At 38.7% G+C, this 65,144-nt stretch overlaps 2 protein-coding genes across 2 annotated transcripts; one reads left to right on the top strand and one right to left on the bottom strand.

The window, feature by feature from the left end:
- Positions 1 to 6,740: 6,740 nt before the first annotated feature.
- Positions 6,741 to 31,907, top strand: LOC139736938 (uncharacterized). The gene is made up of 5 exons (XM_071647611.1): positions 6,741 to 6,987; positions 18,634 to 18,741; positions 22,719 to 22,851; positions 26,566 to 27,976; positions 31,821 to 31,907. Exons 1-5 carry the CDS (start codon positions 6,741 to 6,743, stop codon positions 31,905 to 31,907), a joined length of 1,986 nt encoding a protein of 661 aa, XP_071503712.1.
- An 11,632-nt stretch (positions 31,908 to 43,539) lies between these two features.
- Positions 43,540 to 44,739, bottom strand: LOC139736909 (histamine H3 receptor-like). The gene has a single exon (XM_071647584.1). The coding sequence runs from the start codon at positions 44,737 to 44,739 to the stop codon at positions 43,540 to 43,542; it is 1,200 nt and encodes a 399-aa protein (XP_071503685.1).
- Between the last annotated feature and the right edge of the window lie 20,405 nt (positions 44,740 to 65,144).

Genomic DNA, 65,144 nt, shown 5'->3' with positions numbered 1-65,144 from the left:
TCAACACGGGCAAGTAAGACCAAGGAATGATGTGTGACTGTGTATTTATGTGTGTACGTGTGTTTTCATGCCTATTTTCTTGGAATCAGTCGGTGTGAGTCACGCTTTTCACTGTGACACCTTATAAAGCGATTGCAATGTTTTGGCAAAGTTTCCCCAAAGTTCCCACATTACGTATTCTAGAACGTGAACGCCTGTGCACTCTTTTGAAAACTTTCAAGATGTGACCTTTCTCAAGTCTCCTAGATGCGATCGAGCGAGTTGATACATGGTTAAGGGATAGAAACATTTGAAGAAACAGAACGAAGAAGAAATGATAGCCAGAACGAAAACAGCTACCTTATAGAGAACCTCACTACAGATTGTATTTAGCAAGCAACAGGATCATGTTTTCACCATCATTTTGCGTTTCAATTCTTCTGCAGCGCACAGTAAACGAATTTTAAGCCATCAAATCTGTAAGTAAACGCCAGTGAAAACCTCTTAGCACAACACGTGGATTTTGCTGATTAATGATTAAACCACTAACCTCAACGAATTTCCACCATTTCGTTTCAAACCTTTTGCCCTTGCTGAAATAGCTCATTGACACTTTTCTCTGCTCAGTGTGACAAACATAGCTAGGCCCTACTATAAAACAATCATCTAACTCAGTGCAATAAAAAAAAAAAAAAAACCCGGGGATAAACGTTTTAGATTATGCACTTAACGAATAATTATAATGTAACTAAATTGTGTATTACGCCATGCAATTTTAGGATATAACTTATTATAATTAGTCTCTGTTTTGAGATGCTCGATCCAGTTTATAGTGTGCTTCGTGCATCCGTTTGTTTGCTTTCATGATTATATCAAACATTCAAAGTAACATATTAAAATTGCTGTCCACATACTTTAAATCTATTTAGTAAAATAGGTCCCTAGCCTTCACGCCATTTTACGTAGATTATTTTCTCTCTGAAACATTACTTCAACTTTATCAAGTATTTTCGTATGAGTGTAAAATGAAGGAAATTCAAATCAATTGCAAATGAATCAAAGTCAGACGAAAAGCTTAACCTATAATGATGTGTAAAAGTAAATGGATAGAAACAGTATTTTGATCATTCAACAAAAGATCCCAACGTCTAGATAGTAAGTGACCCCCATACGTAGGGGTACATTGATATAATTTCCGGTTTGTGCACATATTTTTTCATGGGGAAAATCGCGCAAAGTTTGCGCATTAATATAGAATAGATGTTATACAAGGTACAAAATTTGCGCATGAGTATAGACACATATCTCGGACAAGACATTGTTAATTCAGTTCCTATTCAATCTAATATATGGGTTTAAGGTATCCTTTTCTAATTAAAACCATGCCCATGGAAACGTGCAACCTTTCTCGTTAACGTCTTCATGAATGTATTCCTCATAGATAAACTAGGCTCATTCAACTAAAGTTTGACCGTTTTAGATTTGATACCCCGAGTATGAAACCCCTCCAAACTGCGCAATGAAGAAAGACCCATAATGCCAGTTCTAAGATTTGCGTTCAATTTCTTCAGCGAATCTATATGCATAATTTCTTGAATTCATGAACTAATATGCATTATTTCTGTTACTGAAGAAAGTGAGATTTACGTTTATATACTATTTTACTATGGAAAAAACGAAATGATTTTGAACTTGAACTTGAATCAAGTAACGATTTCTTTACCCAGGTGTTTCGTGCAAACCTTTAACGCGATACAAAAGTGACATCATGTCGCGTGAGTCATATCAAAACGTGAAACTTAAGACTTACGAATCAAAGTCAAGGGAACTGCGTACCTGACACCAATCAGGAGGCTGAGAAACGGAGAATGTGGTTGAGCAGCACAGGTGTGAACGTTGCCTCTTGTCACAAGACAGGTTAAGCGAAAAGAAACGTTCAAATAAAAGATATCCAATTTGGGAATGAAAAATCAGTTTGTCCTCTTGAAAAGTCTAACACCTTGTGGTATTCTTCGTTACATCTCTTACATTCTTGTTTTAGTCAGAAAATTTACGACGATCAGTGTGCCGTATTCTTCTGTATCTATCTAATCTAGTGTAATCATATTGCTTTAGCTCCAGATAAACAAGAATCAACTCAATTGTTGATTCATATGTGGAAATTAAAATCATTCAGTAAGATGAAATGATCTGAACGTGAATTGATAAATGTGAACATGTACATCTAGTCCTTTGGATGTATTCATCCTTTTTTGCTACACTTGCTTTTCCTGTTTATGCGCTGAGGTCGAAAGCAGATAGACAGAGACAGGGGGAGAGAAAAAAAAACAGTGATAGAGGGAGAGAGAGAGAAAAAAGGGGGTGGAGGTCAAAATTGAGTGAGGGAACAACGATCTAAAAAAACTTAGCACGCTTTTATTTAGTTCTGAAACAGACTCAAGGTTACTAAGCACTGCTTTCTTTACGTCATGCCATCGTCCACATTGACTCGATACTCTTACTTACATAGTGTATCAAATTACTGAATGTAAAACAGAGAAACACGCAAACTTGGATTAAAAGGGTTAGCTTGCGACAATATACTGCATTAGGCCCCGTAACATTAAGCACAGATCCAGGGGGTAGCATGCAGTTTCTGACATGATTAAATTCAAAATCGATACTGCGGAATTTGCAGAAATCAATTAGCTGCTAAGTGGACGTTCTTGAATATCTTTCGTTCAAGTACTTTTAAGATTTGATTTACCACAGTATACAGTGTACAAGAAGATAAGGATAACTAATGTGCCGTCATGTTTTCCGAACACATGACGCACGTGACCAACCGTGGAATTGTAACCTCTTGAATTACGGGCTTTAAAGAGCTCATGCCTCCAAAACATATTTTCACCTTCTGCGAAGTAAGACTACTGTTATATTCTGCTTTAACACACATTACCATGTATGTTATCAATATGTTTGTCACGCTATAATGCATTAAAAAAATTAAATCAATTAGCGTTTGAAGCGAGAGCATGTTAAGGTTTAGCATAATCATGCGCTGGTACTTTGGCATTTCTGCTTTGTTCTTCAGGCATCTATCGCTTTGATATCTTTTGTTTGGTTGCCGATGGTATTGGCGGCTTTGCAATCAGGCGTGACACATCCAGAGCAAGGAGGAATTAGTCGAAGGCGGAGCCACTTGTTGCCGCACCTGTCTCACAGTCATCACATGATTACAGGTGCCAGACACATCACATCACTTGGCGACCGTGCGCCAGAGGTGTGCTCTGTATGTGCGTGCTTACGTATGCTATGATCGTGTTTGCCGAGATACGTATAAATGTGTGTTCAAAAGTGTATTCCAATGTGTATGTTGTGTGTAAAAGCAACAACAACCAAAACCATACAAAAATAGATGTGTTGGCCATATCGATATTGTTGTTGACTAATCGACGGCTTCAATAAGTTTACTTTTCTTAGGGATAAAAACAAACAATCACTGCCTTTCCATGATGTGTCTTCTTGCTTGATTTATCTGATTTCCTTCTTCAGATATCTAATAAAGTCATGATTTTTTTTTTTCTTATCAGTTCCCAGTGTAATCCATAAGTCTATGACCAAGGTTACATTGCAATTACCACACCGTGCACAACAGGATAGACTTTAATCATACATGGGAGATACAACTTTGTCAAAATACTTTTCGTCAAAGTTTTATTACTTATACAAGAAAAGAAAATTTGATAAATTTGCTGATAAAGTACTAACCTTTCTGCCGATGTCAAAGAACGAGGGCTACAAGAATCCTTTCAACATGATTATGCACTGCATGAGACACTGATTCACGTTGGATCATGACGCTAATCCCATGATTAAATCCAAAGTCATTAATCTGACGAGCGCAACACATGTATTTCGCAAATCCACGGACGTTATAAGCTCTCTCTTCTTCTGTTCTCATCTCTCATTTGCAACAAATCACTACCTTATTCAAATGCGGTATAGTTTTCAGCTCAGCGCGTGTTGATCTCTGATAAACTGTCCTTGAAGAATCATCTTTAATCACCTGAGACTGAAACATTTAATGTTCGTGATTTTGGTAGTCAGAGCTTCGACTTGTAAGATTTATTTAAAAAAACCCATCTCTATTCGCTCATTATATAAGTTTGTATAGAGGATGGATGAAGTAGAATCGGCATGCAGTATTACATTCGGTGTATCATCAGGGGAATCCCATCGCGTCATAAGTTGAATAATTGACAAAATATGCGGCACATTATTTTTTTTTCTTGGTAACCTTTGTAACATGAGTAAGGAGTGATCGCCAGATATCACGACTGGATAGCCAAGCCTACGCAGGAGTATAAGTCACGCGTGTACTGGTGGTTTAGCGGTTTGTAACACTCGGCTCTTCCGAATAGTACGTCTGAGTTCATATGGGTTCATATAATTATTCTTATTCATGTACTCTGTTCACTCACTATTCATTACTCAGTACATTTACAATTTCTTTTTGCTTTCTTTTGTACCCTTCAACGTATGTTTTTTCCCAATTCATAATTTGTCATTCTCTACAACTGTAATTGTTTAATGTAAGAAGAGACATTAAAGGGATGGTATAGTGTTGGTTGAAATGGGAATTCAGATTTCTATACTTTTTGCGAGGTAATCATATAAACCACTTTCATGAAATATCAAAGAGCATGCAATTCTCATATGAGTTAAAGGTTTATTTGATAAAAATTGGTTTTGAAATGGCTGAGCTATCAAAAAATAAAGTAGACATAATTAAAGGTGGGGCTTTGATGTATATCGGTTTTGAAATGGCTGAGATATATCCAAAAACAAAGTCTCGTTTATTTTACTTTGTTTTTGAATATCTCAACCATTTCAAAACCGATTTTCATCAAATAAACTCTTAATTTCTCTTAGAATTTTATAATTCACATACAAGTGGTTTCTAATTATCTTGCCAAAAAAAAAAATGAAATCGTAATCCCCATCTCCACAAAAACTACACTATCCCTTAAACATCTCTCTTACTTCTCATAATCAGTCATTCACATACAAACAAATTGAATGTAGGCCTACTTAGATGTACAAGTGTATTATTGGATTAGTTTCGTGTTAAGATTCTGCATGAATGGTGCCATCGTGAAATGGTTTGAGATAACCGCGAAGGACTCATCACGGAACATAGCACGAAAACGTACTTTCCATTCAACCTGCATAATTATTCAACAACTAACAAAGCTTTGGCTTCCCTTTGATATGTATAATTACAGCGATGCTAACATTTCTATAAAGCACTTCATATCTTTCCTCGTGATCTACTAAAATCTTTTGAGATATTTATGAAAAATATCAATTTCAATTGCAAATACTCAAACTAGTTGGAGCATTTATTGTTCAGTTCGTACTAAATTTGTGCATTTGCAATGCAAGTGATGAAGAAGCCTAATATTTCGCTGTTTACACGCGCAATCCATGTTCTGGTATGGAGAAATGTATGTATAGGTAAACCAACCTTGGGACCACATTCGGTAAAATACCTGAAATGACAAAAATATTAAGTTTGTCGTCATCTTTTGCAATTTCTATTTCAGTTTTCGTTGCAGAAGCTCTACATGATTATATCCAATTAATTATTTCTGCAATAACATTATCCGATTAACCGGAAAATGACCTTCATCGTGTTTGTTTTACAGAGAAACCGTTCGCAAAACATGAACGGAGAGAATCAATTAGCTAATTAGTGCGTCAGGACTAAAGCTATCAAACGACGATTTCCTCACCATTCATTACAATTATTTAGCGTCAGTCAAAGAAGCATGGGATATAGTATGTCGACGGCGATATAAATTTACTTTCCAGCTATACAAAACTTTGATCTGCGATGCAAACGCCAAATTCAGTTGTAATAGGAATCCATTGCAGTTGTGAAGATGTACACGGCCAGAGAAGGGGAAAAAAAAAGAGAAATCGTGTCCAATCGGTCAACAAGTAGCGCGACACAAACTTAAACAATGATTCAGTGTAGATGAGCCCCTCTCGATAAATTGGGTCGAAAGGTTTGACAGGTACGATCTCTGTTAGATAAATTTGGAGCTTGTCTTCTCGGTCGGATGTTCTCCTCACTTTTATTGATATCAACGCAGGTGCTGTGGTCACGTGGTAAGCATGAGTCTGTTAATCACGGCTTGAGGTTTTCGGCTAATCAAGACTCCCCACGTTTTTTCGGTAATAGTCCGAATTGTTACCCTTTCGCGAATGAATAAGACGTGATAAGTCTTCTAGAGTCAGCCCAGTGGTGTAACGAAACTCTTGCTGTGAGCTCACAATGTACCCTTTCGGAGAGAGGAATTGGCAATTCACAATGTATGGGGTGGATATGGATTCGTTGGACACTGAGGTATTTCAGATTTCTCTGATTGTTGTCTACAAGCAATTAGTCACACTGTTTCGTTTGCTCATTATCCTCAAATCTCTTGATATGTCTGGTAAGATATCCTTCATTGCAATTTATGTTGAAAACGTAATGATGGCGATCATTCTTAAAGGAATCCAGGATGAGGATGCTGCCGGTGATGACGAGTACGGTGATGATTACGTCGATGACAATGTTGCTGACGATGATGGTGATCCTATGTATATTGTATGTCGTTGGTGATCATTTTGATTCTATTATACATGTCTTCACCACATACATCTGACCAGTACCGTGATCTCCCCTCCCATCCCCTCTCCACTTCATCCAGCCCCACCCCTTCCAGGAAACGATGCCGCACCACATCGACAACCCGCCCTTCAGCCGCAAAGATGCCATCTGGTCCGGCTGGCTCATCAGTCGCATCCCCAGCCTCATCCCGTTCCGTCCGTGGAAACAGTACTGGTTCGTGCTCGCCGACGGCCGCATTCACTACTTCAAGCACGCCGGATCCGTGCCCCTCCACGGCTGTCGCATGATATCGCGAACGAGCAACGACCCCGAGGAGCCGCTTGGATTCGTACTGGAGATCAACCCTCGTAAGTGTTGTCATATCCTCAAAAATATCTGATTTTCATTCGGAAGCAGTAAGCCTTCCCCTTAGTGTCCAAAATTACGCCTTAACTGATAACTGGATATAATCGACGCCATATTTGAGAGATGAATGTAATGATCATACTAGATGAATTTTCCTTTCATTATTTTTATCCAAATGAAATACATTCACTGGATTCCTTTGAACTCAAAGGACTATGATGTATGTGATATAGTGCGCTTTTCTATTGGCCTGAATAAACAAGTCTTCCAATCTCATTCATGTCTGTTGTGATATTAAATGGATGTGTGATGTCACAAGTTGAAAAGTAGAAAGACGTTCATGCCATGTCAGTCTACCAACTGTTTACAGTGTTCCAGCATTTTACTTCTCAACCATTAAATATGTCAGCGTGCTGTTAATAAAATTGCCATAACACTTCAGCAAATGATATTTTGAAATGGCAATGTGTGATTACATCGTATAAATAATAATGAAAAACCACGTTTTCACACTGTAGTACAGGGGTCGCGGAACGTTTTGTTGAGGGGGGTGGGGGTAAGGGTCAATGTACTATGTATTTTTTCTTTTTTATCATATTTTTGGGAAGAGCTTAAAATGTGTGTGTGTGTGTGTGTGTGTGTGTGTGTGTGTGTGTGGAGGGGGTGGATGCAGTCCCCCCCCCCCCCCCCCCGCCTCGCTGCCCCTGTTGGAGTAAACCTGCCAGGCGTTAACCATTTTGGTTGTTGTACATGACAGTGGTCAGTCCTGTGTTAAATCTTATTGTTCTTTGGCTACCTATATACATCTTTACTACTTGTATTTCTTGCTGGATGTTCCTTAGGTTAATTTTTAAATCATACTCTTCCATGTCCTGTAAACATGAAAACGAAAAGGCGCTAAAGGTTCGCGTCTTCCAATGTTTCCAAACAGTTGCGGTTTTCCTTCTTAGCTCATGCTTACAGTACTTTAGTTCCTCGAGCTCCGTATTTTCATTACAAGGAGGATACTGTCGACATTGTGCTATATTTAGACACGACTGGGAAGCGTGACAGGATATGGGTTGATTGGGGGACACGACGAGGAGGGAATCCTTCCGACATCTTAATTTCGCAGCGGGCGAAACAGTGAAGGGCGAGTCAGTCGCTGACAATCTCGCGTCGTATCGCAGTCGGAACGAAAGCGTCGACCTAATAATTGTCGGGTCGCAGGCAATGAAAACAAAAATCCTCGAGACTAACATTTTAAAGTTCAATTCCACTCAGAGTCTAAGTTGACTTTAAGAAATAGTAAAATCAGACACATGACTCGTAAAAGTTTCATCGGAAATCGGACGTGAGATGTGAGGGTTACGGAATCATTAAAGAAGTAGGAACCTTTTGAAATTCACATACTTTCAACCCCCCCCCCCCCCAAAAAAAAAGGAAAAAAAAGATAGATACAGTTGGAACCATTATACGTGAAGTCATGATTTCAGCTCACAAATCTCCTATTCGCTTGTACACAAATCTTCATTGAATTTCCTGTTTTGACCTAAATTCAGTAGGACGAAATTCTATTCCTCGGATCGAATTGCTTTACAATTATGACGATTGAGCACTGACTCCATAAGCTGGGAGAGGTTATAGTTACTGATTTATTGGGAAAACACAAAAGTTTTATGACAATTTCTATTAAGGACGTATCAACTGGGCATTGATTATTAGACAATAAGGCAACAATAGACTGTTTTTTTTTGTTTGATTTTACCTGTATATTTTTAAGTCAACTTGGACAAACTGTCAATGGCTTTTCACTTTGAGAGGCAATCTAAAGATTTCTTAAACTTTCCTATTATACAGAAGTATCTAAACGGCACTAAGCAACCATACAGTTAAAGAGATGGTGTAGTATTGGTTGAGATGAGGATTGAGCTTTTAACTTTTTGCGAGGTATTATTAGATACCACATATGACATGTTACGCAGCATACAATTCTGTGAGGAATTCAAAGTTTATTTGATGACGATCTGTTTTGAAATGGCTGAGATATTCCAAAACAAAGCAAAACAAAGCGATCCTTAAAAGGTGGGTCCTACCTTTTACTATAGGATCCCCAAGTATTTGATATCTTGGCCATTTTAAAACCAATTTTCATCCCTCTTTGAATTACATGCTTTTTCATGTTTCATAAGAGGTTTCTCATTATCTTACAAAAATTGGAAACCCCAAGCCCCATCTCAGCCAAGACTACACAATTTCTTTAACGGTTCGTGATGACTTGAGGCATGCTTGAGATAAGTACCCACCAAATCTGAAGAAATAAAAGGGAGACCGTCAGGATGAGCGTTTGTCCTACCTGCGGAGTCACTGATCTGCAACAAATGTCATATTCTTACAAACAAGAACAGCGATCTCTATTTGTATTTACTACATATTTTGAAACGCTCTCAAACCCCTTTGCTGAAGGTGTTTTGAAAAATATTTTGTCCCCTTTACGCCAATACTTATTGACTATAAAATTCATTAAAAAACTGCGCCCGTCTATCTAAAACGCAGTGCGAGCACACGCCTCTGCGTGTATCAAACATCTCCGACATCGGTCAGTGTAGACCAAGAAATACCAACATGCCGTGGAAGATTATTTCCGATCTACACCTGATATAGAACGAGTAATCCTCAGCCGCAGCCTACACGAACCTTGACATCTATGATCGACAGACGTGTGGAAATCAAGAGCTATAACTGAGTGTTGTGCGGTAGTGTTTACGCGCATTTTGCAGGTCTTTCCGATATCCAAATTAATTTCGTGGTATATGTGGTATATTTGTATCAAAGTGTCATGTGTCCTCGAATTTATCAATCGTTTGTATTTACTTTTAACTGAAAAACCGAATGAAGTTACTGATTTAAGTCTATCATAGAGACCATCAACTGCCTCTAAATGTCTTCCCCCACGAGTCTCCACTGAAGCTATTATAGGGTGCCTTTTCTTCTATCAACAGCATTTCTCCTAATAAGACCTACCACTTAAAACGAGTCACTGATATAGAATGAATTGATACCCCCACACTTCATTACAAGATGTTGACTCTTGGACATAATATGATATAGAGCACCGAGACCAATACACGATATCAGCGAGGATGTCCTTTGAGATCCATATCTGGCATTTTACGTGTTTTAGGGAAGGTATAGTTGTTTTAAACTAATGTGAGAAAAGACGACAATACTTGCAGATCTGCGGGAAGGCCTACGTTTCCCTAATTATTAATGACGTTGTAAGAAAGTGGGCTAGTTCTGTCGAAATTGATATTTCGTTTTACCTTTTCTTTTTTCTAAAATTGAATGTGTCTGCTCAAAGCTCATTATATTATAACGATGAAAAACAGTTTATCAATAATGTTATCAACATACTAATATGATGATTTTATATTTGATCAATATTCAATAAATAATCAACATTACATGGTATAATCAGTCATTTTGTAGACCAACTTCATTCACATATGCTGCTTTGACGCAGTCGTCCAGTCTGCAGATACACCTTTTGGCACTGGACTAATTTCAGCGGAAGACATGTGACGTGTCAAAAACTTGACCACAGACTTCACTGCCTTGAACTGGACTTGTTAACTCGTTCACACAAACATCATGACTTTGCAAACTGTGATACTATCACTGGGTACGTTCGTGTATTAAAGGGGGCGCAGGTCCGCTATACGAAGCTCTCTCTCTACTGGAACGAAATAGTGGCTATTGAACTGCCTTGTAATGCCGACTGTAGATGACTGTTCAAGTATTTTTTGTGCATCCAATACGCTGCCTCTTTTTATCTTGATGGGCTGCGACTTTTCCTACAGAAAAGGGAAGGGTGTGTATTGACTGCAGTAACGTATGGTTGATGTGTCATTCCGGAGGGGGCCTAGATTCTACGATACTTTTTTTTTTTGTTTCCTTCCTCATTATATACGTACTGTGAATCCTTGAAGGGACGGGGAAAGTGAAGCTATAAGAGGAGGGGGAAAGAAAATTATCAGTCGCAACAGGAACAGTCTGTCGCAGATGTTGGAGCAGGGATAAGGATGGTGGCACTGAGAGAGGGAAAGAGAGGGTGTTAATAATCTCGAGTTTTTAAAGATTAAAGCAGGATGGAGGACGTACAGATGAACAAACAAACATACAAATACATGGACACACAGAAAGGATGCGAAGAGAAGTAGGACGAGAATAAGAAGAAGGAGAAAAGGATGAAGAGACGTGTATAAGTATGGGTAGATGAAATATCAAAAGATAACAAAATACATTTTTCTTTGTTATTCTTTGACAAGGCCATGTACGCTTGCATTCCCTTGGGCTTATTCCCCTGATAAATATTCCTCATAGATTTGCTTGTTGAAAACTGTCTCTTCCACCTGTTTAAAGATTTGTCATGAAAATAATTTATGTATTATTTCACACGATTATATATTTGTAATGAACTCTTGTTTATATTTTCATGACTTGTGAATATGTTTGATATTCTCATTCTCATTTTTCTGTTACACAAGTGGAGAAATATGGACAATATACTGAAATATTCAGAAAGCGGAAGCGAAGAGCATTCAAAAGAAAACAAAAAGAAGCAGACAAATAATAGATAACAATATAGGAATGATAATATGCTGATAATAATAATAAGAGGTAACACAAAGAGAAGAAGAAAAAAGAAGAAGAGACAGGAGTAGAGATCAGGGGAGATGGAGTGAACAGCCAATTCAAAGGTTACAAATTTCTAGTGTATTCTTGTATGATATTATGTTCGCTTCGACTCAGTCCCTGAATTGTCAATGTTTCAGCAGGGAGTAACATGGTCATCTCAGCAGTGTTCAAGTCCATTTTTCATCGCGGTGTAACCGTCTCCTCCCCAAAGCATGGCCCCGCCTTCCCCGTATCTTATCTGAATATCCGTTCCGCGAGATCGGCTTACTCCACAAGGGACTTCCGAGCCATCATGAAGCAGGTCTCAGGTTCGGGACGGCGAACTTCACAAGACATCCTGTCCACACAGAAAAGCCCGAGCAGCCTCGTTCGCGATGATTGAGAGGTGGTGTGGAGACAAAATGAATAAGTTCCCCTCGCTTTTGTCATCGGCCATATACATTATGATTTCCTAAATCTGCCAAATTGCGCGAATAAGCCTCTGTCGTCTGCGAGCCTTCTTGAAAACGAAACACCGACTGCGATAAATTTCAGTGTCTGCGGAGGATAATGGCATATTGTCAACAACCCCTTTCACACATTTTGGGAATTTCTTTACGTGAGTCAAGAATATCATAATGACTTCTATTCTTCTAACGGCATGTCATCAACACCAATTCATAACTTGTCTGGGTTTTTTTTTATTTGATTTTCTTCTCATGCTATTACATCGAATTTGCTAAACAGAAGACTTTATTCATTTGTTTGATGGTAATAAGCATCTTCGTTGATAAACCTTCGCGTCATTCTTGTAATATAAAGATAAGGCAAATGAAAATACTTTCGCTAAAGGATAGGTCAAATAAACATCCTAAATCGAGATAAAAACCAAATATTGCGGCAGAAATTAAAGAGGATAAAAAAGCTATAATCCGGATGAGAAGTATTGAGGTTTTTGACAATTCTTATGATCTTGGGGTGAAGTGTAATCCACATACACTGATCTGGAGGTATAGTTAGCGCCAAAACAGCAATCCGCAAGGTACCTGCTTGAAGGGATATGACATAATGTTGTTGTTGTTCCAAGTACACTTTGTGACGCTATCTGAAACTTCTTGTGAGTTCGACTGTGCAAGTGTGTTTATGAGCATGTATTATGTGTGTGTATAGTTGTGCGCGTTTCTCTTTTCTTTATGTGTAACCTATAATGGCCTCTCAGAGATATGATCTGGCCATTTTTCTCTTTGGTTCGGGTCTCATCGTTGCGACATTTGACCTCTTATTTTCCACCCCAAACTGAAGTCCAGAGATCTGTAACCTCTGTCTTAGCGGTTGTAGACCTTTAAGACTTCCCCTTGGCAAATCGACTGCAAAGCTGCCTTCAGACTAACTTAGTCCTGCTCGGCGCCAGTGTGGCGCCCGCTTCTGTCCGCGTCGCTTACTCGACGGATCAGCACTAGTTCGGAATCGCAAGCCCCATGACTAAAATGTGATTTCTCATATTACCCCAGAAATTTAATGTTAGGCAAACAAGAATTACAGAGAATGATCGAGGTCTTACGCGGCTTTTAAGCTTGGCGAGGCTCCAGGGTACTCCAGGTTCATCTGTAGCCGGAGAAATAGACATTACCACAAACTCATTCTGTTATGAACACGACTTGGAGAGTATGTATATAGTACCAGGGTATACATGAACAGAGAAATTCTCGTAGACATTTCAATACTATTAAAATCAGCTGCAAAAGTAGTAGCTTATGATAGCACACTCATACTCACAGAGAGTAAAATGGCGCGAATAGATTGGAAAGAGTTTTATTGATTTAAATCAATTGATTTTTTTTTTTGGATATGTGATATATATTTTTGTTTCTCGAGTAGTGACATCGGTCAGAAACACAATTAGGGAAATCAACCAAGGACATGTTGTCATCAATAAATACTCATAAATTTATCATCGGTTTGTGAATGAAAACATTATAAGAATAGCGCTTTTGGTCGGTAATTTAGCAGCTACAACTCTTTCAAACTACACGTGTATAAGCGTTATAATTATTGATGATATTATGATGATCCCTGAAAAGTCAAATGTCTTATCAGTACAATCTGCTGTAACAAGCATCTTGCAGTCGTTTAGGAGTGTGAGCACGTGCGTGTGTGGGTGTGTGTGTGTGTGTGTGTGCGTGTCTGTGGGAGATGAAGAAAAATAAAAAGAGAGTTTTTAGGTCACTTTTTTTTTTCTCAACTCACTTTATCGCTAAGAATCATGCGATGTCATCCATGCTATTTGAGTCGAAATTTGGAGGACAAGAGTTCATCCGGGCATTTATTGTCCTACACCCAATCGTTCGTCCTCACAAGGATGATAGGTCAGAATGTTCAAACCTTACCATCATCACAATCATCATCATCATCATCATCATCATCATCATCATCATCGTTATCGTCATCATCATCACCGCCATCATCATCATATTATTTTCATCATCATTCCCGTCATAGTTACATTCCTTATAGGCGCAGCCAAAAATTAATTCTTAATGCACCATTCAAACAAACAAAAGAATATGAAATACTCACCCCGACCATTTCAAAAAGAAAAAAAAATAACGCTCAAGATGTGAAGAATTAAAAGCCGTTAGTCAACGCTGAGCAACTTGATGAGAGAACATCATATTAGATAAGAAGACAAAGCCGCAAAACAAAAGGAATAAAAAGTGAAAGTAAACCAACAGAGAAGCACGAAACCAAACAGAGGTCACCAGTATAGATAGTGTCTACTAGTATACCCACATGTGACATTCCCCGTCACTGCCATTATAAAGCTTACTCAGATGAAGGAGTTCAAGACCACTCTTAATTCGTGATAAGTCGATCTTAAGATCTCGTGAATGACAGGACGTGACTTCTGAAAGTCCAAAGCTGTGTTATTTATGTTCTGTTTATTAGTTCCTTTGTCGTATTCTTCTTCTTCCTTTTTTTTTTTCTCTCAGGACGGGGTTTGGGGATTGATAGAGGAAATTGTTCATGTCGGCTACGAACATCCGATGTTTATTCATAATAATTCAGAGGCGTCACATGCAATGAACTGTGTATAACTACACTCGTTGTATCCTTTAACACCCAAAACGAAATCTTTCCATAAATTGTTTATCGCAACATCCATCCCCGTTCTAAATAGATTGCATTGATTTGGGTTGAGAAGATGATTATACGCTTTAATGCAAAGCAGGTGTATGGGAGGCCTCGTTTTTCCGATGTGGACCAGATCGACTTGATCTAATCGTGACTTTGCATCGTCACCGTTGCTGGTTCTATTGTAAGCTAAAAGTGACGGCCTAAACTTCCTCGGGTAACAACAGCTCTTCCTTCTGTTCTCTCTCCCAAAACATGGAGGCAGACAACGCCACCAAGAAGGTTTTCCCCTCCATTTTATGCCTCGTCACGATGTGTGTCCGTCCAATGAGGCCACATTTCTTGCTCGGCGATTCACTCTCGACTCCAAGTTAGAAATGCAGCGACACTTAAAACTGAGCACGGCAGCGGGTGCGATAATAATTGATCGGAAGTTTTCCGTAATCAACGTTCCCAAGGGTTTCGTTTATCAATTATAAGTTCGTTGGCCGGGGCTGGGCTGCTCATATTTTCTGTTGACGTCACTAGTTCTCATGTCGCTGAATCGAGAGATAAGATGTCAGTAATAGTAACTGTGCTGCCGACCACTTAACAAAAACTGTGCAACTAAAGACGCGAGCTGTGAAGTATCTTCTAGTCACTGAAATTTCCTAGAAACTTGCGAAATGTGTTCATTGCGAAAGCAGCACTTCCACTTTGCCGCCAGGGTGATCTTAAGTCTTAATGTGTTGGTCTGAACATGTACATGCTGGTGTTACCTTCTTTGACACGTAGCAATATTCCTGTTGATGAATCATTAAATGACGAAATTCGAGCATAAATTTGTGTTACTGCAACATCATCAATGACAAAGCAGATGACACGAAGAGTGACAAAGTAATACCAGTCTACCGAGTGCCAAAGTGACATGGCTGAATAATACCCGTATGTCTACTCACAGCACAACTCATACGTCTCAGATGACTAGATGTCTTACACCAACTGTATTTCAGACAGCAAAGTGTTCCTGTTACTGTACACACTTACCCTAACTTTGTCCAATGATCACAGCCCAATTCATAGTCAGCGCATTCATTCCTATTCATCTCGAGGATTGCTTGACACCTTCGATGGGTTACAGATATAGCATTTCTTTCTAAGCATTTGCTAAGATAGGGAGTGCTCTTGAACTTTTTTTTTTAAAGATGACCTATTGTGGAAGCTGAATTCCAGTCTTTGTCTGTGGTACATGTAATATCAATATTGTGATTACACATCTTATCTAGATCGCGGCTCATTTAAGCTCTTCCGATTTTGTAAGTGGCTTCGCGCTTCCGATCTCTGTATTTTCATGTGTATCTGACTCTTAACCAAGGTTGCCAACGTGATTGGAGAAAGAATGTGCCGCAAATGGGAAAAAATTTGTATGATACGAGTCAAAAGTATAGCAAAATGTAACATTACTTCCTCGACAAGCATCAACAAGAGATTTTGCGATTCTTGAAGACGTAATGTTAAATTTTCAAGAGAACCCAAAGAAAGCCTGATAATGACCTGACCTGATAGATTTCATTTTTTATGGACGATTTGTCATTTTTCCTTAGAAAATATCCTGATTAATATAAAAGAGAAATCCATCCACGTCGAATAATCCCTCTTTGTGTCCACAAGTGATAGGAAATCCCTTTCAGACATAGAATATCATGTGTCTTGTCGAGCATATGAATACGCGACAGAGACAATTACGCAGGATGAGTAACAGGCAATTAATTTCACAATCGGCTGGTTGTACGAGCACTTACTGAATCTCTAACCCACTCTCTTAAGGAGCGAATTAATGTCATATGTTACCCTCCTCCCCTCCCCAGACATCTAACTGGCAATTTAGTTCACGTCCTACATGTGATATCTTATCACAATATCCTAACAGTGTAATCGAACAGCCATTATACTCGAAAATCGAGGGTCTGTCTTTTTCAGATGTCTTGTGCACAAGTTTTCTCCTTTTCGTGTACGAGTTTAAGTTTTTGTTCCTCTTCCTCCATCACTTTCCACCCCTCCCCCTCCTCCCTCTCCCGTTTCTCTTTTGAAAAGGGGACATGTTACTCATCGAGAGCTGTAGGGAGACAATAGGAAGTAGGCAATGAAGGACAAAACTTATCAAGGTCATTTCAGCGGGAAGCTATAATATAATGCAATTCTTCCGTGGTAAAAGCGTACAACTATATACGTTTACGTTTTGTCGGATCTTTCTACTAAACTTTTCCTTGTCTTTAAGTCATCGTTTCCAATTAGCGAGACCTGTCAGATACGGACCAGATTATGATATCAAATCGGTTTTTACACCATGCCTTTAATCAATTGGCAAGTGTCTAACAAGTCGGTTTTGGCAGTTGCCACAGTTTTGTTTGTATCTGATGTTTTAGCCAACTCTAAAGGTACTAGTAATGTGTCATAACTGCGGATCTGGAAGTAGACGTGTATTGCGCTTTACGGTATCGCGAGGACTGTCATACACTTTCCGTTTTACCGCATACTCGTTTCAAATGATGTCAAGGTGTCGCTGAATTGCTGGTACAATTGCATATATTGTAACATAAAAGTTAAGTCGTCCGAAAACACATCCTGAAGGCTGACGTGGCCAGCTTATTTGAAAATAAGAGTTAGTAACATTTGCTCAATCTTTGTGTAATGTCCCTTTTTATCTTATTTTCATTTGTCAGGATAAATATTATTCACCTGTTCCCATGAGTGGTGGTGACTGTTGATGGGGTTACAGCTGATGATTTGTCATCAAATATTCATCATATTTTCTCTTTTTAGTCTCCTCTCTCCCTTGCCTCTCTGACACTTCTAACCGTTCTCCTCGAGGGTCTGAATTGAGTCGATTCCAAACCAAAATACCCACAATGCCGTCAAATATTCCTTACATTAGCCTAAATGTGCCTCAGATCTCGACTGAGATGGTAGAATCATTCCCGAGTTGGACGGCTGACAAGAATGAGCTGCAGGTAGAGAGCAGCTCTGGAATAACATGCCAGCATGACAGAATTAAAGAGATCGAGAGGGAAAAAGCCGATGGCTTTTGATTAAACCCAATAATCCTGGTGCTAATTAGCATGCTATGGGCGTTGTCATATTAGACGTTGCGTATACATGACTTTGTCAACTAATGAATTTCAGATGACGAAAAATCGCGGCGATGATCAAGTATACAGTATATGACATTATAGAGTGTCTTTCTCATATTTGCAAGCACTATTTCATTTCAAACAAAGTCTCTTTATGCAAGCTTACAGATTACATCATACAATAAAGTCATTTACGATGTGTTGTGAGTTCTGCTGTTGTATGTTTGAGAATGGAACACACTGTCGAGACTTAGTAGGTATTCCGGTCTCACTCATGAAAGTGACTGTCTTCAGGGTGGTGGATCTCTTTTTAAAAATCTTTCACATATTTCCATTTTTTTTTTGTCTGTGAGTGTTTGTCTGTTTGTTTGTTTTTAATTTCTGCAAAATTCCTAACCATGGTAATATTAGAATATCTCACTCTGATTTGGGAATTACTTGAAAGGTTTTAGGGAGAAACACACTATTAAACTGAATAAAACCACTTAACAAATATTAAAGCCACGATGTGAATCTTGTATTAGATGTCAGCCACGTAATCACTGACAATTAACCGCATTTCCCCTACTAATCCTGTTACTTAATTGGTTCATCAGCGAACAGTTCCCGAGCTACAGCAATGTAAAAGCAATGACGATGATGATAATAACAGCTTTTTTACACAATAAATAAACATCACATAGCACATATACTAAAATTAAGGTGAAGTTGACATAATATGTACTCTTCCCCTTTCTTCTTATCATCCAGGTAAAAACCCCGACCAGCCAGATGTCCTCGGCAAGTCCTTCTTGTTATGTTCTCCAAAACAAGCAGAACTGGATGTATGGGAACGAGAAATCAGGAAACTCAGAGGCGGTAAGAAGAACAAGTCTATTCTAGTATGTAATCATTCTCTTCGAGTTGTTGCTGATTACTATGATGACCGATTGAAAATCGTGACATTTAGCGACGAAAACGTCGGTAGCATAATGGCAACAGGTGTTGACTTAGAATCTTCAGCTGCAGATTGTAACTGAGTATAAGAGCAACAGTGAGGTGATCACAAGATATGTGTCGACAATGGCACCAATCAATGGCACTGCCACGGACAAAATAGACAATGATCTTTTTTTCAGGCGTTTTCAGTCTAGTTTCAGACAGTGTTGTCAGTATCAAAGGGCTCTTGGGGTTCATTCCAGGTTTGGCAAGGTGTCTGTTTGGTTCTTTTTTTATGTTTAATTGTCATTTAGGACGTGAAAATTATGATATGCATGCATCCCTTTCATGTCAAGCATGTACTACAGAAACTCTTTTGCTCGTTGCAGCATGAAGCTCACTGGTAGCAGTCATGGCGTTCGTAGCTGTCAGTATGTAAGTTAAAGCGTGTCTGTCGGCGTGCGGTCATGAGTTACAGGCAAAGAGTTTCAAAAGTGCCCAATTTGAGGGGTGACATGATGGTAGGTAGTGGTGAGATAGAATCGTGATGCTGATATTAGGGCCAAGGCTAAATGAGAGGGTCCTATACTCGTTCTATTTCCCTTGAAATACTGTTTGTGAACGTGATGCAAAGCGGATGTTTAAGATTATGGTCTATGCACCCTTCTGGAAAATTATTACAACGGTAATCGCCACGTTTGATATCTTTGTCATGGGGACGTAGACATAATAATTAGGCAACAAGGTCACTCATTTCAAGTGAGCAGCAGAGCATGGAACGGAAGCAAACAACCACACTTTTCACAATACAATCGAAACGTTGTGACGATATGTGCAACAATATCTTGTTCAGATGTTTTCCGTTCATATATCCTTTCCACTTTATTGTTTTATTTCTGTCTTTTTGAAGTAAAGTACCGGTTATCATCAGTCAAGTTTCAGGGTATCACATGGTCCGTGGAGTCAGAAAGGGGGGGGGGGGCAATTGCCAATCAATCACCCCCCCCCCCCCCATGAAGAAAAAGACGCGTTGCGCCTTTGATAGAGAGAGATCTTAATTACTTCGTATTTACTTCAGCACTGCGACAATTTCATTTCAGTTACTATTTCTCATGGATAAAGGGGAAAAGTCTTAAGAGAGAATTGCCTTGATTAGAGTGATTGAAAAGTTAGGGCTGCTTACCAGATCAAACATACCTTCACTTCATTTGTTGAAAGAAGTAATGCCATGTTCTACTTAAATTTGTCGGACCAAGTCATCCTGGCATAAAGCTCACAGATGCTTGAAAGTGCTGCACACCGTGCTGTTTGGTCCATTGTTTTGTGTGGCTCAAGTTCAAAATACAATAATCAACGACAATCTTTAGTCGACGTGTTTCGGAATCGAGGAAGTGACAAATGAGCACAATGTGGTTTTAGGATCATGAAAATATGAATGTGTCTTCGGAGAAAAATATCTATTTCTGGGATTCATGCAATCGAAACATGTTTCACGTAGTCACACTTTCTTCCGAGAGAAACAAAACGATCCCACACTGTAATTCATACCACGTAAATATCTACACAAATATTTTTTCTTTAAAGTAGGAATAGAAAATACGATATGTGAAACGTCATATTAAAATTGCTACTGAGAGAAACTAAAGGATCCCATTCTGTAAGGTACAGGGCCGGCGCAGTGTTTTCAAAAGTGTGGGGGCCCACTTCCGGGTTTCATGAGCATGAAAAAAAAAAAAAAAGGTCCTCAGCTCATTTCTCCCCGTCCCCGTCCGCTTCCGGGTTTCTTCAGCTGACAAGCAAAAAAAAAGAAAGGTCCTCAGCTCATCTCTCCCCGTCCACTTCCGGGTTTCTTCAGCTAACAAGCAAAAAAAAAAAAAAAAAAAAAAAAAAAAAAAAAAAAGGTCCTCAGCTCATTCTCTCCCCTCCCATTTTAGTGCCACTTACGTACTTCCGGGTTTAAAAAAGTGTGGGGGCCCAAAGTGATGACACCTTATGTATTCCTTTGTATGGTGCACAAAAAGTGTGGGGGCCCGAGCCCCCACGGCCCCCACGGCCCCCACGGCTGCGCCGCCCCTGAGGTATACCACATCAATACACAAATATCTTCTTTTTTTTTTTTAAAGCGAGAATAGAAATACGATAACTGGAAATTCATAGAAAAACTGCATTGAAAAGATATGACCTAGAATTTTCGATTATCAAAGTGGGACAATTAGGGAACCACCCACTAATGAGAATTAGGGATTCTGTTTTTTTTTTCTGAAGTCTGTTGTTTTATCAAGTGTAACGCAAATGTCTAAATGGGGAGATAATTGCAGGTGCAAACTCTGTGTTGAGTTGTACATTGAGGGCAGTTTCGTACAGGAAGTGTAGTTGTCCTCAGTTCGTGGTTAACCGCACGGCGATCACACACCATCCTCATTACGGAGCCGTGGGACCAGATAACTCTGTACAGCTGTTAATTGCGACGCTTGGAGCATCCTCGTTGCTAAATTGGGTCTGACCTGGTCTATATTTAGGGCACTGGCAATCAAAACAATGCCTAAATATAGCCCTGGTTAATGTATTGTATACTCGAGTGAGTCGCTGAAACAAAATCAATTGAGAAGGAAGTGTGAACCTTGAATGGGTTCGTGTCCCGATGAGTTTGCTTGAAGTGCCCGGAAGATGACATCGACGAAGGAAGAGCATCCACAAAGCATCACGAGTGTTCTCAAAAGACACCTACTTTTGTCTGGTAAACGTGCCACATCTGCCAATTTACGACCGAAGCGTTAGAAGTTCAACAAGTTCCGTCGTTCCGCGCGTACCCGCCAATTCGGTCCTCTAATATACAGCGTTAGGGAAGTCCGTCGTATAGTTCGGTTCTCGTGTAAAGGAGAGGATAATCGAGAGCCTGATATTACGTCAACTTACTTCGTGGACATCCTGTTGCCGACAGTTAATACACCTGCACGTCACGCACGATCACATCAAATCCTGAAACACTTGCGTGCTCTGTAACGCCACCAAGCTTAGAAAACCGAATTATGCAAACTTTAGGTAGTGACGATAGCCCAGTTGGACTCTACTGAGGACGTATGGTACTGGATTCTGCTTAACGAATTCCTCATGCAACACATGTCCATCTATGTCTACTGAATGAATCCTCAATGCAGCGAAATGAATACAAAAAAAAAATATATCCCCCAGGTTGAGACACCTGAGCACCCTTTTCACTACAAGAATTCAATTATCATGGTTTACAATGACTGCAAGTGCCAATGACTAAACTGCCCACTTTCTGTTTCGTTCATTTCATTTATCATATCCTTCAATGACAGCTTCAAAAAAAAGTTGCAACAGCTGTGCATGAGTTTCTTTTTCTCGAAACGGAGCGAAACATACGCGTGAACATGAAAATAATTAATTCGACAAAAAAATGTTAAATTGTTAAAGTCAAGTAAATTTGATCTTGTGAATGGTCAGAACCACAACCTTACATTGCCATTTTTTGACGTCCAATTTCAATCTTAACTGTTGAGGAAATCCCACGAAGCTTTTTTGATTAAGCATGACTTTCAATTTGAAACTTAATGATAAGTCGGGTCAGAATTGTAATAACGGGTAAACTCATCCCTGCTTTGTAATATGGCTAACGTTGTGATAGTGTGTGTGTGTGTGTGTGTGTGTGTGTGTGTGTGTGTGTGTGTGTGTGTGTGTGTGTGTGTGTGTTTGTGTAGATTATGAACTGTCGTCTGCCATATTTTGGAAATATCAGTTTAATGATATAAGTAGTAACGACTTTGTTTTAATTTGTGTAAACCTTACAGCCGTTTCTTGTTACTGTATTGAAAAATCCCACATTTTATATTCATGTTCAAAGGATCTTGTTGTCTAAAAGATCGTTCTGGTTGATCTTGTTTTCGTCACTCCAGGAGTATTCGGCCAGAGTCTCGAAGACACGATCGTCAACGAGAGCGAGGAATGCACTCGGGAGATTCCAGTGGTGGTGGAACGGTGCGTGGCGTACCTCCGAGAAAACGGCCTACACGAGGAAGGAATCTTTAGGTGAGTTGACATTGACGCCAATTCCAGACGGTGCTCTTGATGGGAAACGCTTGACGCTTATAGAAACTCGCATTCATAAAGCTGTCATAGGTGTCTGTTTATATGTGCTTGTGTTTGTCATACATGTATGAGTGATGGAGTGTTCTGTGCGAACATCACCTGCATAGACCTACTTCTTCTGAATTCGAAACGTAGGCAGTGCAATCAGTGGCGTATCTAGGGAAAACGGCGCCCGGGGCAAGCGCGAAAATTGCGCCCCTAACTGATGATTTCTGAAAAAGTGTTCAACCCCGACCCGATCCCGGTAGGGACTTTAAAAAAAGGTCCGCATGATATGCTTTTTCAAGCACCTGAGAGGGGTCTTTTGAGGGTGATTTAAATGAAATAAATTTTAATAAATTTTGGCGAGCGAGCGCAGCGAGCGAGCCGAAAATTATTGTATTTCAGCTTACAAAACATGGAATTCATGTCATTTTTTCTTATTAAATCTTATAATTCTAATCTAGATATAGTGACGGCCTTATAGATAACGATTGATACCAACAAACTAAGGACTTGAAAAAATACTCTAAATTAGTATATATGCGCGAGTCAGCCGAAATTTGTATACTTCTGTGTCATCATTACGTTTTGTTCTTATCTTCTTCTTTTTTTTGGATAAATTTAGGCGAGCGAGCACAGCGAGCGAGCCGAAAATTTTTGTATTTCAGCTTACAAAACATGGAATACATGTCATTTTTTCTTATTAAATCTTACAATTCTAATCTAGATATGGTGACGGACTTATAGATAACGATTTATACCAACAAACTAAGGACTTGAAAAAATACTCTAAATTAGTATATATGCGCGAGTCAGCCGAAATTTGTATATTTCTGCGTCATCATTACGTTTTGTTCTTATCTTTTTTTTTGATAAATCTTGGCGAGCGAGCGCAGCGAGCGAGCTGAAAACTTGTGTATTTCAGCTTACAAAACATGGAATTCTTGTTGTTTTTTGCTTATTAAATCTTACAATTCTAATCAAGATATAGTGACGGCTTTAGAGATAACGATTTACTGTATACAACAAACTAAGGACTTGAAAAAATACTCTAAATTAGTATGCGCGAGTAAGTCGAAATTTGTTTATTTCCGCGTCATCATCACGTTTTGTTTTTATCTTCTTCTTTTTTTGATAAATTTTGGCGAGTGAGCGCAGCGAGCGAGCCGAAAAGTTTTGTATTTCAGCTTACAAAACATGGAATTCTTGTCTTTTTTGCTTATCAAATCTTACAATTCTAATCAAGAAATAGTGACGGCCTTATAGATAACGATTCATACCAACAAACTGAGGACTTGAAAAATACTCTAAATTTGTATGCGCGAGTAATGAGTCGACATTTGTATATTTCTGCGTCATCATCACGTTTTGTTCTTTTTTTTATTAATTTTTGGCGAGCGAGCGCAGCGAGCGAGCCGAAAAGTTTTGTATTTCAGCTTACAAAACATGGAATTCGGAATTCTTGTGTGAACACAATAAACATTGTTATTTGTCCGCGTCATCATTATGTTTTGTTTTTATCTTGTTTGATTTGGTTTTCTGCCCCCTTCTCCGTCCCCCCCCCCCCCCCTCCTCCCCCGTCCGGGCGAGTTTTGTTTTGTTTGTTTTTTCCCTCCTCCTTCTTCTTCTTCTTCTCCCTTTTTTGTTTCTTTTTTTTTCGTTTTTTCGTTTTTTTGCGCCCCCAAGGAGTGGCGCCCGGGGCACGTGCCCCCCTTGCCCCCCCCCCCCCTAGATACGCCACTGAGTGCAATACGGCAGTACACTCGTGCTTAATGTGATGGATTCGATAAGATTTTTAAAAACACATTGCCATGTGATATGACGTCACAGAATGCGAAATTGACAAAGACACATTGTCAAGCTTTGGACGTATCTTAGTTGGGTATAAACTTCATTGTACCCCAATAGTCCGTAAGCCTGATATTAGCACGACGTTTAAGTGAATATAATGCACGGAAAAGAAACAGGGTCATAGGCTTGAGATTTGATGATGCGCAGAAGCTAACCACAAACTTGATAAAAAACCTCAAGTTTCTCTTCATCTTCTAAACACTTATTTGCGTTGTTATTCCTCTTTCCCGTTGGGTGGATACTTTAATGGTTATAAAGCACCACAAAACATCAAGCACAAAGATCCCCGGCGAGTTAACGTCTTGATGTTCCACTTAAAGCAGACGGTATGATGGCTATCACTACATGGGCGTGAGTCACCAAGACTAGACCCGCTGTTTCGGGAGACAGGGCATCCTATGGGTCTATTTTTACCCTCCGAGCGGTGCGCGAACAAGAAAGGGCGTGCAACGAGTCCCTTTGCACTTCCATTTCACTTTGCATCAGCTATCTTGTTATAACAAACAGGCCGTTGGGAGGAATTGGTACTGACCTTTACGCTCAGCTGTTCAGAATTCTTGAAACTGTCACAATTTGTGGAGCTGAAACTCGCTTACAGATTCCCTTTCAAGATAGATTATCGATCGAAGTCGGAAGAGTAGTTCGTTCGCATTGCATGAGCCACTTGCTATTTGGAGATTGTCATGCCACTTTTTGTATATATCTTTATGCCTTTGAAAATCTTCAGAGTACTGACTAAGAGAAGAGAAAGAAAACAAAAAGAAAAACGAGATTGACTTCGTCTTGTCTTGTCATTTCGTGTAAAGATTTATAGATTACTGTTGTCATGATGTCGACTGAAAGACATGCCAATTTACCTTTCGTCAAACTTCCTATAGATTTCGCCCCTACAACTACTTGCTATGACTCATTCACCGAAACAAAAATTGCACTTTACATACATAAACTGGTCGTGCCTGAAAATCGCCCCCACACTTCAGAAGAATATTCATCGTAATCTATAAGCTTAAGTTCTGTGAAGCTTTTGCTCTTTGAAGTTGCGTCCCTGGGAATTCTCCAGGAACATGATTTCGTACTTAAAGAGAAAATAGCCCATCCCTACGGAAAAGTCGACAAACGTTCATCCGCTCGTTTTTAAATGCCTTTCTGTCGTGTTCTACGTCTGCATCCCTTATCCAAGGCATCTCCGGGTCGCCAGGAGGTTGAGTCACCAGTTACCTTGGCAACACATGCTTGTAATAATTCCATTTGTTGCGTATCTGAAACCATATCTGGGGGAGACGCAAGGGATAGCTGCTGGCACAAACTTTATGACAATAATCTGTTGTTGTTGTGTTTTTTTTATGTTGGACTTTCCCATACAGGCATTGGTTGAAACAAATCGTTGTCAGTTACTTCAGGTAGATAGGATGGATGCGTAATTCAAGGAATGAGTAAACAGATTGATAAACAGCTGATAAAATGGATCGACGGGAAACGATTTAATGACTAAATAAACCCCAGAAAAGTTTGATGCATAGATAGACAATCTCAACTGACAAATCTTTTCATGATTATTCGGGATGATGTCAAATGAGTTGACAGTCTCCTCGTCTCAAAATGACCGATTATCAATAAAAGTTAAACGAATTCACATGAATCTTATAAAGCTGTCCATATCAGAACGCACATCTAAATAGGTAATCAATTTCCATTCTTCTGAAAAAGACCCCATATCTAAATATTCTCATGAAACACCCTGAAATCCGTTCATAACAGCTTCTTCCTCTGCAACAGAAACTTACAGGCATTTTCTCTTTCTCTTTCTATGCTTTCTGATAGGCTGAATGGTCGTAGCAGTATGGTGCAGCAACTCCAAGACATCTTTGACAACGGAGAATTCCCTGATTTCGACAGCTATGGCGCAAGTTCACACACGGTCGCGTCGCTGCTTAAACGTTACTTCCAGTACCTCCCGGAGCCCATCATCCCCTGGAGACACTGCCGATACTTCATCCCTGCCATGCAACGGCTCCAGCAGTGCGAAGAGGAAGGACGACGACAGCTGGTCGTCCAACTCGCTCTCCTACCCAAGGTCAACTACAACCTCCTCAAGTTCCTCTGCCGCTTTCTGCACGAGGTGCACAAGTTTGAGGCCCACAATAAGATGGGATTGGGTAACCTCGCCAACATCTTCGCGCCTCACATCCTGCGTCCGCAGCACGCAGAGGGGTCGTTTCTGCTGGGCAGCACGGCCCTCAGCCTCCAGCTTGTACACTACCTGATCCGGAACCAGGACAAGGTGTTTCCGCCCATTAGCACGATCCAGATGCATTGTGCCCTCACAACTAAAGACTTCATCGCTCACGAGAAGCTAGCGAAGGAGTGTGCAAAGAGGGCGTCCCTCCAGGAGAGCAAGTACCTCAACCACACACCAATGGGCACCCCAGAGGAGGAGCCTAGAATGGCAAAGAGGGCGCTCCGACCTCGAGAAATTACCCAGGAGGAAGAGGAATGTGGGGAGATGTTCAACTATGTAAATGGTGAAGTAACAGATGGAGACATTGAAAATGGCATCAATGACTGTTCCGTGCACAGCATTTATGAAAATCTAGAAATCCCGACGAATTCCACGCAACATTCAGTCTCCTTGATAGAGTCGCTCAAATCCAGGATATCGGAAGTACCTAGCAAACCAAGGACACAAACTGAACAAAAGGCGAAGCGTTATGGTGTGTCTTACCGTGATCCATCATCTATAATGTCACCCGCCTTCAACGGACCAAAATCGTCGTCGTACTCAAACGGGACTTCGCACGCAAGCCATCCAAAAGAGGAGGCTGTTGGTCGCGGTAAGAAACCCAAAGTACTCAAGGGTGATGTGCACAGTCAGTTGCCGCATGGGACCACCTACCAAAACATCGAACTCGGTGTCTCCTCGATGCCTAACGGGAAGGAATCACGGCACACAAACGGCGAAGTGCTTTCCAAACCTCTGCCAGAGATGCCTCCAAAGTATGGCGAACATATTCACAACAGCACGCCGAAAATGGTGGGAGACTACTCGAACGAGACTTTTACCACGCCGTATGGGGTAAAAATGCCACCGTTGATCAACGGAGAGGTTCCAGGGCACATGCAAAGTATGCGGAACAGATTAAGACAGAAGGATGACGAGTTGAGCAAGCTGCAGAAGTCCATGGAGCGGTTGAAAAAGGAGTACGAGTCTATGAAATTGAAGTTGAACGTTGAGGTGGGTACCGTTGATTTTACTGTTCAATCCTGATGAGTATGTAGAGAAATCTAAGGTAGATGTAAAGTAAGGGATTTTCGTTTGTTACAGGTACCGGTGTGCATGATACGCATATTTCACGAACTCCCTCGGAGTCATACACATGTACACGCGTGTGCCGTGTGTATTTGTGTTGTGAGTGATCATGTATTATATTCGTGAGGACAAAAAACAAAGAAACATTGCGCTGGTTGAATAATCTACTTGCTCATTCCATCCAACATTAGGCCAGACACTGTATAAGGTCACGTAAGTACCTGAGGACAATGTTTTGATGCGTATTTTGTTGAATCAAACAAAGTCTTTTGACTTCCTGTAATTATTATTGATTGAGGAGCACTGCCGCGTGTTTGAACTACATCCCTTTAAAATTTCATTATGTTGACATTGGCCAGAAAAAAAAGTCAGACTCTTTTGTCAACTGGAGAAGAACTAAAATCATTGAAATTTCCTAGTGAAAAATCCTTTGTTTAACAGGTGGGCTTGACTTGCAATGTCACAGAAATTAATTGATTTGCATGTAGTCAAGTTGATAAGACGTCATTGCGTTACGTATCAAAATATACAGTCTTCTCACTTTGTTTGCATTGATCAAATTCAAACATTGAAGGAGTAAACAGCGATGCTTGAAGCACACTCCCAATCCTTTATCCATCGTCCTTGAGCTGTCTGGTGTTCGATAATCCCTTCGAGGAAGTGATATCTCCTTGACAAGTTTGGAGTTGAGAGGGTCTCCCGTCATAACGAAACGTCGCAGACTGCTGCCGGCGCTCAGGCCGCTGCCTCTACACTAAAATTATCGAATACACCAGTAAAAATAGGCCGTATGAATTGATGACATGATTAACACCCCCGTAGGCGAGAGTGGCGGAACAGCTGAGGGGAAGTAATGCGGTCTCTTCTCGGAATATTAAGTTTATTTTAAAATTGTGTGTCAAACTGCCACGAAAACTGGTTCCACATATATCACTGCCCAATATTACCCTCATTGATGAGCGCGTCTCTTGAACAGGATGAAAACATCACTGAATAATTAGAAAACATACAGGAAGAACCATCGATAGAAATCCATGCTTTAAAGAGCACCTGGAAGAAAACATGTAGCCAAAGTTAAAGGACTTTTCATAATTGAATTTGATAGTCCACCACTCTTTTGATACTGCATACTTTCACATTTATCATCCTCCTGTTTTACAAAATATATAATTACGAAGAAATGCAATTTATAGAGATAGCGTGTTAAGCTCTATGTACCTGAGTTTGAGAAAATACATTCATTTCCCTCCACCGTGCATCTACGAAAAAAAGTTTCTCAATCATGGAAAATGAATGGTACATCATATCTTTTATCAATATGTATATCAGTATACTCGGACAGCAATGACCAGGATACTGCAGAAATATCAGTTCCAATACATAAACGATAATCGAGGATTAAAGGGTGATTATTGTCAGAACAGTTTTAGATTGTATATCGACGGGATGCTCTTGAACATGTAAGGTGCGCCCTTTGTGTGAAGCTGCCTGTCAGTGTTCAAGGTTGAAGAACTCTAACACTGACGGAAAAATGAAATCAAACAAGAAAACACAACCTCAACATTCATATTTAGTAGAAAACATTGGAGTAGACAGGTTACACCTTGACGCTTTCAACCTCCCCAACAAAGTCGGCGTGACTGGGAATCACCGTCCCGCTCAATATCCGGCGCTTGGCTCTGAAGCTAATCCCCAGTGTTTACATCAAGTCGTGACATGTGCTCTCTATTAAGAGATAATGATCCATCATGTTCCCCAGCCCATGCAGGACAAGAAAGAGTCTCGATAAATTATACCGCTTTTGTTCAACGTACTATTAATACTCGGTGTTCAGCGAACATCACCTCTAAACTACCTTCAACTCACCGGTACCTTCGTCACTGCAAGCGCAATTACAGCTGCAGACACGGAGGCACTTACAGGTCATGTTCAAGGGACATTGTCAGGACAAGGGAACTATTTTGAAATGACGCAATGAAGAAAAAATAACAATAGAGCAAAAGTTTCAGCAAAATCACGACTTCTTAAGAATCCTTCAGGGACATTCCTAATCTTTTTGTGTCATCAAGTATGCCGTCATCAATGCCTATCTATATTTTGAATACCAGTTTCTGACATGAGAATGTCATCACATAACTGACATAATAATTTGACACTAAAACAAAACGCTAGCATGATTATTAAAAAGAAAGAAATATGAGAATAACTTGTTGTGATTATGTAGTTCATCTTTGTCATAAAAATCTCAGAGATTTCAGTGCATTTATTCTTCTATAAACCTTCAAGTAGGGAATATGTACCAATAAAGGACAGAGAACATAAATGAGAATTTGAGTCAATGGAAATCAAGTTCGCACGTATGTGTTGGGTTTTTTTTTCTGATATGAACCGTAAATGAGATCCCCGTGAAATCATGCAGAGCCAAGATTGTCACAGACGAAACAAAATTGAGGTTGTCAAAAAAAGTTGCTACACTCGATTTTTTTTGTTTACTACTCACCGTTGTTCACGTGTCATCTGGGAGCTTTCAAGGCTACCATAGATAAGTCACACCAAGAGGAACTTGGGTTAAACAATGCCACATAAATGGTTTGTCGATGTAATTCCGATATGAACAGACTCGTGCTATTATGTCGTCTGCCAGTACGGCGTGAGTCAGAGGGGGTGCCTCGACATCTAGGGCGAGGGGGGTTTGAAGGGCGTATTTCCTAGCCGCGTCTGAGTGAAACCACTAAGTTTTAATCATGGCTCTGGAAGCAGTAGTATAATTTGTTTTTAAAGTCCACCGAATGTAATGTAATGTATCGTTCAAAGGATTTCGTGTATGATTAGATAAATACTGTAAGTCTTTTTGGCAAAACATCAGGATCTTCATCAGAAAAAAAAATCATTTGGATAAAAGAATACGCTTAACACAGTACATCGTCGCATCGCCATTGAGACGAGACCTTAAAACGCCGTTTATTTTAAGATGACAAAACAGAAACAATATAATGAATTTCTTTTATAAGTCTATCAATTTTCATTATAATCTTGTCTACAGTATGCTCAACATGTAAAATGCGATGCGTGCGGTACCTACTTATCCCCCACGAAATAAAAAAAAAACCCTCTTGCAGTATATACCTGAAACAACTAGATTCATCCTTAATCATACAATCGTTACATTAAGTCAGAATGGTTGCAGATGTAACAATTCATGAATGTATATATTCATTTCCAGCAGACTATACATTGGAGGAAAATGATGTGATATTTTCATAACGGTGGCGATGTTTGCCATTTTATGTCATTCTATTGGTCCAGAAGGCCGATTCCCCCATGGAGAGAAGACATGTTAGCAAGGGCAAAGGAATGACGAATGTAATAGATAAGAATTGATTGCATACATTCTGATTCCATTTCGTAATTTAAAACGGACAAACAAACAGCCCAGTCCAAAGTAGGGACTTCGCTTTCACGCTTTGACCATAAGCATGACAGAAAAAATGCTTGATTTGCTTTTATAGCAATAAAGGATGTTAGAACTGAGTAAGACACCACCAGGAAGATGGAAATCACGCTCAGATTGTATGATTATTGAAAAATTTCAAAGAAAAGGCTTGCTAGAGCCCGGTAAATATTCTTATATATTTATCTTTATGTTTTGTTGTTATTGTTGTTGTTGTTGTTGCATTGTTTTCATTATAGCTCAAATAAACAATGCCCATTATATTAACGTTTATAAATATTTTGGGTTTCTTCCTCTTTCATTGTTACATCTCTGCAGGAATCGGCACGCCTAAACGCAGAGGAGGAGAATCAACAACTTCATATAGAGCTGGAATATCTGAGGAGATGCCTTGCTAGCAGATAGTTGGAAATAAATGTGTCTGTTTGAGTGTTCTCATCGTTTGAGTATCTACACAAAGTGGCTGCCTTTCTTTGTCGTCACTAAATGCTTGATAAAAATTGACAATATGAGTGTTATATTCTCTCAGTTTCAAACGTTTTATAGGGCCAGTGTTCTAAACAAGGCCTTATGTACGATGTGCCTTATCAAAATGTTGCTTACTTACATCGGGCCAGTTATTTGTATAGTTTAGTAAGTATTTATGATCAATGAATATTTACCTGTTTTAGTTATTCGTGTCCATGGAAAACAATTATTTTCCATATTGGTTTTCACTAACGCGTTACTTTTAGGCCAATGATGTTAAAAGGCATGTCTTCCCTTCAGTGTGATTCTCATATTCAAGATTGCATTGTGGTACAAAAGAGAGGAAAAAAAACCTGACATATATTGTCAGTTTGCTTGCTCTTCCAGTGGACATGATGGGTGCCAAACGTTATAAGATAAGATAGGAACAATGCTTAAAGGAGGAGAAAAAGGGAAATTTAAGAACATTGTTTACATTGTAAGTCAAAATCTTATCACTCTCTGAGGCAGAAACAGAATGTCAGTATAGTAGCAGTAATAGTAGTTGTAGTGGCATAGTACTCTTTTAAGTGACAGATATGGTAGTTGGCCTAATGATGTTTTAGTGATAGCCGCGGTTAGTTAAACAAAAGAGTCAAACTGTTTTAAGGGTGCGGTTAATATTTGTGTTTCATTGGTTCCAGTACCATTATAGGTGATTTACCTATCTACCTACCACCCCCCTCCCCCCCCCAAAAAAAAAAGAAAGAAAGAAAGAAAGAGAGGTTTGGTGAATTGTCAAAATCGTAGCAGAGCTTTCATTTTTATATAAAGTCTTGTTATGTCTACTTATTGCTGCAAACCATCGTGTAATATTGTTATAATCATACTGGCTTGCGAATCTCTATTCTTTTCGAATGAACGGCCAAATCTTAGGCAACATTTTTTTTTTTACTCTTTCTTGTTCGTCTTCGCCAGCTTATCTACAATTGTAGAAGATTCTTCTTTTTGAAAGGAGAAAAGAGCTCATTCGTTACTTGCCTCTTGCGCCACCCTTTTTCTTTCTGCTGAGTAAAAGAAAAAAAAATAGTATGAGTTTGCACAAAATCTTAACAAGACATCTGTCACTTCTCTCAAATGTCTCTCTGTCAAGATACGATCAGATCCTGCGAATTAAGATACGAAAATAGGGAAATTAGCCGAGAAACCACGCGCGTCGGAGAGGATTTACGAGGTGTTGCAGACAGAGAAGGGTTAAATGGATGGAGGATGAGGGAGAGGGATGGGGGTAGTGAGTGTGAACACAAGTTTGTCTGCTTGTTCTGTTGTTGAAGAAATCACGCGTGTGACTCCCTTAAAAGGTAGTCGGCGTTGGCATTCCTGTACAAGACCCAAAGTGTTGCCAGCGATTAAACGAAAGATAAGTGAAGTGAAACGGTTCTGTATGACTCAGACGATGTTGTTCAACAACACTTGGTTAAAACATCAAACTACACTTGCTATTGTGATTCGCAAATGTTGCTGTTTAACATAACCCCAACACTAATTAAAACAAATTAATAATGTCTACCTTTTTTAACCATTTGTATTTCGTAGTAACGTATTCAAAAAATGTATGTCGCATTCGTATTGCATTTCATACGTAAACTCTGCCTTTAACCCAGAGTCCAAATCAAGGTTTCCAAGATTTCAGAAAACGGGCCTTGCTGTTAAGATCGTGTGGGGAGGCAAGCTCCGAGTTCGACGTGCCGTGTACCGCGTAGGATGAATCATTTCACGCAGACTTGCATGTGTCTTCCGCGAAGCCCCTAGCTGAGCCAGGGTGGACTTTTACGCCAAATAACTCTTAAGAATAAGACTTTTTTTTTTCATCTTCTTGCAGTGGTGTGTTAGCTGTCTTATCATCTATTTCGGGATGAAACCACTAGGAACGGGATTTGTTGCAGCTGCTAAATCCTCTTTTTAATCGAGTCTGCTCTCTGTGGACCAACTAAAAATCACGCTTTCTCACATTTGTTTAGTCTGGTTTGTTGTTGTTTCGTTTTAATAAGATCAACATGTCAGGATGTTTAATCCTTTAAAAATAGAAAAGGCACATCAGGAAGTCAAGATTCGTTGCCGTGTTAATTTTTTTTAATTCAAGATATAGAAGGTTTCATCACGTAATATACCGAATGTACATTTGCTAAATCGGTTATGTTTCAGAGCCGCTGGCTATTATACATAAACTTGCAGAACAAGCAACGGAGAAAGAATTGCATGACATAATGTATTGTATCAATAATGTTTCTTTGTATGTATTCTTGCCTGGTGAATCATGTCTTGAGCAATAAAATTTTTCACCTCCAGGACCGATGAATATTAAATCCTACAACTTCCTTTCATATACTAAGCCAGCTGATCCGGGTGATTTTTAATCGACGACCACACGGGGAATATCGATCATAATTGCAGACATGAACGCGATTTGTAAGTGTTTGTCTGTTTGTTTATATGTTTGTCTGTTTGTTTGTTATTCATCATCTCCTGTTGTATGGCTATCGACGACCAGAAGAAACTGTCGACGCTTCACGGCAGTGTGCGTTTTACTCATATCCTCTGGTAGCACACCGGGGGAACTTTTGACAGTGACATAAAATGAGAAGGACGCATTTACAAGCCGATAATGGGTAACATTTGGAGACCTTTAGTTCGTCAGGACAGAGGTGTATCGCTGGTCGATAAAACTGATCTATTAAAGGAACATGACGGAGCAAACCGAAGCACGTGGAGACTGCTCAATCTTTCCAATTTACATAGGCCTATGCAGATTTTTATCCACCCTTTTTCAGAGGACATCCCTCCATTTCGTTCTGTCATCCCTTTTAACTGTATAAATAAATAACTCAAGGCTAAATGAATACAGTTTTTTTAGTGATTATGTAATATATGTTTGCACTGATCCACCAAGCGATGATTTGCGTTGGGTTGATGTCATCAGAGTGTGAAACAAACTTACACACCTCACAGGAAAAGAGTTTTGTTAATGTCAGACATCTTACATCCGTATTCCCTTTAAGTTTGTGGCAATTTTGACATTACGGTATGGTGGTCTAAATGTTTCTACGATCTAATATTACTTCTTGTATAGTCTATGTTATGCCATTGGTTGGAGAACCAAAGGGACTGACGGTGAACAGAGTTTACACTATTGCGCACAAATACCATCTCGAGTAGGGCATTGATAACATATGGAATGCACAACAACAAGTGCTTTATAATCGAATCGAAGTATCAAAACACTCAAAACGGTATCCAATAACTTTGTGCAAAGAAATCATTCACAATGTTCGTCTGAAGAGAGCGTGTGTATTTACATGATATTACGTAATAGAGCTATATATTGAGTTTAAGACATTGAGGCATAACAAATGCAATTAAAAAAAATACTATGCAAACAAATGAAAACAAAACGTTTTGTGTCTCAGACAATATTATATACTACTGCATCCAGGTAGTTTTCCAAAGTATGTATTCTTAAAATAGAAACTGAACTAGCATTATACATAAAAATATGATATTGTATGTATATAGGACGTTATGTAATTACATTGAATTATATAGCATGTATATCATTTTGAGATATAACAATTTTGTATGTGTATAAAATTGTAGATACGTTTTCTTCCAGTTCCCTGCCATATATTTGTTTATCATGAATCTTGATGGTATGTTGTACATACAAAGCGATGTAAATGGTTTAAATATATTTCTTGTATAATAAATTGACTCATCCCAAGACATATCAAGTTTCCGTGACGTCATTATCAACGTGCCCGTTCCATTTCATTTTCATCTGTAAATGTCGGTATAAAGTGGCACTATGAATATCAGTCATATTAAGTCATATCAAACTCTGAAGATAATCTTCTTCTAAACACTCGTGATTACCGTGGAAACAAGTCTGAGTTTAATCCGGTCTTAGTTCACAGAGGAATTCAACGTAACAACAGACAAAAGGGCCGCATAAGTTAAAGATCTCGGGTCAAATCAGTATATGCTTTATGCGTCTTTCCGGCGGTATTTCCCATTCTGTAATACATAATGAGGGTAAAAACAAAGTCTTGCCAAAATCTTGCCAGGGTAACTTTTGGAGTAACTGCTACGCAAACAGCCAATCAGCTATTCGGATTTCAGCTGGTGCCATGGAAACCTTTGTTGCTTTGCGTTACTTACATTATCAACTCTCGACCTGCAAGGAGGACCCTCGGCTACTCATATTCCCTTTGGACCATGTATATAATATACCGCGAGCCCACTTTGTAGAAGACGTAACACATTGTAATTCCAACTTCGGGTAATTAAAACTACCATAGCAACAGCCAAAAAGCTACAAGCACCTTAAGCCGTTACCGCGGTGGTTGTAATAACAGTAAGTTACATTTGTTGGAACTTGAGAAGGTGCCCTGTCGCACATGACTCACATAATATGAAAGTCACCGCACCATAACTACCTCCCCCCTTCCTTTCTCTAATTTCTCCTCCCAGTAATGGCACATCTCGTGTTATTGAGAAACATGGGCTGTTAAACGAGAAACAGGCGGACGAGCTGAGTCAGAACGAGTGAGAAAAGTGTTCGGTGCAAGAAATTGGCGGGGTGGGGGTGGGGGGTGGGGTGGGGAGTTCGGGACGAAACAAGGGACAACGATTGTGAGCAATGCATGAAAATAACTCATTATGCAACCACAGTTATTCGATGAATAATGACGTAACCATGACCAAATTGAGGCTTGATAAAGAGGCCAAGGGACTGTATATAGGCCTTACTAGACAAGACGAGAGTTGAAGCAAACGACAGTGACATGATAAAGCTATGTACAAAATCTACCTGGTTTCGACATGGCTGAAAAGGGTTGATATTTGCCATTCTTGACAGTTTGTTGTGTTCAGGGGTCGTTTTACATTAATGTGTCCCGCCCTTCATGGCTTATATTTCTCGCTCTTTTCCAGTCTTGCCATATCATCTTTTCCTTTTTTTCCTTTTTTTTTTGTATCCTCAAATTATGCCCCTTTGTGATCATTCGCATGGAAAGAGCTGCCATTATCGTAAATGATGATCGGATCAGGTTTACACACTCTGCATAAAACATTATGTTCTGCACTTAACAGTCACCCGTACCATAACCCTAATGTAGACTGCCTACATGTATATCAGTGATAATTGACGATGAGAAACCATAAATATCTAAACTACACATTCATAAACCAATACATCCGCACATACACGTATATAAATGCATGAAATGAATGAATGAGTTTAAAATAGATCAATGAATATATAGAGCTATCAATATGATTATGCATACATGTATTTTATATCATATATACATAAATATATTATATATATATATATATATATATATATATATATATATGTAATTTACATACACCATAGAATATCTTTATGTAAATTTCGATGTGGTAACTATAATCGGTGAGTCATTAAATGACGTTATTCATCTGATCTACCTCTTGAAATATATATGAGTACTGAGTGATGAATTGCATTATGCTTTGGTGAGTCCGTTTTTTATTGATGAGCGTAAGAGGTATGTTAAAGGTCAGTACTACCACAGGCCTAATGCTGTAAACTTTAATCAGTTATTTAATGTTAAATCTGTTCAGCAACTAAAGAATCTTTCAATATATATATATATATATATATATATATATATATATATATATATATATATATGTATGTGTGTGTGTGTGTGTTTAATATGAGAAAGAATAACATATATATATATATATATATATATATATGCTCAACATACACACGAACAGAAGAGCCACATAAAATCTTTATTGTGCGTGTGTGTGCGTGTGTGTACGTGTTTTTGATGAATTCTGTTAGCTTATATCAGAGGTTTTCATTTGCTACAAGCGATGAGCATTTCGCTCTGATTGTGTGATTTAATTTTAGCAACGTATAGCGAGGCGTCGACGTATGGTGTACAGCAGCTGTTTGGCCCGAAGATATCTTACTAAAACCACTGGCACACCTCTCACTCCTACAAACGACCGGTATACCTGCCGGACTGGACACTGACCAGGGACTGATCAAGAGAGAGTGCCCCATCGTTTGACACGATTGCCAACAGCGCTGGTGGCCAAAATTAGGGGGTGGAAAGGGAGACACAGACACACACAGATAGATAGACAGACAGACAGACAGACAGACAGACAGACAGACAGACAGACACACACACACACACACACACACAGACGAACCTCTGAGAACTAGATCTATTCATAGACTTGACGCAAAATGTATAAACCGAATTATTAGCACTTTATAGTTTGGCCAGTTTCCAGCGTAGAATTACGCCGGTCATATTCATCACTAATAGGGTAAGAAGTTGGTGGGTACGTTGTGAGGGTGAAATACTTTCATTTCAGACATGATGTATTCATGTCCGGCGTTACGTTATCATTCTCAACCATGGTTGGTTTTGAAAGGCTTTACGAATGCATAATGTAATCTTTCATTTGCATGAAATGGACAGCGAGAACAATAAGTTGTTTAGGGGGGAAAAAAAGCCTACAAATCTAGCATGCATATTCACATTCGACTGGGCTTTTAAGGTAAGATATTGATAAATACAATCATTCAGTCAGAAGATATCGTGTGAATATAACGAATTTAAGAATTTCAAATCTGTCGTGTGTGCTTATCCCTCAACCCTTTTTCTACAAGCACTTTCAGGAAGATTTTTTCACTGAGATTCTTTTCACGAAGCTCCACTTCACAATACTTACAATCGCTGGTAATTGCAATAGTTACTATGGCAACAGCAATGTATCGTCTAATCGGCTGTAAGCATTATAGCTATTGATATGGTTAAAAAATTGTAAATGACATAAAGATGTAGGTCTCTAGATAGTTACATTGTGTGTATGTGTGAGTGCTGTGACTGAATAAAAATACGTACACATGGGTGATTCACACATTCGCCATTTGGTTTTACTTCTGTTTAATTTGACATACCCTTTAAGTGGCGCAAACTCATATTCATGCCTAAAGAGAAGAAGACAGAAAAACAACAACAACACACGCACACTCACACAAAAATACACGTAAACCGCACTGAGCGATTTCTCCGCTATAAAAGACGAATTAACTGGCAGCCTTTCAGAGCCCAACAAACTGATCGTTGCTGTGGTGGCGTAAAAACTTTGCTATACAGCTACATAAACGCATGCCTCGTTTGTGTGATCTAAGTTAAAGTGACTTTAACCAACACTTTTTACGATGAATTCCTGACTGATGAAATGTATGTCGAAATAAGATAATCTTCTAAGCAGTTAATATGGATCATAAAACAAATGCAATTTCATTGGTTGAGTTCTTGCACAGATAACCATTACTACTCCTGTTATATGGACAATCAAACCCATTTTAAGCATGTGTGTGCAATTTACTTCAAAATCCATTGAGAAACTTTTCCGTCTTTTATCTCATTACATTTGTACAGAGAGTCTTTTGCGTCTGATTTGTGTGTATAGTTCCTTTGTTTTGTCTTTTTCCCTTCAAGTATATAGTCTGTTCACTGCTAACTTTATTTCGTCGGGAAACGAATGACAGAAAGAGAAAGAAAGAGAGGGTTAGGAGAGAAGGAGAAGTAGACATCTACAGATTAAGGGATTTTGAAGGTGAACGCAATATAATGCAAGAGTCTCCCGCTGGCAGAAGAGATTCTCATGTGCCTGAGTACTTTCTGCTCAAATATCGACTCACCATTTCGAAGAATTCAACAAGAAATGAACATCTCGCAGGTTATTATACGACCTCGGTTATAAGTGTGACATCCGCAGTGGCTGAAAGATATCATGCCTTGGAAAAACATACAACCATGGAGCTACATAGCTCCATGATACAATAAGCCAGTTCGGGGTTCCACTTTGAGCATGAGCAGAAACAGGTCATCTGCATTGTAAAAGCAGAGCACGTTGGTTTTTAAATTCATTGGCCCGAATTCATGAAGGTGGTACAAATGAAACCATGGTTTAAACCATGGACAAAAACCATGGAGCACCAAGTGTCGCACGAAATGTTTCATTACGAAATTGGTTATTTCGTCGACAAAATGACCGTTTCGTTAACGAAATTATCATTTCGTGGACGAAATGTTCATTTAGTTACAAAATGTTGTCACAAAATAATCATTTCCTCAACGAAAAGACTGATTTCGTAACGAAATATTCCATGCGACACTTGGCGCTCCATGGTTTTTGTCCATGGTTTAAACTATGGTTTCATTTGTACCACCTTCATGAATTCGGGCCATTGAGATATGCATGCGTGATGTAATGATTATTCAAGTGGTCTTTATAAGTGGTGCTTGCCAGCACATCCACCTGACAGCAAAAGCAGGCATTTGAAAATATCAATAGAAAAAGATTGTTAACACATTCAATGCAAAATAATGAAATGGATGCTTTCCAAAATGCTAATGGAAGGATCATTCTGGTCACCTGGTCCATGCAAGTTCATCCTTGGTATGAACATGACAGATGAATTCCATAAATCGTTAAGTTGGGCAAGCTTATGCCTTCTGTCGCTTGAAACTAGTGGAGTGCCTAATCAACTGAGAATGAAGAAAGGTCACTTGTACCCATATGCCCATGAGCTAACCTCGAACTGGCTTATTGTATGCATTTTGATGACGAACAACTAAATGGGTGGACATGCGTGATGGGTCATTTCCATTTCGCGCCATCAAAGTTTGACTCTGACTCTTTGGCTCTGTGCATGTCTCTGCTTGCTCGTCTTAAAAAAAAGAAAATCATTCTTAATAATTAATTTGCTTCTCTCTCCGTCCTTACACCGTATAGTTCTATCTTATATACATAATTATGGTCCTCTACCTAACAGCTAGGGTGTGTGCATGTATGTGTGTGTGTGTGTGTGTGTGTGTGTGTGTGTGTGTGTGTGTGTGTGTGTGTGTGTGAAAACGAAGTTAGGATAAGTGCAAGATTTCGTCGAAAGTTTTCTCAGTTGTACTCTTGTGTCACAATGCATGTCTGTTGTTTCTGGAAGTCTTGCCAGCACACCTTGGTTTTATAACTTATCGGTATATAAGTACATAAGGGATGCGTTATCGTGATGGTGGTCCGGGCACGTAGTGTTCGTCTCCATATGTGTTTTATCGTTGTTTTTGTAGCTTGGAAATATGTTGATCATTATCATAGAGATTGGAAGTCGAGGTTTTGCTGAGAAGCTTGTTAACATGGGAATAGCTCAAGATCAGTTCAGCATAAATCTATCTTTTCTGATATACAGGAAACTTGTTTTATCCAGGTTTTGATGACTCTCTAGCATGTGTCGAAACTTTTCCAGGGTCTTGCAACAGACGACAAAGCCCCGAATCATGCATATAAGATAGTGCATTATATTATTTAGGCCTATGTGTGTGGGTGTGTGTACGGAAATGCAATACCCCTTTATGTTGCCCCATCGCATGACGAAAACGTGATGGGTCATCTCAGCTTTATATTCCCCTCCCTATATGTCGACATGGAAAGGGGTAGAACGTTTTGCGGTACCACGAGATCCATCAAAACCCGACTTTAAAACAAGCAGCCTCTGCTGCATCGTGTACCCCCTCTGACCGGGCAGGTGACAATTACCAACGAGACAGGTGCGGGCGATCCACGCACGTCCGCTCCGCTCGATGACTCAGTCCCGAGTTGGAAGTTTGAATCACATGTGGATCTTAGGAGAGCCTATAGTCCGAGGAAATCTCGGTATCTTGGGCCCCGCCGTCAAATGACTTCCCACAAAGGCGAGAGGATAATCGAAACGGGCTGGCAGCGTCGAGCTTAACGAAGCCAGCTAGGAAATGCGGCTCAAGTCATGTTCTTGAAAGAAGCCGCGAAGTTTTAAGACGGGTGCAGAGCTATACAGACAGCGGGAATTATAGTGTAAAGCTAATTGTGAACCATAAAAACCGCTGACGTGTCAGCGATATCCTGGATGGATTGTTACTTATTAGTCTTCAAAAAAAAAATAATAATAACGATAATGCGATAATGCCGAAAGGAACCTGGGAACTGATTATCCTTAAACTTACCACAGATTACACAATATCATTTAAAATCATCGAGTATTTCATTTTGGGGAATTCATGCAGATAAGGGTCATGATTTACCACGAATCCACATCATATTTGACCCCAGAGGTAGATTCTCCATCTCCGCACTCGATGTTTATGTCCATGGCTCTGTAGGACGAGAAGTATTAATCTTTATTTTTAGGGATATTTCAGCTGTCACAACGCCTCAGATATAGATGATATCTCTGATATCTGATGGTGCTTATCCGAAAGGATGACGCGACAAAAAAAAAAAAAAAAATTCTCCCTCAATCCCACTAAGTATCATTTGTCCATTCAGCTTCAGATAGGTCTCTTTAAACAAGGCGTGTTTGTCATTCAATGTATCATATGTATCATTTGCTACAGGAAAAAAAAAACCTTTGAAACAATAGAAAATGTGCGAACGATATTCAAGTATAGTGTGTTGTGACTTTTTCCCTGGACATTGCTTGCCAATATTAATAGATGTTCCTTGTTCAATCTGAACTTAATCAGCAGATTTAAATTAAGACCTGACCTTAAGTGTTTTATTTTAGAGATGTCCAGAAATAAGATTATACAATGAGCACTATTGGGTCAAAATACAAAATACAAGAGCATGGAATAGAACAGAGCTATAAAAAGAAATTGAGATGTTATCGAGAGATGTTTATTTCTCTTTACCTCATTCCTTGGCTGGTGTTAAAAGGTATCAATGATGTACATCGTCGGCAATTTAATGGCTATGACCAATAGATTAATAATGCCAAAAGAAAAACGAAATAAATTTTGCTCAAGTCACTAGGTCGTGGACTTGGCTCAAGTGTAGCCTACTTAGTAGATTCGTGGACAGTCTGCGGTCGAGCTTTCCTGCGACGTGCGATGCTTGATACAACACACAGGGTGATGATATAACATAATTAAGACAGATTCTAGAATCGTTTGTCATACATGATTAATTTCAAGATTTATCCTTTGAAACGCTGTTTTGAGACAAATTTTCACGGTGAGAAAATTGCTTTTACACTCAAAACCTATCTTATAAAACAAGTAATGCACAGTGTAATGTTCGTGACGTTGGGACAATGCGGCGCGCTCGGCGTCGCCTCGGTGCGTTGTGGCAGCTGAGAGTGTGCCACAACTCGCCTCGGTGCGTTGTGGCAGCTGAGAGTGTGCCACACCGTACCAGCGCGCTCACCACTTGTGCATTATTTGTGTACTAGTAGCACTCCGCGAGTTACATCACTGTGATCTATGTACGAGCTGCGCCGGACGTATGCCAGTCTCCAGGAACTCAAAGAACTGGACCTTAGTTTATGTAACGCGTAGTACATTTCATCAGCTTAGCTTATACGTTCTATATAATGAGATCCACTGGAATCGCATTTGGCAACAATCAACCAATAATATCATAAATATAACTACAGGATTTATGAACAAAAGGGAGGTCTCTTTTCCATATTCCATACCTACAACTACGTCGTTAAGAAGGTTTTTGAGATCGTCCGACCCTTGTGTTGACATTTCAGAAGTTCTTTGACGTTCCGTCGGAACCGTGGATCGGTTAGGGCATATAGCACAGGATTGATGGCAGAATTGGCCCACAACATGTTCTCCGCCACGTCCCACGCTAGTTGATCAACACAACCGCTGCTACAGAACGCGTTGACAATAGAGAGCAGCTCGTAGGGTAGAAGGCAGGCACCAAACACTGCAACCAACAAGGCAAGCCTGGACGCTAGCTTGATGCTGGCTCGAAGTCGGGCTCCGGACTGCGTTGTTCCCAAGTTGGTGTCGTCGCGACCAGTACAGACCATAGTCTGCGAGATTGTGAAGACCTTAGGTTGCCGGTCGTCTGTCGCTTCGCCTTTGGTAGATGGGCAGACAGTCCTTGAATTAGAATCTTCTCTGTGACACTCAGTGCCGACTGTACAAGAAGGTTCCTGGTTTGCTTGACGACTTTGTGAAGAGTGCGTGATTTTGTATCTGTTAAATAGCGCCATCTGCTTTCTGATGTTAGCAAAGATGAGAACGTTTAGGACAACCACGCCCGCGTACGGAATCAAGAACATTATAGCGCTGGTAGACACGGTTGCAGAAGGATCGTCCAAGTATGGTAGAAAACAGTCCCGCGAATAGTCTACGTCGCTTTCCGAAACTCCAAATATGGGCCATCCAAACACGACGAGGCACCAAAACGAGGCTATCCCAGTCCAGATGAGACCTATCGCAAGTCTCACTCGCCTCCTTGACATAAAGACGCGATACTTGATGTGCTTTGTGACCAGCCAGTATCGATCAAGGCTGATGAATACAATCATGGCTCCGGAGAAATTGACAAGGACGTAGTCCCCCATGCAGAAGAATTTGCAGACAACCTCACCGAACAGCCATCGACCACTCACGATCCTTGACAGGTTGATCGTAAGGGAAAATACCCCGACCAGAAAGTCCGCGATGGCAAGGTTGAAAATGATGACGTTCGCGCCACGCTTCTTGAGTTCCCTGTCGCGATAGTATGACACCAGAACAAGTAGATTTCCAGCGATGATGATGACAATAAAGATACCATAGCCAATGGTCGTAGGCCCGACAGTATTTGATAGGTTGCTATCTTCAGTAGAGGTACTGACCGTGGTCCCTCGCGCGTCGGAGAACGCAGAACTTGCTTCCATTAAATTCTGTTTAAATGATAAACGGACATTTCTAAAAGATAATGACGAGTTGATTATCATATGGAAACAAACGCCATCTTACTTCCTAAATTTACTCTAACTCTTACTTTTCCACAACGATGGTATAGGACAGAGCCTGTTCAACAATCAGGGTTGAGTTATCTTTTGCTACTCCGCTTTGAATAACCTATTGTGTGTACTGTACAAGTATCCTGCACTGCTATTTTTTTTAAACAGTTAGCATTTTACGCTCATTTTGGAAATGGTTTCTTATCATGTAAAATAGCCGGTTATCAGCAATCCCCTGTTGAAACGAGCAGGCCATAATTTTGACAGCTTTGTGTGGAAATGTTACCGCTTTGCTTTTTTTTGGGGGGGGGGGAGGGGGTGGGTAGGGGAGTAATTTGAGGAATCATAGCGCCAGTATAGGCATAATTAATGTGTAATGGGGATTAAGACTTTCAGATGGTGCAATTTAATTTTGCGTTTAGGTCTCCTTTCCTCATTTGTTGTATTCAGCCATGGAGCATTATGTCAAAGATCAAATATCCTGTTACCATTGCTCCTCGGGAATTTCCTTCTTAATCACACAATTTAACAAATCTTTATCTATAATTTCGTTAATGACACCCTTTTCCTTCATTCTCGAATTTAGAAAACACATACCGATTGATACTTCTTCACTTATTGCAACTCGTCTGATAAAAACACTATAGATTTCTACATCTGATCCAAGGGAAAGAATAAAAAAAATCACATCAAAATAAAAAGGTCAGATACACTAAACGTGATGCTACATTCATACTTAGCCTATTCGAAGCCGAGAAGAGCTACAAGCACCAGATTCGTCCCACGGCAATTTCGTTGATAATTAAAGTAATGATAATTACAATGGTAACGACAAGGGTAGTAATAGCTTTGGTGGCGAGACGTTTCGTTCTTCATTACACCGTAGTACAGACACGATCCGCGATTCCAATTTGCTAGCAATTACATGCTTTTGAAACGCGATGCCAAAGTGGACTTCCCCGGCTATACGGAATATGAAAGCTCGAGCAAGCGACTCTAATATGTTTAGTTGGGTCCGTTTCCCAATCATCGTCGAAAAGAGCTACTACCGTAAACAAATTAATTTGTATTCCATATTTCCGATCATGTTTCATTAATAACGGATGTAGGTTTTCAAGGAACATGATTGTTACAGTCTGCGTTCATAAGAGAACAGCCTTGTGATTTTTTATATAAATATATGACATATCAAATGTGTGTGTGTGTGGGGGGGGGGGGGTCCGTTTTCCGGTTATCTTCTGAATGAGCTACTCTACACCGTAAACAAACCAATTTGCATTCCATATTTCCCCTCATATCTTATTGATGAGACGTTTTCAAAGCTAAAGGTACTTTTTAGGGATGATCGCTTTATTTTCTGTTTCCAGTGTGCATTACCGTCAATACAATATGATCTTCTAGAACACTTTAGTGAGATATAACTTTGCCCCAAAATCACTTCAGATAAGCAATATATTAAACGTTTTGGGTGAAGAACGTATGTAACGCTGAACAGAAATCGACGTACTCACATATTATGAAGGTCAAATCATCAATGCTCATTGAAACTTTGTTGTTTTCAAATAAATGGCCTAATTTTGATGAAAGAAGAAAATAACAGCTTTAAAATTCTGTTGAACACTGTGTTTTATACCATTTCTAGACTTAGTGGTGAACGCATTAACATGGACAGACCAGGTTACTTGTCGCGTTTTATAGATTTTTGATAGCCACAGGCCCTTATGATAAAGAAATACACTTTATATTTTTTTTGTATTTCCTTTTTCCTGCTTCCTTCCCCCTTTGCACCAACGCTCGTATCTTTATTGCATTTTATTACTCTCTTTCTTTGCGAAATTCAGAAGAAAAAAAGTGTTGTCACGGCACAGCAATTTTGCTTTACATGGGTCCTTTTTTTTTTGAAAACAATATTGTTTATGTCTTGTTTATGTACAATAGTACGGTATTCAAACTGTCAAAATTGCAACAATTGATAGAAATGTATAAATAAATGAATTATCAGCATATAACCGTCATAACCTAGTATACAACCCCACTTTGTGGCAGTGTGCTCTTTACGACCTCAATTCTTTGGTAAAAACGTGTAAAAATCACCTGCAAATGCAGCTTTTGGGATGAAGGGCTTTCCCAATTAAAATGTAATTGCATGCGTAAATGGTATACGATGCGAGCAAATTGAGACCAAGGCAAACGCACGTAGGCAAGCACTTAATGCACAATATTATACACATTACGTGTAAAATCCGGTTGTCACGGGAACAGCTCCCTTCATTATCTAGAACATTGACCCATTCATTGTATGCCATTATGGCCACCTGTTCTTCAAGTAGGAATTATAATTCTTCAAGAATATACACATTACGTAAAATTTGTGTCCCCTTCAATGAATATTTTAGAAACAAAGGTTAGGGTACCCAAGGGCAACCCCTGGACTTGCCCGACTTAGCAACATCTGGTTTACGCAAAGTGGATGGGATCGTCATCAGATTGTCATAACAGAACCCCAACTACAGGTATACCAGAAAACAGCTGTTGGCTAAAGGTTGTCATGAAGAAACATGCGTACATCACGTTTTGTACTATGCACCCAATCGATTTAAACAGACAATATTGGGTAAACCCATTCAAGGCAAGCTGCTGGGTTACCTTCTGTGAAAGGACTGGGCACATAAAAATGCCATTCAATTGCAAATAGTCAGGCAGGCTGCAATGAGTACAGCAAAAAAAAATGGTAGTAATGTTGACAGGAATAATTGTTTTAACAATATGTTTCCTTTATAGAATATATTAGTATAGATAGTCCATGATATTGCGTGTAGAATTCACACAGGATAACTATGCTTTGTTTGCAACTGCAAACAAGAATTTATAAGATGGTAAAAAGCACAGTGCTATTGATGCACACAGAATCATGATATACTGAAACTTAAATGAATGAAATCTCAAAACATTATGTGTGAATTCAGCAAATTTCTATTCACACTTGTGGGTTTATCAAATCACACATTTAATATTTCACACAAAACACGATTTCCTTCGCCTTTATCGTATATAAAATGATCTCTATATACGAGTCAAATGAAACTGAACTGTACGATTGATGAGAAACAAATTGCACTTTTTTTCTAATTTCTATTTAGGTCATTTATACTTGGAAAACAGTTTGGAAAAACAAACAAACAATAATTCGGTAACAGCAGCGAGCTATACCAGAATGGATTTTACAATAATTATTGCAAAACAGCAACAACAAAAATGTATTTGAATATCTTATAGACACCGTTAGGAACAGTTATTAATGAGAAAGACAAACAAACAAATCAATAACAACAACGCGCTATATACAAGAATGGATATTACAATAATAATTGCACAACAGCAACAACAAAAAATGTGTGTTTGAACACTAGACACCGAACTCACCGCCATGTACACTGATGCAGGCTACTGGGTTTATCTGCACATGATGTCAAACGTGCGGAGCCAAGATGCGGGAGCTGACGCCATCCCAGATGTCTCAAACCATGTGTGATCCCACCACCGGACAGCAGAGCCAACTTTATACTGGCGCCGCGGAGGACCAACCCTGGAAGTAATGACGTCACACATATCGGCGTTCCGGGGAAACTCACTGTTTTAACATTTGATTTTTTTTTGTTTCTTTGTTTGTATGTTTCGATATATTGTTGTAGTTGTTGTTGTTGTTTTTGTTGCTGTTGTTGTTCTTTTTGCCAAGATGTACAGAAGCGAAAAATGTGTCGTCGCAGGAAACATTTTGGAAAGAAGGCATAAAGAAGGCTGTAGCTCCTTCATTTTTTGCTGATGATTTTTCTGTTCTGTCTGTCCTGACTTTTAATTACTTTCTGCAAGTTTTTGCGCCGACTCTATGTGATGTTCACGTGTACAAGCTCTGCTTTTTAATGGACCCTCACTTGGTTTTTTTTTTTCCTTTTGAAATAAGTTCTTTATGACTTTATGAGCTCGCCAAGCTCATAAAGTCTAATGGATTTCACACCCGATTTTGCTCATAGAGTGATCGCTGACTAAATTTTCATTCAATTTCCATTTCGTCGTGCTATGTTTATCATTCGGCCATTTTGAGCGTCCACGTATAATCCTAAAGATCTGCCTATTACAAAGCGGAAACAGTGCAATAATTTACTGTACGCTGCCGGGGATTATGTATTATATCATCGACATTTCATCCTTTTACCTCAGTGCAAAAGGATTTCCTTAATTTTTAATTTCTCATAAGCTAAAAAGCATTATTGTGATGTGCAAAATGGAGCCATTTTTTTTTTTTTTTGGGGGGGGGGGGGGGGGGGTAAACCACGTTCCCGTATCATTTTACGTACGAGGCATCTTTACTTATACAACCTCCAATTCATGGAATATCAACAAGCGTGATCTTTTTTTCTCTCTCTCCCTTCTACAGTCTCTATATGCATCTCTTCTGCACCATAATTCTGTAGACATGATTAAGATGACAACGTGCGTAGCAAGACTATACATCGTCACCTCGGACAATAGATGTGATTTCTTCGATTTGTTTACACTCATTATTCTCTTATAATAGCGAGCTTCTCTCATTAATATGGTTAGTCGCCTATACAGGAATGTAGGCCTACGTAAATTTCTCCATGCATTCATTAGCTCTAATTTCCATTACTTACACCAACGACAACAACAAAATGGACAAAAATCCATGTCGGACCACGCATCATGCATATAGGGACTGATTGTCGATTAAGACGAAGTCAAATGTCGAATTCAGCGAACACGGAATTTATGATGTCGCTGTATATATAGGGTATCTATATTATAGCATCTTCGATTCAATAATCTTTCTCTCACCTGGCCTTTACGTCATGAGAACTCTTTGGAAATTAAGTTTTTCCTCGAAATTATGCAACGGGACTACCACAATGCGCCGTACTAGATTTCACTCAGGTGCTTAATTTTGGTCTGAAACTATGCAGACATTAGGGCTACATGGTATACAGACGAGAACTGTACTTTGTGTTTATTGGATCTATCAGAAAGCAAGTTTCACGGGAAGTAGGCCTGTTAGTTTAGTGAAAGGGATATCTTCCACCTCAGCCACTGTAGCAGTCACTTATCATGTGGAAGATTATAGACGAACAGGGTCGATGGTGACGATGATGATGTCATAATGATAACCGTAACGTAGAGATTATGGTTGTTATGGTGATAATAATAATAGTTATGGGCTTATTTACCCATCAGGGTAGCCTCTTCAGGGTTTGCACTGTTCTTTCGAAGGGGCCTGCCAGTACAGGGCAACCTTGTTATAGTGAGGACCAAGTGTCATTAATGTTTTAGTAAATCAAGTGTGTTATATAGCATTGACTTGTCTGGGCAAGGAGACTCCCCATACAAGAATTTAAAAAAAATCACGATGATTTAAATTTTGGCAGCCATTTTGGATATTTCAAAACCGTCAGGAATGCAAGAGTTGATTCATCCACATTGTGATTCAGCGCCTTCGAAATAGTATAAAAACATTTAAAAAAAACTCCCAACAACATGAATATTGTGCCGACCGTTAAACAAGGTTAGATCAAAAATCTGACTTTGGCAACCTGACTACATGTATATCTACAAATGTTAGGTTCGAGGCTGAGTGAATTTTGCAGAGCGGTGGTGTTCTCTATACCGCATCCAGACTGACAACACAGTCGGGGATCTGCATACAATCTATCATACAGTAGTGCACCACAGTCGAGAATACACGAATTGCATGTTCGTAATGTTTCACTTTTCTCAGTCTTGTAGAAAACTTAATTTTACCTATATTATTTTCTTATACTATATTATCACTGGTGTATTTTCGTTTCTATAATTGTGTTCTTGCAAAAGTTGCAGAAATGAATTCATGTTTAAATTCAAATTATATTCTTTTCAAAACGACTTCGTTATAATATTGTTTTGGAATTTAAATGATTGGTTTTTGCATCCACATTCCTGGCCAGACAAGAATATTATATACGTGTGTGTGCGTGTGTGTGTGTGTGTGTGTGTGTGTGTGGGTCCTATGCGCTCGCGTGTGTGGATGTGTGAGTAAATAACTTATTTCTCATATTGTCACTCCTTAATGAGCAAGTACTCCGTATGACGTCAATCTAATTGAAATCCAAGAAAAGTAACCGCTCCTAATGAAGTGTGAGATGGTCTACATGCAGCTCAGCAGAAAGTGTGCTGATATTTGGTGGTTCTGTCAGCAGGTCTTGGAAAAGAATGTTTGTTGAACACTATTTTGTCACGTCTATAGTTCTTTTTGTTAACAGCGTAAACATTGGAACAAGGTAGATAATCATTGTGATTTGTTAACCATTAGATATAAACTTGGTCCCCAGTCATCTTTACGTGAAGGACGTGAGAAGTGTGTAAGGCATAGAAAGGTTTCGAACCAGGCATGAGGGAAACTTGAACCTTCTAACACGGGTCTGCTCCAGACATCGTTTTTGGCCGTAATGGGATATTTCCACTCATACTTTTGGTCAAATTTCAATCATCGCGGTGTTCCCCGCCCTGTCTCAAATTTCTGTCTGCTCTTCTTGCCCTTCTCAGACCACAACTCCGCATGAAACACAATGACAATTGCGATACAGTCACGCTCAGCGTCATTGTTGCCATGGCAACACACCGGATTTTTGAAATGATTGAGTAACAGGCGATGAAGTGTCATACGTGGCTTCAGACTCATTTCTTCCTTTACTCTTCCGTATGACTATCATAAACTATAAGTTTGCATCACCTTTTTATGTCGTTGTCTCAAAGACTGCACCGGACAGACAGACTGACCTGTCTTTTCTTTTCCAACACAGTATTTTCCTCTTGAGTGTCATGTACTACAGCCTTGATCTAAATTTTTGTGTGGTCCCTTGCAAAAATGCTTCCTTGGAAAACCTATATTTTTCCCATGAAGTGCTGCAAAACTGAATAGACCAAAAAGAACTGATCAATTGAATAATTAGAATGGATACAACGATAACCGAAGGAAGACTGAATTATGAATGAACAATATTGCAAACGAACACATTTGGTGAATTTATACACTGCAAAAACATCGGTGTTAGAATCAAGTGTCAATAGAGGACCACACCCACAGGTGTAGAAAATATGTTGTGATGGTGATGAAAAGTGTTCATCTGGCACTTCGTGGTGTTAACTTAACACTGTAACTGGTGATATTTTGACACTGCTGTGGTGTTAATTCAACAATGACACCGCATGGTGCTGATTTAATATTGCTGGTGTTAATGTCAATGGTATAACACCCGCCCAGCTTCAATAGGAGACCACACCAACTGGTGTTACAGTGGTGTAAATGTGTCCACACAATTTTTTCCAAAATCAAGTATATTTTATCGGAGAATTCATGATCGTCTTGTTGAAGTTCAAAATCAACAAGAACAGTAACTAAGAAACTATTCAAAAAAAATTTTTATATTTTGAAGTGACACCCGGAGGTGTTAATCTAACTCCACAAATGAGCACCGGAAATTTAACACCAGCTCGGTGTTTCATATTTAACACCGGACTTTTTGCAGTGTGGTAATATGCAATACACACTGCAAAAAGTCCGGTGTTGAATAGTGAACACCGAGCTGGTGTTAAATTTTCGGTGCTCATTTATGGTGTTAAATTAACACCTCCGGGTGTCATTTCCAAATATAAAACTGTTTTTTGAAGAGTTTCTTAGTAACTGCACTTCTTGTTGATTTTTAATTTAAACAAGACGATCAAGAATTTTACATTTAAATACTAGATTTTTGAAAAATGTGAAAATAAATTTACACCACAGTAACACCAGCTGGTGTGGTCCCTTATTGAAGCGGGACGGGTGTTAAACCATTGATGTTAACACCAACAAATATCAAATCAACACCATGTGGTGTCATTTTTTAATTAACACCAGTACAGTGTCAAAATATCACCAGATACAGTGTCAAATTAACACCACGAAGTGTCAGGTGAACACTTTTCAACACCATCACAGTGCATTTTCTACACCTGTGGGTGTGGTCCTCTATTAACACTTGATCGGTGTTATATTTGACACCCATGGTGTTAAATCTAACACCGATGTTTTTACAGTGCATAAATGAATAAAGAAGGAATAAGTGTATTATTAGATTTAAGAGAGAAAGAGAGAGAGAGAGAGAGAGAGAGAGAGAGAGAGAGAGAGAAGATGAGAAGGCAATAGATGAAAAAGGGATCAAAGAGGAAGGGAAATGAATAAAAATAGACTGAGAATCGTTAACCAGTGCCAAGTGGAAGAAAGATTAAAAAATGAAATGATGATTAATGTGCGTGAAGTGCATTTTAGGTAAACTTGAATAGATCATGACGAAAAGAAGTATATCAATCATTGTAATGGCAATAGACGTCAAGGCTTGATATAAACAACAATACATAGTGCATTCATCAGTATCCTGTAATAGCGATATTGTAGTAAGAGTTTGCAACTCTTTATGAAAAGTATGTCTTCGCCAAAGAGCAAACGAAAAAAAAAATGCTTGTAGTGTTCGCTGTTCATTTCGGACCCGTATCCTTCAAGAAAGTGTTGAGTTGATAATCACATTTACACATTAGAAAGAATAAAAGATTTGGAGATGACAATTGAGGGAAACTTTGAGTGTGTGTGAGTGTGTACGTGTACGTGTGTGCGTGTTTATATTTCTTTTGTTGTAGATAAAGGATCAGTCCAAATAAAAGCAGTAGCAGGAACAATTATAGGTACAGTTGTATCAGATGAAGTGATAGTATAATAACAATGATGATAGCATAATAAACGGCAGAGATGATAATAATTATATGACAATTACAATAATGACAGTAGTTATATGATAGCTGCTAGGATACAGTCATAATAACAATAACAATAACAATAACAATAAAGACTTTACTATCTGTAATAGTGATCTATAATTTTGTCACCACTAGGATCATTGCATGACAGTCATCATTGATGACAATAATAGTGAATCAATTGGTGCTGCAACAATATTATTAATACTGCGCGTGTTGGAAGCAGAGGTACGTAGTAACGCTGCAGTATATTCCTACACTCATCATGTGCATGTAGGCTTCTTTGCTATTTTTACGTATTGCAAAAACTCCATAGTCCAGGGACTTACCATTGCTTACTATATGCTCATTCACGTGATGGCGCTGTTCTGTACTAACCCTGTTCAAAATATGGCAACTTTTGAAGCTACTACTAGTACTGTGGCGCCGATTTCAGGTCCAAGATTATATTCTTATCTCATAATTGTATGTATAAAGGTGAAAGGTAAACTGATGTTGTTATGTTACACAGGCGGTAACATTGTATATCAAGACTGGATGATTATGAAGGATGTAAGTCCATTGGCTTCAATGACCACAGGTAAAAACAAGCGAGTATAATTGAATTACAGTACATTGTATCACAAAAATCGTCAAAATATTAAAAGAATGCCAGTTTCACATGTTTCTTTAAAAAAAAAAAACCCAGCCGTATTAGTGTCGGCTTCAAGCGCCAATCACATGAGGTGATCATCTATCTTTATTAAGTAATCCTTGCAGTAATCTATACAGGCGAATTTGCACATAATTTTTTTTTTTTTTTTTGAGGAGTGGTAACGGAATAAAAAAAAAACATCACAAACTGGCATGGTATGGTTTGCATATCAAACAATTATCGTTGCATTGCAATAACCAACCAAATAAATGCTGACTTTAAATGAGATAAAGGATTTGGTTGCTATGTAGTTTATTGTGTAACGACAAGAAAGTTGTAAAATTATGACATCATTATCACGTGTTCTAATTCGCATAATGTGGTTGTGACTTACAACATTATTCCATAAACTCCTACAATCTCTTGGTCTGATTTTACATTATATATTTATCAAAGTCAATTTTGAACATGAATGAAAATGCTAAATGGAGTAACACATTTTTCCGGACAAAGAAATGGATGAACGAGTACCATTGCTACACTGTACTGTTATTGCTGTAAGGAATAATTTGTAATATTATAAGTTGTGATGAGTTCGTATGCTCACCCGTTCACGCATTCAAACGTTATGTAACATGATTATTGCAGAATGAAAGAATACTGAAATAGAGGGACGAAAAAGAAGAAGAAAAACAACAGCATTGAGAAGGAAGAGGATGATGAAGGCAAGATGAAAAGAAAAAGAATAAAAAGAAGAAGAAGAAGGAAAAGAAGGAGAAAATTTAGGAGGAAGAGACGAAAATGAAGAAAGAAGAGGAGTCGTAAGTGGACACTGATTGTAAAGCGGAAGAGGAACGAGAAGAAGAAGAAGAAAAAGAAAAAGAAGAAAAAATATTTGTCAGTTGGACATGAACGTCTTTTGCCGTAAGTGGCGCTGTCTATGTTGTAAGTAAAAGGAATTATTGACATTGCTCATCCTCGTCCACCAGCCAAAGTACTGTCTCGCGATGTTGACATTGACACAGTGTCACGGAGAGCAACTATCAAGTTGTGTTGGTAAATTTGCTCGTCAAATTTGTTCTGCACAAGTGAAATCAATTGGTTCCGACTGACTGATCTTTTATCACAAGTCTAGATACACACAGATATCATAATTATCACATTGAAATGGAAGAAATTATTATCAGTATTCTATCATTAAATATTATGATAGATGAACTAGTAATGAGAATATGAATTATACGACTATTATTCTGCGTGTGTGTGTGTGCGTGTTTGTGTGTGTGTGTGTGTGGGGGGGGGGGGTGTCAGCTGAAGAGAAGTTTCAACATGCACAGTGACATCCCATAGCAGTATACAATGCAGTCATGCTGTTGGTGAAGTCATGTTGATGTGATGCGTTACGAAGAGAACTCATATTCAAGGTAACATCCTTCTCCCAAAGCCTCGTTCTGATTATTGTAAAAGAGCAACATATTATAGGGGATCGATGCAATACAATGCACTGCCTTATACCTTGAAATTGACCTCAAGTCCAGATATATTTTCAAAGGGATTAGAAAATTGCATTTCTGATTTTATGTGACTATCGTTTATGTAACGTGTAGATGTATACTCCTCATTCAGTTTCTTTCTCTGTTGAATAAACGTAGATGTCTGTTTTTTTTTGTGTTTATATTTTTTTCTATCATCGAAGTTTATAATTGTATATAATTCACAGTTGAAATATTTCTCTGAATGTTTGTATTTTCTTCTTATGTAGCTACGTAGATGTCTGTTTTGTGTGTGTATATATATTTATCATCGAAGTTTATAATTGTACATAATTCACAGCTGAAATATTTCTCTGTTATAAACTGTTTGTTAATATTTCTCATGGATTGTAAGGGACCCCTCTGTAAAACAGCGCTATTACGATAACAGTGCCGAGTATGGTCATCCCTCCGTTGAAGGTCTATTTTATGTGATATATCTTTGTTTGTATATCTTTTTTAATGACGGAAAATAAATACAATACAATACAATACAATACAATACAATACAATACAATACAATACAATGCAATACAATACAATACAATACAATACAATACAATACAATACAATACAATGTTAAGGCTTGTACTTGGCCTACTTTGGTTTCCTATTTAATGTTGAATCACACGGAATTAAGGCTTGGTAAGACCAAATGTTACACATGAATGGCATTTCCTGTTGCGAGCTCGTTAAAATGTATCTGCTTAAAGAACATAGGCATACGAAGTCATCTTCAGTTACGCCAAAGTACTTTCCACACACACAAAAATTTCTTGAGAGCTGCAAGGCTCGATTATTACTACATCAGCACTCTTAAGGCATCGTTTACCATTTTCAGATGAAACAAAAATCCAGCTTTAGTGCTTCAAAATAGTTCTTAGATGTGAATTAGGGATAAAAACAACCAATGTAAAAATTTGAATCAGTATTATCAATGTTAAGTATTGTTAAGTATACAAAATGTCAACAATAATTATAACAAAAATGTTTCTAGACTAAACCTTCTACAGTTATGATGAGAGAAAGAGTGATATCTCCGTATATTTAAGGCTTTATTGCGAAATTTTTATATGATAATGTTCTGTGATACACAAAAACTGACCTACACATATGCATCAAATGTGATACATGTATTTCAAACATTCTTTAAATCGCTGCTCCCAATGGTAAATTTCGTCCCATATCAATGTACATTTCCTCTTGTCTTGGATAGAATCTTCTGCCATATCTAATTCCTCATCTGTATTGAGTTGCTCGTTCTTTTGTCCTGGATTATTCCTGACGTTTGTTTGAATGTTTCAATTAGTCTAATATATTATGATCGATGTAATTGCATATTCACTCCTTGTTATGATGTAGCTATTCAGTTTGTTTCTCATTCATCTCTAGGTTTTAGCCGCAGTCACTCTGGCAAAACTTCAAGATCTTAAAGATTGCGAACTTAAACTTCGCAATCTTTTGCCAATGTGACCGCGGCTTATCTGAACTTAACTAGACGGAATGATAATCATATGGAATGAAAAAGTTATCATAAAGAGTTTGTTCTTTGAAGTTGTGGAGATAACTGAAATGAGATTAAGACATATAATGTAAAATACCTTCAGGAGTTAGAAGCATAAGCATATTAAAAACAGTCAGAGATCTAACATATTGACACGTAGCGATTTTTGTTTTGAACAAAACTATGTCCCTGGATAAAAAGCTAAAAAAGAACAAGACAGTTTTAGAATTGCAAGTAGGGCTTTTGATTGCATTACTTTGTATTGCAGCAGAACCACACCATTGTCTGTAGGGTTAAACAAGCAAACAAATGAACAAAATTGCTACAATAATAGTTATGTCTGCAACATTTTGACGTAATGGTTTGTTGTTGTTGTTGTTGTCTTTATTTTTGACCAATTTTTCATCATCATCTTTGCCTAATTCAGTCTTTTTTTTCTTTTTCTTTTTTCACCGCAAAGAAGTGCTGAGTATTCTACCGGTAACATGGTCTTGAAGATAGCATACGTGTGTAACTCGAGACGAGCCTTTTTGGGTTGTGTAACGCGTCTATAATTTCCTTCTTCTAATTGACAAGCAATAAGCGGTTTGTCATAAGGTGTCGATGTCCATGTTTGTATTGTCTGCCTTGGGGAAAAGAACTTCGTCAATTTCTTTGGTGTCAGACCTGCGCCGAGCGCGATCCGCGCTCGTTCGCCGCGCCGTGCACCAACCCAACCAGCAGCACCCAGAGCAAGTGGACGCAAACAGTCACACACTGAAGGTCGCATCAGCATAGCAGGTTTCCATAATAAACCGTCGATATGCGAACGAGAGAGGAGCTCTGATTGTATCGATGCACCTCTTCGCTCCTCATCCGGATCTTGCAATCGATGCGAGACGTACGCATACATGTACAGACTACGGAGACTTGGTACTAGCTTGACATTCGTACTCCTCGACGCGGTTTTCTCATTATCATCTATATCGGCCCTGCTGAATCCTATCTGTGTTCGAACAGTGACAAGGTAAGGTTGAGATCTTCGACAAATATTAATGAGCCAGCGTTGTGTTCGATTGTAGAGTTTAATGTGACCAGAAGTCGCACTGGTTTGCGTGGTTTTAGGGTTTTTTGCGTATCAGAATTCAAGTGAAAGTGTCAATGAAACGGAAGGAGCTCTGTTCAATGAAGCGGTATGTGGTTGGCCCAGTTACTGCAATCTCAGCAGAATACATGCCGACAGTAGTCCCGGATGCTGCAAATCGCGTTGGTGAGCTAAAACTAGTAAGAGTGTGTATCAGGATGACCATATTAATGATGTTTGGTTGGTGCAAAGTGTAAATTTAGTTATACTAGTACTGTAGTTGTAGTAGTAGAACAATGCAAAAAGGTTGACCTTCAAAGTCTTGTCAATGATGAATGATGCTAAAAAAAAAATTAGAAATTTACTAACGTTAAAGGTTCATTGAAACAGAAGAGGGGTAAACTTTAGTTATTCAAAGCATCAAATGTTTCCTTTTTTTATCAATCAATAAAACATTTGTGAAATTAGAGGAAAATCATAGACAAGTACTAGTGGTGTCTCAAATTTTTCATCGCGGGAGGGTCAATGAATCAGTTAGGCCTCTAGTATGTTTAGCCCTGCAAGTGCAAAGAAAAATATTTTTCCCCTCAAAAAACACAAAGTTGACTAACTACGTGTAGATTCTAGTCATGGTAGCAAATTTTGCATTTCAAGTCTGTTTATTATATATAGTCGAAAAGACTCTAATAATTATCTATTTGTATATAAAGTAATCATCCCTGCTTGCGACAGGGTGCCTGATTGCAGCAGGGGCCATTTCATTTGTTGATGAAAAGGCCCAATCGGGTGCGAGAGTACCCTCACTTCCCTTAGCGTTTGCAAGAAACTCCCCCTTAAAGGCGGGACTAAGCACACTTGTCGCGCTTTAACTGTTTTCATGATGAATGAAGCTGCCCTTGCCTTGAATAGGCACCCTGTTGAAAATATGTTACAAACAGGGATAACACTCTATATATACATTATATAGATGTATATGTCCCCATGTGATAAATATATTTTTTTAAATCTCCCAAAAGTCGGTTTCATAGTTTATTCTTGTGTATGTATCTTGGCTTTAAACTAGTCTTTGCAGAAAATATTAAGTGCATAGGCACCCTATGTACAAATTTTATGAAAGAATCACTTTCAGTTCAACAAACTAGAAAGTACAAAGCAACAAGCAATTCAGTTAGTGGCATTTCAGATGTGAACACAATCTCACCTGTCACATAATGTTGCCTCATTTGTCTCGTCCAATTTTTAAAAATACTGGTATGTATGCTTGAACCATTAGTCAGAATTAGTCTTTCCAACTTCACAATCTTTTTTGCAATCTGTTACATCATTGACCATTTGAAGAGAGCAGAAAGGTACTGATTCTTGTCAACTGGTAATAGAAAATACATTAAGAACATTCTCTACTAAAATGCATTTTCTATGCTAAAAAAAAAAAGACCCCAAAACTTCTTACTACCGCACCTGTAGTGCAACAGTACAAACTACAACGGTTGTGTAGACATACAAACTAAATCTTACAAATTCCTGAATTTCAAGTACTAGTAGACTTCTGGCAACTGGCAAGTGAAATGTTTCTTTCTGGCTATTCTACACAGAGACATTGTTTTAAAACTTTGCATGCCATTGAATTAAATGTTTGTATAGCAACTGAGTGTCATGATTCAACTTACCGTATATCTGTATCTGGTATTTCTTTTAGATGACATGTACTCTTACAAATGTATCATCTTTAGTGTTAGGGCTGAGATGCTTTGCTTTTTTTTCCCCCCTTCAGACATATTCAGGCACAATCATTAATTTATATTTGAACATAGACCTGCAGTTACTCCCAATTCCTACATGTAGCTTACAAAATGGCCCTTATGAAGGACCCAAGTTCTTTGAAGGCTTTGAACTGTCAAAACAAGGAAGTTTCTTCTAATCAGGAAGCAACCCCCCAAAAAACACAACAGCAACACGATACAAACGACCAAACACACCAGAAAGTACACATGTAAATGGGATATTTTGTTATTTTATTGGTGCTATCACTAAACAAATGTGTTAAAGTGTAGTAACAGTGTAATAAGTGTATTTCAGCTGATAAGAGTTAAGGATTGCTATTTTTTTAGATAATAATTTTATGCCTTGAATGCATTCCTTGTTTTGGGACAGAAGCAAGTTAAACCAACACCAGAATAAAAGAATATGCATTTCAAATAAAGTCACTCAGTCACATATTCTCATGCATTAACCCTTTAGCAACTGAAGATTCCATGATAAGTAATGGCCTATTGTTCCCTAGAAGGTACAGCAATTTTACTCTCATTTTGACAACTTTCTAAATCATGCAAAATAGCTCACATGTTTATTTTTGTCTATTTTAAGTTATGTATGTTGGAAAGCCTATTTAAGACTTTACCGAGAGACTTGTGTGTCACAGAAGTACAATGTAATTCTGTCTTGTTGACCTTTGACCTCTTCCAAATTACGTTTTAATATATTCTATCTGAAAACAATAAAAATGGTAAAGCATAAAACTGTGAAAAGGCGGACAGGCAGTTTGAGGCATTCTAGGGAGTGACCAGACAGGCGGTTTTGGGTGGTTCAGTTACTAATGGGTTAATACCAGAGAACTTGGTTTTATACCTGATATGAATGATCCGGTGTAGTCAGCAGACTTTAAGATATCATGCCTATTCTGCTCTGCACACCTGCGTGGAATGTATGAATTCATGAGACTTTCAGAGCTGCTGTATTTTAGCCAATGCTGTTGAGGTAGCCAGTACTCAAGACCTTTTCATTAATTGAGACTTCCTTTTGATGCACTAGACCAGGGAAGGAAAATTGTTTTTCCCTTGGCATGTCCCGCACAATTCATGAGTCACATGAATTAAGTCATAGTGTGTGGACGCTGTATGCACGTTTCTTGGAACCCAAACAGTATATCACAGCCTTGAAACCACACAATGATACATATTTAGACTATGATGAAAGAAGAGCTTAAGTTGAAAGATGAAGACTTTTTGATTGATTGGATTTTAGAATTTTGTGTTTGAATTTTATGTTTCTGTACCAGACTTGTACAATGTAGGACCAAAAGAGCTGTTCTGTACATGAGATGGTCTGCAATAAAAGTCCCCCCCCATGCCTCAAAGACTTTCTGTTGCTCTGTGTGATTTGCAAACCACCCAATAATCTTTTTATAGTGTAAATTAAAACTTGAAAAGAAAATCAATATTTTTAAAATATTTTGTCCTATGATCTACTCTGTATGAGGCAAATAGAAACTAACCATTGCGACATTTAGATCTGTACAGTAGAGAAAGAACTAGGTGGCATGTCAATATACCAGGACCCGGTTCATTGTGAGACATACACTTCATATCTTGTATTTCTTGGCTACCTTGGTAAATACTTTTAATACAGTTGTCCATATGGGGGAATGAATTGTTGTTTTAATGTTGTTATAAATTGTACTTTTATTTTTATTATTATTTTTATTATTGTTATGATTATTATTTGGCTATTTTCATTATTATTACTAGTACAGTTATTATCTTTATTCTTGAAAGTTATTAATGATAACCACAATAATAACAATAATAATAATGATGATAGTAATAATAATAATATATGCAGTAATTGTAGTATTTATCAATATACAGATTGTTTACACCGTATGTCATGATTAATTGTAACCTGAAGTGATTTGTTGTACTAGATCTTTCTGTAGGTTGTTATTTATTGCATGGAGAGGTTAATTATTGAGAGGTAATGCTAGGCTGGTATAATCAGTTGGGGAGGGTAGTGATGAAAGTGTACTGCAGGGACCATGTGATAGAATAATGCAGAAAAAACAAAAGAAAGTCCTAGATTATATTTTGTATTCAAGAGCAGCAGTCATTGGAATTTATCTATGTGACCAAACAAATCGTAGTAAGCCAGTGTTATGATTTTTCTGCTATTTTATAATTTAGCTGCAACCCTTCTTCAAATTCCATGCGCTGATGTTGAAATAAAAAGTAGTACAAAGTGGCAAGGTAAAGTGACATCAGGCCTATGCACAATGTATGAACTCTATGCAAAATGTGAAACCTTGAAACCTGCACTGTATGTCATGATAGAGTAATTTAGCTTTACATCCTGAGAGGAAATTCTCATTACATATTGGACATCATATACTGACCCACCATGACCTAGTGTAAGGGAAGCATCTTGTCTGATGCAGGAAGACAGCAGCAGCCAAGCATGGAGACACGAGCGTACGCTTTGCCCAGTTATGTCAGATTCCTGTTGGCTGGATGCGAACACTTCCCGTCAAAATTGAGACAGAGCTCTTGGGGTCACGTAGCAGAGCTTTTTCACGTCGTCCCAGCCAAGTTAGAGAGAGTGCTAGAGAAGTTTCATTCTCTTCAAGTATGCCTACTTTTTTAATTCTAGTTACGACATGTAGTACTTTTTCTGCTTTAAGAATAAAGGGAAAAAAAGAAAAGGAAAGAATAGAAAAGAAGTATGCCTAGGAATATTTATTTCAAAATTTGAACTAGCTGTTTTAATTGTATGAAGATGGGCAATATACATTAACCTGATGTGTGTTTATCAAGAGACAACAGTTTGCTGACCATGTATGAAATGCAAGTAAATTGTATAATGTGATTGTAATGTGACACATACTTGAGAGGGAGAACACAGAGTGATTTGACGTGATTTGGCATGTTCTGTGGCCTTAAAGAGGTGATCAGTCAAGATGTGCTACAGTATGTTGTCTGGAAATCCCCATTAAAGTATGAATATATGAAAAAAAAAGTGAGGAAAGAAAGAATAAAGTGGCCGCAGTATGACAGGCGCTAGACCCTAGCGAGAACAGATGTGTGTGTGTGCGTGTTTACATTGTTACAGCTCAAATCACAGCCTTTTGTTGAATTGGGTACAAAAGCGTGTGTTCAGTCATCCGTGCATGTGGGTAAATTAGAGGAAAGTCCATTGTTGTGGCTATTACATTGTGTGAACAAACACAAGAGACACAGACTTCTTTCAGTATTTTTGTTAAAGCCAGCATTCTGTTGAATAAAGCAGTAGTGCAGAACCAGACCTCGTGAGTGTTCTGTCACTTGTGTCACACTGTACATTGTACCATACTCAGAAGAGATTGTAAATTTAACATGCAAACAGGCCAATCCAAGATGCATTATGTATTCTCTGAGAAGGAAAATATTCAGAAGTCTCTCTTGGAGTTATTCCTGGCCGAAAGGCTTTCAACAGGACAAAGAAGGTGTACATGTATATCTGATTTATAGTGCATTACTTTGTATCAAAGCCACTATCTATCGTTTGCAGATGACAAAAAAACCCCCAGCTTTACTACTGTGAAATAGTTCTAAGATGTGAGTTAGGGATAGAAACAACCAATGTGAAAATGTTAATCAGTATAATCTATGTTATTTTGAATATATCAAATATGAACAATAGTTTTATCAAAATTGTTTGTAGAATAAACTGTCTACAGTTATGGTTTATTGAGAAAATTAGTGATATTTCCTCATTTTTGTGGCTTTATTGCCAAGGTTTTATATGGTAGGATGTTTTGTGACACCGTACAACTGAACAATACATGTATGTATGCATCAAATGTGATAATTTGAACATTTTTTTAATCACTGCCAAACTGGTAAACAGTGGCTTTAATATGATGTTTTGACATGCCAACCACAGGAAAAGCTAAGAGGTCATGAAATCATTACCTTATCTAAATTCCATGTGATTGTGACTGATATCAGTGGTTCACAAAATCATGTTTAAGATTAAAAAAAAAAACCTTAATTTTCTTCTAACCTTTTTGAAAAAAAAAATTCAGACCAAGAAAGTGCTTTTGATTATTATCCATGTGCTTCCAGAACCTTCATTTTGAATTTAGATCAAGCATTAATCGGTGTTTTAATTGGAGTAGGAGAACTAGTGCAGTGGACGGTGAAGAGGGAAGAACTCTGTCTGTATTGTAGCGTAGCCGGGGAGCGGTCCAAGAGCCTTAATTCTTGTGTTTACAGGTATAATGTGTACTATGTGTAGCAGCACATCAGCACCTTATTCATATAGCTCTCATACTGTATGCAGCCTACATGTATCTCATACACCACGTCTATATTCGTGCATTCGGACTCACTAGGCGCATTAGAAACCCAGGCATATCATTCTCCCAATCAACCATACAGCAACCCATTCACAGGGTCTAGTATTACAGACTACCAGTTGCAAGAAGGAGGCTGGGGTGGAAACGACAGTCCGAAATACGGTTCAGTGCAGCATTGCTATATTGTAGTTCCTGCTGTTACAACCGATGGTTTTCTCTCTGCTAAGCTCTGTTACACTGGCCTGGTGGTTCCCCATTAATTTTATAGTTATTCCTAAACAGAGAGAGAGTGCTGTGGACCCGCACTTACCCCCCAACCCAACTGAAAAGTTGTGCAGTGAGCTCGCGGTATTTATACCCTCTCTAGCCAGGGTCACGTGACCAATCCTGTCTTATTAACCCATCATGTATCAAAATATATTGGAGTACTATACAACCCTGCTTCTATGGCTTAATATTATCTGGGCCTTTTTCCCTAGGGCTTCTGGCCTTTTTCCCTACTTTGGACATCATTAACCTTGGTTTCTGTACAGGGTGTATCACAAAACTATAGGGTGTTCCAAAACCTTCTATACAATTTCTCCATTGGAAATGCACGGGGGCAAACTCTATGGGATTTTCACACATGTTCAGAAATTAAGGGCATGAGCCGCATATTTTAA

Source organism: Diadema antillarum, unplaced genomic scaffold, assembly GCF_040938485.1.
Source record: "Diadema antillarum isolate AM-2024a unplaced genomic scaffold, OU_Dant_1.0 seq00000674_RagTag, whole genome shotgun sequence".
Taxonomy (NCBI): domain Eukaryota; kingdom Metazoa; phylum Echinodermata; class Echinoidea; order Diadematoida; family Diadematidae; genus Diadema; species Diadema antillarum.
The sequence above is the reverse complement of the archived record's forward strand: the minus strand, read 5'-3'. Positions and strand labels throughout refer to the sequence as shown.

What these genes read in the sequence shown, in the direction of transcription:
- LOC139736938 (XM_071647611.1), top strand. Translation starts at nt 6,741, where the DNA reads ATGCCGCACCACATCGACAACCCGCCCTTCAGCCGCAAAGATGCCATC. An exon ending in CGTACTGGAGATCAACCCTC is followed by an intron (nt 6,988 to 18,633) that starts GTAAGTGTTGTC and finishes CTTATCATCCAG; the next exon opens with GTAAAAACCCCGACCAGCCA. An exon ending in AATTGAAGTTGAACGTTGAG is followed by an intron (nt 27,977 to 31,820) that starts GTGGGTACCGTT and finishes ACATCTCTGCAG; the next exon opens with GAATCGGCACGCCTAAACGC.
- LOC139736909 (XM_071647584.1), bottom strand. Translation starts at nt 44,739, where the DNA reads ATGGAAGCAAGTTCTGCGTTCTCCGACGCGCGAGGGACCACGGTCAGT.